This window comes from Mercurialis annua, linkage group LG1-X (genome assembly GCF_937616625.2).
Source record: "Mercurialis annua linkage group LG1-X, ddMerAnnu1.2, whole genome shotgun sequence".
In the NCBI taxonomy this organism is placed as follows: Eukaryota; Viridiplantae; Streptophyta; class Magnoliopsida; order Malpighiales; family Euphorbiaceae; genus Mercurialis; species Mercurialis annua.
In genome coordinates, this window is record NC_065570.1 from 72971855 (window position 1) to 73042135 (window position 70281).

General features: G+C 31.9%; 10 protein-coding genes across 12 annotated transcripts in view; 2 read left to right on the forward strand and 8 right to left on the reverse strand.

The window, feature by feature from the left end:
• Positions 1–1835: 1835 nt before the first annotated feature.
• On the reverse strand, positions 1836–8522 carry LOC126682213 (L-ascorbate oxidase homolog). The gene is made up of 8 exons (XM_050377814.2): positions 8182–8522; positions 7992–8101; positions 5867–6137; positions 5106–5208; positions 4472–4817; positions 2675–3040; positions 2506–2584; positions 1836–2384 (listed from the first exon to the last, which is right to left on the reverse strand). Exons 1-8 carry the CDS (start codon positions 8338–8340, stop codon positions 2172–2174), a joined length of 1647 nt encoding a protein of 548 aa, XP_050233771.1. The 5' UTR covers positions 8341–8522; the 3' UTR covers positions 1836–2171.
• Positions 8523–13407: 4885 nt separating this feature from the next.
• On the reverse strand, positions 13408–14113 carry LOC126682222 (uncharacterized). The gene has a single exon (XM_050377826.2). The coding sequence runs from the start codon at positions 14096–14098 to the stop codon at positions 13673–13675; it is 426 nt and encodes a 141-aa protein (XP_050233783.1). The 5' UTR covers positions 14099–14113; the 3' UTR covers positions 13408–13672.
• Positions 14114–16531: 2418 nt separating this feature from the next.
• Positions 16532–19351, reverse strand: LOC126666024 (cytoplasmic tRNA 2-thiolation protein 1). 2 transcript variants are annotated; one of them, XM_050358967.2, is made up of 10 exons: positions 19089–19351; positions 18887–19001; positions 18505–18647; positions 18292–18411; positions 17992–18104; positions 17811–17903; positions 17650–17690; positions 17478–17544; positions 17147–17258; positions 16532–16926 (listed from the first exon to the last, which is right to left on the reverse strand). In XM_050358967.2, the coding sequence occupies exons 1-10, from the start codon at positions 19179–19181 to the stop codon at positions 16759–16761; spliced, it is 1065 nt and encodes a 354-aa protein (XP_050214924.1). In that variant the 5' UTR covers positions 19182–19351; the 3' UTR covers positions 16532–16758. The 2 variants fall into 2 exon arrangements, with proteins under 2 accessions (XP_050214924.1, XP_050214925.1); XM_050358968.2 differs by having other exon boundaries at positions 16532–16923; positions 19089–19350.
• Positions 19352–20018: 667 nt separating this feature from the next.
• On the reverse strand, positions 20019–27823 carry LOC126654236 (ubiquitin-like domain-containing protein CIP73). 2 transcript variants are annotated; one of them, XM_050348255.2, is made up of 18 exons: positions 27593–27823; positions 26289–26440; positions 25896–26013; positions 25615–25722; positions 25387–25505; positions 25203–25286; positions 24784–24975; positions 24600–24669; positions 24366–24511; positions 23993–24157; positions 23843–23914; positions 22936–23056; positions 22554–22865; positions 22350–22471; positions 22051–22272; positions 20747–21382; positions 20419–20574; positions 20019–20290 (listed from the first exon to the last, which is right to left on the reverse strand). In XM_050348255.2, exons 2-18 carry the CDS (start codon positions 26415–26417, stop codon positions 20225–20227), a joined length of 2838 nt encoding a protein of 945 aa, XP_050204212.1. In that variant the 5' UTR covers positions 26418–26440; positions 27593–27823; the 3' UTR covers positions 20019–20224. The 2 variants fall into 2 exon arrangements, with proteins under 2 accessions (XP_050204212.1, XP_050204211.1); XM_050348254.2 differs by having other exon boundaries at positions 25387–25508.
• Positions 27824–31276: 3453 nt separating this feature from the next.
• On the forward strand, positions 31277–35595 carry LOC126666187 (alcohol dehydrogenase-like 7). The gene is made up of 10 exons (XM_050359181.2): positions 31277–31411; positions 31503–31639; positions 31739–31785; positions 32681–33006; positions 33621–33703; positions 33816–33891; positions 34083–34147; positions 34614–34709; positions 34872–35036; positions 35297–35595. The coding sequence occupies exons 1-10, from the start codon at positions 31363–31365 to the stop codon at positions 35411–35413; spliced, it is 1161 nt and encodes a 386-aa protein (XP_050215138.1). The 5' UTR covers positions 31277–31362; the 3' UTR covers positions 35414–35595.
• LOC126666185 (neutral ceramidase 2-like) lies at positions 35490–39371 on the reverse strand. Its single transcript, XM_050359179.2, has 8 exons — positions 38788–39371; positions 38343–38551; positions 37706–38267; positions 37371–37629; positions 37137–37262; positions 36983–37046; positions 36468–36637; positions 35490–36163 (listed from the first exon to the last, which is right to left on the reverse strand). The coding sequence occupies exons 1-8, from the start codon at positions 39249–39251 to the stop codon at positions 35612–35614; spliced, it is 2406 nt and encodes an 801-aa protein (XP_050215136.1). The 5' UTR covers positions 39252–39371; the 3' UTR covers positions 35490–35611.
• Positions 39372–41143: 1772 nt separating this feature from the next.
• On the reverse strand, positions 41144–42998 carry LOC126666186 (dehydrin ERD10-like). Its single transcript, XM_050359180.2, has 2 exons — positions 41844–42998; positions 41144–41748 (listed from the first exon to the last, which is right to left on the reverse strand). Exons 1-2 carry the CDS (start codon positions 42891–42893, stop codon positions 41302–41304), a joined length of 1497 nt encoding a protein of 498 aa, XP_050215137.1. The 5' UTR covers positions 42894–42998; the 3' UTR covers positions 41144–41301.
• A 20592-nt stretch (positions 42999–63590) lies between these two features.
• Positions 63591–64711, reverse strand: LOC126664527 (phosphoprotein ECPP44-like). The gene is made up of 2 exons (XM_050356952.2): positions 64342–64711; positions 63591–64244 (listed from the first exon to the last, which is right to left on the reverse strand). The coding sequence occupies exons 1-2, from the start codon at positions 64603–64605 to the stop codon at positions 63786–63788; spliced, it is 723 nt and encodes a 240-aa protein (XP_050212909.1). The 5' UTR covers positions 64606–64711; the 3' UTR covers positions 63591–63785.
• Positions 64712–66807: 2096 nt separating this feature from the next.
• LOC126664952 (uncharacterized) lies at positions 66808–69213 on the forward strand. The gene is made up of 2 exons (XM_050357587.2): positions 66808–67114; positions 68804–69213. The coding sequence occupies exons 1-2, from the start codon at positions 67002–67004 to the stop codon at positions 69009–69011; spliced, it is 321 nt and encodes a 106-aa protein (XP_050213544.1). The 5' UTR covers positions 66808–67001; the 3' UTR covers positions 69012–69213.
• Positions 69214–69379: 166 nt separating this feature from the next.
• Positions 69380–70281, reverse strand: part of LOC126664951 (lysine histidine transporter-like 8) — a 3899-nt gene continuing 2997 nt past the window's right edge. Inside the window, exon 5 of the mRNA XM_050357586.2 lies at positions 69380–70091. Coding sequence (XP_050213543.1) covers positions 69603–70091 — 489 coding nt within the window. The 3' untranslated portion in view covers positions 69380–69602. The remainder of the gene's footprint in view (positions 70092–70281) is intronic.

The following is a 70281-nucleotide window of genomic DNA, read 5'->3' on the forward strand; positions in this document are numbered from 1 at the left end:
TAGATATATTTTAAAATTTACTTAATAGATATATCGCAGATACATGAGTTATACATGATAGATGCATTTTTTAAATGTATCAGTGATACATAATAGATACATTTTTTAAAATATATTTAAATATATACATCGTTAATACATAATTTTTTTTTTGATAATTTGGGGAGGGGGAACGCTTGTGGGAGGAATCGAACCCACGACCTAGCAGTTTTACATAATTTATATATAATATATGCATATATTTTAAATATACTTAATAAATATATCTCTGATGCATGATTTATATATAATATATGCATATATTTTTAATATATTTAATAAATACATCTCCGATACATATATGATACATATTTAATACATCGCTGATACATTTTTGATTTGTCAACTTATATAGTTTTAAGGACTGCCATCGTTGGAGTATTATTTGTAGCGTGGATATATATCTGATATATTCAAATAAATCATCGTCAAATTCTATAAAAAAAAATATAAATATGATAGACACATTTTTTAAATGTATTTAATAGATACATCGCCGATACATAATTTATACACGATAGATATATTTTTAAATGTATTTAAATATATACATGATAGATACATTTTTACTAAATTTATACATTTTTACTTAATTTATACACTGTATATTTTTTTACATATATTTGTTTGATACATAATTATTTATTGTAGTTAATTAACTAGCTTTTTAATTTTTGTAAATATTATTTTGAATAATTTTTTAAAAGATAAATAAAAAACTGTCAATTTTATTTTTTTGGAGAATGTATCAATGATATTTCAGAGATGTATCGGAGATGTATCAGATGATATTACAAAACTGTGTCTATAATTTGTTGATGTTTGCGTGCTATTGGCTGACGCTCTGACGCGCTATGACGCGCGCTGACACGCAAATCACATGTGCAAGCTGTTTTTATTCTCTTTTATTAAGATAGTGTCATGTTTGCCATGTGTCACTTTTTTAATGGAATGGTGTTTGTTGTAAACTTTTGTGCTTTTGTGGTAGGAATGATAAATAATGGAGTTAGGTGACAATGTATGAAATGTTGAGCCATTTTTATGGTATTTTTGTGATATTCTCTTTTTATATTGAATAGATAATTTTAAAATATTTAATTTTTGTAATATGATTATTAAACTAATTAATTTGATAATGGTTTGAATTAAATTTTAAAAATAAACTATTTAGCCGATCCAAACCAAATTTGATGGTTTACTATCTACTATTTAGTTTGATTTAAAATTTGTCAAACTGAGTATAGTTGGTTTGGATTATAATATTAGTGTTAATTCAAACCAAATAGTTTACACTTTCAAAAGAGCTATGCAAAGATCAAACTAAACTATAGAATCAAACACTAAACCAAACTAAAATTGTAACTATTATTTAGTTATTTAATGAATACAGTTTAATTTGGTTTATTATTATATAATAATTGGATGTTCGACTTTAAGTTTGATTTTAAAATCCGAAATAACCGAAAACCAAACAAAACCAAGAAATGACTTATACTTAGTTTAGTTTTTTCGATTATTCCCGGAACCGTAAACTCAAATGTTATAAGCGCTGAACAGTAAACTGTCAAGGTCGTGGATGCTATTCCTCTCACAAGCGCTCCACCTCCTCAATTATCAAAAAAAAAAAAGATATGGGATCTCTTGAAATTCGTAATAGTCCACTCACGGTTAAAGGGGGAGGACCTCGACACGGAATTTTTTCACGAACTCAAGATTACGTGGTATTCCAATACAACTTCAAGCATGCAAGTCTTAAAATTTATACCTTTTATGGCCAAGAATATGGGAGACAATCATCAAAAGAAAAAGATAGTATTACAAGTGAGCAACTCAATTTACTGATACAAACTTTAATTACCTAAAACCAGCTTGAGAAATAGCTGGCCTTAAGACCTTATAATATACTATTTATAAATAATGTACCGATACAAAACGGAATACAATCAATAGAGAAAAAAAGAATGTGACTTCGAGCTGAAGTCAGTAATAGACCTAATCATATAATAAATACTTAAGCCTGAAGTAAAGCAGCCAACGATGCAAAACTCCACTCTTCATTCGTTCGTTCTCCGGAGCTAGACAGGCTAATTCCCCGTCTTCAATTACTATTTTCTTTATCGTGATGCTACAGTTTACAGTGGTCGTGTGCGTCGACCGGCCGCCTTTCCACAAGTAATTGCATTCTTTGGAATGGGGTATTCATCTCTAAGTGAAGTGGAGGTTGTGAAAACTCGCAAATAAAGCTGCTGCCCAAGGTATTGGCGTGCCCAGAACTCCGTTCTTATGTTCCACATTCCTACATTGTCTAGCGGCACATAAATTGCAGTCCACGACATTGGATATACCTGCAACCACCGACGATATGAAACAATTTACATTTTTGTAGATTTATGAAGTTTTCATGGATATGATATGTGGCGTAATTGAATGAAAAGAACCGATCAATATTCAAATTTGGACTCTCACCTGAGTGGTGCATCGTGCAACTGCATCACGAAGGTTGTATTGATCCTTACTGGCTGATGTCCATTGTCCTCCGTCCATACTGCAATTGAACCAAAACCGCCAAGAAATGACTCAGAAAATCTCTGAAACGAGTCTTAATTAAGAACTCAAAGTAAAGTATGGTGCTTACCCAACGACAAAGAAACTGTAACCATCAAGATGCCAGCTTTGCACAATGTTTTCATTGTTCTGAAATACAATTTCTACAAATTCTCTATAATTAACAGTCAAAACTGAAGTGTCGAGGTAAATTCCTCCCCCATACGGTCTGTCTGATATACTATTCTCTTTAAAAACTCCAGGAATCTTGAAGTAGTCTGCAAGCTTTAGTGGGGTGTCCTGTGGAACAAAGGACACACTGTTGACTGCATATCTCTGCTTGCCATTCACTTGACCAGCAGAACTAGCAAAAATGATGGTCCTGGTTGTGTTGATCATACCATAATGGTACGAGCCTTGTGGATTTGGTCTTGGTCCACTTGCAGTAAGATTTGTCCTGAAACATGAAACAATTTCTTTATGAACTCATGCATTTGCTAGAGTTAATTGATGACTTCTTTCTTTTCAAATTGCTCTGAATCTAGAATGAGCTTTACAATACGAGGTATGTATTATTAGGAATTTAGGATTGATGAGTGTGCACTCAGTTTGAATCGAACCGGACTCTACCGAATTAAGAATATTAAAAATGTCCAAACCGAATCGAACTAGTTGGTTCGGTTAATTTTTTCAGTTCAGTTTGTAGCAAAATCTAATTTTTTTTTTACTTTTAAAATCGAATCAAACAAAAAAACTAAACTTCTTTTGTATTATGAAATCGAACCAACCCGAATTTAAGGTTTGATTTGATTATTCAATTTGGTGTGATTTTATACACCGCTGGCTATCATATCCTCGTTAAGAGCATTCCCAATGAACTCTCTAAAATTGTCAAACTCTTTAAATTAAAGAGTTTGACAATAAATTAAGAGTCCAATACATTCTCTATTCTTTATATTTAGAGTAGAGAGTGAAAATGGCTCTCCACATGTAGAGAGTCATTTTCACTCTCTACTTCATTATTCAAAGAGTAAAATTTTAAATTTTAAAAAATAAGATGGTTATTTTTACTTTTAAATATTATATTTTTATTTTAAGTAAAAAAAACTGAATAAATAAATGAATAAAAAATAAAAATAAATTATTTTATTAGTATTTTTTATGAAAACAAAATAATATAAAATTTAAGAGAGTCAATTAATTTAATATTATTATTATTTAATACTTTTATTTTATTATTAATTATTAAAATGATATACAATAAAAAACTGATATTAAAGAGTCCATTGGAATAAAATTTTAAATATCACTCTTTATCTTTAAAATGCTCTTTATTTTACAAAAGATGCTCTTTATTTTAAAAAATATCACTGGGGATGCTCTAACCACTCCCTACCGCCGGCTAAGAGGATTAAATCCTAGACAAAGTGATATTTTAGGTAAGAAAAGAGCCATAGGGGGTTTGCATTCGGTTATCGAGATAAGATTTTCATTTTTTTGTCAAAACCGAATCGCAATAAATTTGTAAAGATATAAAAATTTCAAATGGAAATGAACCAAACTAGTCGGTTTTGATTTGACTTTTTGGTTCGGTTTACACCAAAATTTATTTGAATTGTTTTTACTTTCAAAAAGTAATGTTAAACCAAACTGAGTTTGTCCGTTCAGTTTGGTTTTTGCTCACCCTTGGACCCCATCTGACCAACATGAAGCATATTAATAGCATCTAACTAATAATTTTCAATAATTAATAGAGTCACAGTGCAACTGAATTCTTTACAAAATGGACCCAGATATTAAATGACTAGTATAATTTCTGTTTTGTCACCAAAAGAGCAATAGTGTAGACTGTAAAGGACATTGAAAAGTATAGGACTTAAAGACATACCTAATGGAGCGGGCCTGATTGAGAGACCAATCAATCTGAATGGTGGGTCCACCAGGGGGTGGGCCAGAGACTGGGCCAGCAGAGTTACTGTAATGAAGAACGCCAGTGGTGGTGGTCACATTGTCAGTGAACCTGGAGGAAACCACAATGTAGTAGTCCTGACCAGGCTGGTCAGCTGTAAACAGAACAGAGTAGGACTGGCCAACATGAACGTCTAGTGAGGAATATGTAGTTTGAAGAGTATGTGTTCCTTCTACTTCTACAAGCTTCATTTTATGGTTTTGAATCCGGAAATTGAGTGAATTTTGTAACCCAACATTCGATATTCTAAGTCTGTACGTTTTTCCTGCAACAATGCACTCACACTACTTAGTCAAATAACACATAATTACTATAATAAACTTTAGATGTTGCTGTTATTATAACGATTAATGCTAGGGTGGATCAAAATACCCAAAGCAAATCAAACTAATAATTTAGTTCCATTTATTTTGACAATTTTAAAAAAGAAAAATTTGGTTCAGCTCGATTGTGAAAAAATATTTTTTTATAAATTCAGTTCGATTAGTCAATTCGGTTTGATTTGATTCGATTAAATGCATATCCTGATTAAAAAAAGGATTTTAAATGCTACCTTGTTCAACAGTGAGAGCGTAACCATTGGGCCCACGACCATTGATGAGGATGCCATCAGGGAATGGCAGCTTCTTACCATTATCCAGATGAGCTTTTAGGTCCTGCAGTATGAAAAAAATGGGGTGATATTATTGGAACCTAACCAATATTAAACGAATGCTATCAACAAACATGTGAAGTGACAAGTGGAGAATGCACATGCATGACTAGTGACTACAAATGGGACCTAGTAAAGTTACACACATTCTGCAAAAAAGAATTAATATCTGGACAACTGGGATTTACATTGGAACAGACTGTAGAAACTTTGGAGTATATGGCCTAAGACAAGCCACGTTGCCAACTAGTAAAGGCAGAGGTTGCAACAATTAGTCAAAATGCTTTCCCTACCAGGTTCGCCGACACAAACGCTAACCCATCAATTTTCAATAACTACAACAAATTTCAATAGTAGTGTTTGATTTCATTAGTCACTTCTCCAACAAATGAAATTTGGCACAATTTTTTAAAAACAGTGTTGAATTAAGGTTCTGGATAAAAATATCCGCATTTTATCAATTTTGAGTTGGCTGATACTTTTGACCAGTAAAATTATTCAAATTAAGGTGTAATGTTTTTTTTGTCAGAGTGTAAGCTGATATAAGATTGACAAAATGTGAGTTCTTTTACACTACAAAACTATAAATTTGAACTCTTTTGATTTTGTATCAAGTTTAAGGGATGAAATGAACAACCTTTCACTTAAGCAGAGATAATTACCGTGTGATTAGATTTGTACCAATCTCCAATAAGAACGGTGTAATCGCCGGAAGGATCTGGGAAAGGAACAGGAATTCGCGGGCGACTGAGGATTCGGATACCTCCAAAACCACCAGCAGCTTTGTGGAATGCAAGAGAAGGGAAGTAATAGAAACTTCCAATTTGATCCTTTACTTGAAGAATGTATGTGAAGTTTCTGCCTGGAGGAATTGGGCATGTGGTCCCATAAACACCATCCTCATATGAATTTCTTCTATTTTGAATTCCATTCCTGTATTAATTCACAAACTCAATTAATAACAGCAGCATCATTGTAGTTTTACGGTAATTTTTTTGGATCTTGACTTTTGACTTGGAGGTTACAAATTAAATAAAGGGTTAAGCTGTTTGATAGTTCATAAATGGGAAATCAATCTAATTATAATCCCTTTGCTTGCCTTAATGAGGCAAGTTCTACCGCTATAGACATGTGCAAGGAGTAATGAAATTTAATGCTGCAATGTCTGAAAAAGAAGCAAATTGATCTACTTCATTAAATTCTTAACTACATATAGTTATTTGGTGTTAAAGGTCAGAGGAACAGACAATGGCTTCTAAGCAGCTTACAAATCCATGTATTAGTAGCTAATTAGTGGCTAGAGGCTGAAATCAAGATCCATACCCCACCTTATTAACATTAGGCCAGTAGGCCTCAATGTTTTAAACCAGTGTGGTCAATTGTTCATGGTTTCCTTGGCACAAAAAAAAAAAAAAAATTGTTCATGGTTCAATCAGTTCAATCAATTAAATAAAAAATAATTATATTTATTCACTATAGATATTTTCTTCTAAAAAAGTTAAATTTTAACATATATAGAAATTTTAACTATATTGAAAACTAAACAGATCACACTTCAACTAGTAAATAAATAACCAAACAAATTTTAAACTAGTACAATCATTTCTGGCATCTTCAAAAAAATTTGGTCTGAAGACGTTGAACCAAAAATATGGCTTTTTTAGGAAAGAACTGAACCGGACTGCCTCTGATTCGAGGTCAACCCGGTTGAACTAACCGATCTGATTCGGGTCTTAAAACACTGCTAAGTCTATCCTCATATTATAAGTGGAAGACAGCTATATTCAAATGGACAAGTGACTTGACTTATATAGATAGTCTAACTAACTAGTAACTAACAGCAGCAAGCCTGTCTTAATTACAGTATAATTAGTTGCTTCCGTTTAATGATATAAATGTCACATTAGCACTCTCTTTTCAAATCATTAATTGTGGCATAGCTTATGGGTAATTACTAATTAGCAAAGTGAATCTAATATGTCCAAGAATAGACAATTCGGAAAGAAGTAAGAAGCTTCTTTGGACATTGTTTGCGCAAAATGCAGCGCTGATAGCGGAAACTTAAAACATAAAAGTATTTTTTTATACGTAATCTATACACCGAGAAATTCTTAGGTAGATTCGGTCTACCACGTCATCCGTAGACCAAACCTATCACATTATGACACATCATTAAAATGATGGCAATCTTGTAATATTACTATTCAAAGGTGTAAATAAGTAAAAAACAAATTTACAAGATTGCCATCATTTTAGTGACGTGTCATAATGTGATAGGTTAGTTTACGGATGACGTGGTAGACCGAGTCTACATAAGAATTCCTCCTATACACCAGATTAAATAAATGAGAAATATGACAATATGTGTTGTTCAGTATATTTTTTTAAATAAAATATTTATACTGTATGATCTAGATCTACATTTTTTTAGTATTTTTAAATTATAACAAAAGAGAGAAAGCTATGAAATAACTTAATTACCCTGATTTGAATATTATGCTTCTACACTTTTGTTAAACCAATTTTTGAGATAAGTTTTTGTTTATGACTGAAAAACGTAGCAATCAGACATTCTCTAATTATAAAATGAAACTACGTATTTTCATGGTTAAATCAGATAATATTATTAGATTTACTTATATACCCCTACCGAGCAAATGTCATCAGCCTAGAAATAAGCAGTACGGTGCATATTCCTTCCACTTACTGACTTACAGACAGTGAAAGTTCACGGAAAAGGAAACAAAAAAAAAAGAGATTCTGAAACCGTGAAGAGAATTTCCTTACCAGGAGAGAAGAAAAGGCTCGTCTAAGCTGTTATACACATTGATGATAAGGTTATCGTTAGTAACGGAGTGAATATCCGGCCCCGGAAATTGTCCGTTGATCAAAATACCCTGTAATTCAAACAAAATCAATTACTATCTCTTAAATAAGAACAGATCAAACAATCAAGCCAATAACAAAAAATACAAACCCGTTGACGAACACCGAGCGGATAAATATCGCCGTAAGTGACATTCCAGTTGAAAAACCTGTACGGATCTTCAGCTTCAACAATGGCAAAAAGAAAAACAGTACTGATGCATAACAATAAACCGCATACAATGCCTGTTCCCGCTACATTAAGCGGCATTTTCAAGTAATGAAATCACCAATAGGATATTGCCTATTTTTTCTGGGTTTTTGGGCAGAGAGGGCAGAGTTTAAAAGGTTCTTGAAAGAAGCAAGTGAATGATGAGGGAGAGGGATGGTGTAATATTTAAGTGCGGTACAGAGTATGTGAGTGTACTACTGTATCACAATGTGTGGATTTTGTTTTTTTAAAACTGTAAAATTGGGGTTTTAAAAGAATAGAGAGGGAAAATTTACAATTTTGTTAAAAAGAAAATTGAAAATGGAGTGTCGGTGGTGGGGTCCGCATGATATATGTAAAGGTTAGCATTTTTATAGTGTGGAATTATGTATATGTAATGGGTAATTGTCTCCCACATGGTTTTGCGGTGCTGTTTTGACACGATGCTATCGCATGTGATGAGGTTTTAAGTTTAACACGCCCCTTCGTCTATTCAACTAAAATGTAGTAATTGAGGGTTTTTATATTATTGGCTAATTTCCTTAAAACCCACCAACTTTTAGCTCCAATTCAATTGCACCTTCATATTATAAAACCACCAAATATACATAAATTACGATCTTTCACTTTCAATTGCACCCTCAACCATCAAATTGATATTTTTTTCACTTGAAAATAGTTCATATAAATATTTTATATTTAACATATAGCTGCAACCACGCCACCCCGACTCTATAAGATTAATTGACGACATTCTGATATTTGAATGATTTAGTCGCCACTATCTGACCCGCTAAAGAAATTCTGATTCAATAATTTAAAAAAAAATAATTATTTTAAGGGATAATGTCATAAAAATTCACCAACTTTATATGTTTTTTCAATTTAATCACGTTTCTTAAAACTTTTCATAAACATACACCAACTTTCATTTTTTCCCAAATTCATACACGGTGCTGACGTGACACTCATTCATTGGTGCAATTTGTTGAGGTCAAAAATTAATTAGTTCTGCGATTTTTATTAGGTCAAATGTTTTAAAACTCAAATTTAATAATTAATTTGACTAATTTGAATTCGGATATAACAATATTATATAAATTTGAGTTGGAATAATTTTTAAAATTAATTCTAAATAGTTGACAAGTTTGACTCCTCTTGATTTTGCACTTTTACTTTGCGTCTTGAATAACCAAATGTTATACTTTTGTTGCTTTGTGGTTTAATTCAACTCCTCTTTACTATACCCGACAAAAGTGGTAGCATTCTTGGGTCATATGAAGGTTGATTTGGAATTACTGACCTAAGCCATAACTGGGTTCTTAAAACTGTTTCTTGTTTTAAAAGTAAATGCATTGTAAGGTAAAATGGATCTATGTACTCCCTCCGTCCATTTTTAGTTGTCGCTTTAGGTTAAATTGCTAAGATTAAGAAAGTGCTTCTTTTGTCTTAAATTATAAACATAAAGACTACTATAACCCTATTTATAAACTCCACTATTGAAAAATTTAGTTTTGAAAATAGAGTTATTAACCCACTATTGGATGATTTAGTTTTGAAAATTGAACTACTATTTAATGAAGTGATTTAATAAGAAGGTCAAATTTGGAATACTAGTGTAAAAGTCATATAGAAATCCTAAAATGACAACTATTGATGGACAAAAATATTTGCCTAAAACGACAACTAAAAATGGACAGAGGGAGTAGTTGATATTCACACAATTGTATTATGCTCCACTTAAAGAAAAGTTAAGGCATGAGGTGAATTATTTAATATGCAAGGGAAATGAGAGAAAAAAGTAGGTAAGAGGTTTAAACTTCATGGAAGAAGTTAATACAACTTAAGTGGTGAATGACAAGGGTTAACAAATGTGAGCAAACGGTTGAATTGATTAATTATTATATCTTATATACTAATTATAAATTTAGCCAAATTAATTTAACTGGAACTTGATAAATCAACTGATTGAACCGATCAAAAAATAAAAATAAATTGAAACAAAAATATATACATGTTCATCTTTACCGGTTTAACCGATCAAATGATCATAAACTAATCGACAATTGCATAATGTAAAAAAAATGCACATGAATGTTTTTGGATTTATGCATCAGAACATCTCACATTTATAGTGGTTGTACAAAAGGATTAGGGGGCATATGCATGAGAACGAATGATCTCCAATCCAAATTACAAGGACAGAGGTCCAAGACTCTTAAGGTCTTCGATTTAACTTTAATCCCACCTTGAGCAAAACTAAAAATATATGAAAGTACTGAAACAGAAGGCTATGTAATCGAAGATTGAAGACGGAATATTACGAAACTAAGAGCTACAACATTGGCTGCGATATCATTCCGTCAAAATGACAAATTGTAAAACGATACAATTATAAGAAAACATGGTAACTGTAACATGCAAATACCAATTACTGTAACTAGTACATATATATCTAATATTCTACCTCTAATAAAAAGATCTGTCTGAGAAGTTCACAGAGCTAAATCAACTTATATGGTAACCTAATGGATATTTCATATAGTTATTTGATAATTTTAACATAAACTGTTAGACTCCTAATAGAGTAAAAGTAGAAGAATCTAGTCAATCGCATACTATTGTCAATTAAAATGAGGCAGAGGTTTGAAGTTTGAATGTGCTCAATTGTCTACACAATTAAAACTAGGTTTTACCTTCACAAACAAACTTAAGTGAATTTACCGGTGTCTCTAGAACATTTTAAGTCGAGAAGAAAAAGAAAAATGAGTTTTTTATTTCAGAATTTAAACCAAATGATGAAACTAATAAGGAACTGGGATCCACATGAGAGTGCCCACAGAAGGGCCTTCATTTCGGCGTCAATGAACTGGAAGCAACCCATATAATTATGTCATTATCTTCCTTTCAGGGGAGGCCTTATCATTTAGCTTTAACCATACGCCAAACGACATACATTGCTTGGCCTTTCCTGCACTTGCTCATTCCAGATTAACATTACTAATTTGCTCTTCAATTTTTAATTACCAAATCAAGGAGTCAAAATCACCTATAAACCAACAAGACTAATAAATATTATACGTAATTATTTTCTTAACGCGTTTTCTAACTAAACTTGAGGATGCAGTTTAGAAGCCAACAGTAGGTAGGACCGTTGCCCGCAATGAGTGGGAAAATCATCCTACAGGACCTACACTCATAAAAGCAACCTTATTTGCATCCATAGACACATAATTGATTTCCTTACTTTGTCAAAAACAGATTTCAAATTAAAAAAAAAAAAACAATTATTCCACACCACAATCCCAAACACTAAAGTAAGCAAACGTTCAGTTCTAGGACAGATTTAACCAAGATCGAATAATTTTATCTCTTTAACCAATAAACGAAACTATAAATTTTAATTGAACTGACCAAGATATAACCAAATTAATCAAAATTTAAAAAAAAAATGCAAAACCAAAAAGAAATCAGTTAAACCGGTAAAAATATGAAGACTAATCCATTAAAAATATAATTATTCAATTAATCTGGTCAATCAAATTTTTAGAATTCTAATATGTGATCAAACCGAACTAACTGAGTTAATAAAAAATTTAACCAAAATAGACCAATTAATTTGATTTAACCGACCGCTTGTTCATCCCTATCATAACACCTTTATAGGCTCATAAGTTTATGATGTAATAGGACTTCAAATAAACACTGTCCAAATAAAAATTTCTAATTTTGTAATAACATTCACAGTTGTGCAAATCCCAAATGAGGATATACAAGCTTAGTGACTGGCCATCTCACAATATTTTACTTCATCAACCATTCATGTTTTACATTTCAGCAGTTGAATCTCACTAAAAGGTCTCATGGGCAGCCATACACAATTTAAACATTTGTGTTTGTGCCAGCCGCATTTACTGAAGTTAATCTTATTTGTATCCAGCCACGCCGTCACCAGTCCCATGTGCAATAAAATTGCAAGCAATGACTTGAATAGAGCATTGACTATATAATAAGGTATCAGTATGGATGATTAAGAAAACCTACAGATAGATCTCCATACTGCACAGAATTAACAAAGTCGCATGAAATCAAACAAACAAAATGACCAATTTGAAATTTTTCTGCCACAACACAATATTAACAAGGGTAAATTACTATTACCGCATGAGTTAAGTCCGAACTTGTTTCTCCCTCAATTTTCAAAACCAGTATTTCCCCTTGACTTTTATATTTCATATAACTGAAACTCCCTTATTAATGGGGGTTTTAGTTAAATAATACTAAAATGTGAGGGAATTTTTCAAGATATGTGGAAAAAACAGTAGTTCGGACCTAAATTCATGGGAGTATTGGTAAAATTAATTAACCCTAATAATTATCCTTAAACCATCCACCGATCAAGTAGAATTATCCTCCCAACCTCAATTAACTATGCAGAAACCTGCCATATTGAAGGAGGCTTTTCTTGAGAGGGACATTAGTATGTTAATTAATCTTTGATCATGACAAACAAGCGACTGACCTACCTTATAAACAAAAACACTAACCTTTTCTCAACCCATATTTTCCTCTAACACACCTAGACTGCATTCACGGTGGCCACTGTCACATGAGTGAACTTCACCATTTAAGGGTAGTAGAATTTTTCGTGAAAGGGTCCAAGAGCCTGTCTAGGCACGAAATTTCCTACCTTGACACCACATAAATCTAGCTTCTAGATGAAGAAAAGGAGAGTGGGTGGGAGTGTGGGACTTGCTAGAAGGCGCTTATGTAAATTATAGAAATCACTGCTGATCATTGTCCTGCATTTCCTACTTTCTACAACGGTGCTATCCAAGTGGAATCACCCGCAATTTTCTGTTATACTATAAAGTTCAGTACATGTACTTTAAGTCTAAAATTTTTATAACCACTAAATCCAATTTCATAGCACCAGTATCACCAATGATGTACTCCAACAACAACATATTGCATAAATGTTAATATGGATCAACTGCGCTGGCGTAAAATTAATCTGATAAGCAAATCATCAAACCTTAAATCAAGCAGCAAAATAACAAACAAAATGCAAATAGGCCAAACTCAATCCACAAGTAACAGGAGAATTATGTACAATTTGGAGTATAATTACGACAAAACTAGAGTATTCTTAACTTCCACTAGGTAATTGGAAAATCCTCGAGTAATATAACACTAGCATAATGGATTAGTTTGACAAATTTAGCTAAATTGAAGCCTTTCAACTGTCACAGTAAGGTGTTCATAAATCACAATGTTAAAATTAGAAGTAATGCGGATTTCCGAACAGCGAAAACAAAGTGTCAAACTTTTGATTATTGATATCATAAACTACAACAAAAAGACGAACATAAACAACTCACATAGGAACAGTTTAATTTTCGTCGCCGAAGAGAAGGCGAAGGCGAGAAGCAAAACGGCCAGTAGAATCAAGAGAGGCTTCGTTGAGCAAACCCTGCCTGATGTTATTCAATCGAGTCGTTAGGGTTTTCTGCTCTTCTTTAAGAGCTGACGTGTCCTCTTCAAGGTCGTGGAGCCGGTATTTTTGACCCAACGATCTCACACTCAAAAGCAAAATTCCGGTCATTGCAAAGAACTGAATAAAACTATGTTTATGCTTTATTGCGTTTGCTATAAACCCCACCGTCTTTTTAGGGTTTTGAGAGGCCGTCGGCGCTGACGACGCCATCCGAGCACCAACTCCGATTTCTTCCCAGGAATGAGAGACTCCGTTTTGAGTTGCGTTGTAGCTTGAGGGAAGTCTAAATCCTGTGAGGTAGTGGTTTACCGTCCCCAACATAAGTAGGCTGTCATTTTACGCCACGTCCAATAACAAGGCTATAGTTTCGTGCCACGTCAAATAGTAAAGGGTTGCAGCTATAATTGACTATACTTTAAAATTTGAGAAAAATTAATAAGTACCCTACATGGCTATAATTAATTAGATTTTTACTGTTGACCAAAAAAAAGTTGATGACATACTTTTTAAGTTTTCAAATTGCACAAATAACTTTATAATATTTGAGAATTACTGTCAACTATAAAAAAGGAAAGAAGTGGTTACAAGAATCAAAATCTCCTACAAAATCTCAAAGCATAAATATAGAGCAATTAATATTCAAGAATATTTAATAATCCTTAATTATAGTAATTAATAATTTGAATTATATGCCATAAACGGCTAAAGGGAAACCAAAAAAATAAAATGATTAAAAAAATGAAAACAACAAGTATTTGCGAAACAAAAAAAAATCCAGCAAAACAAGAAATTTATCAACTCATCATAAACAATCAACAAATATGAATAAACAATATAAATTCATTTATTTGTAAAAAAAACTGATATATTGTCAGTTACATGTAGTTAACCATTAATAAATTAAATTTAATAAAAAACTATTAACATCATAAAATTATTTTTAGATAAATCTAGCAAATATATCATAAAATTAACAGTACACCAAATTAGTTAGCTGTCAATTAACCAGTAGTCAATTATTAGTTAATTTTTAACTAATAAAAAAAAGATAATTAACATTATGTATTCATGTTTTAAATAACCAACACAAGTATAGTTAACTAATAGTTAACCGTTATGAAACATATAATTACTCCCCTAATTATTTTTAAAATTATTCAAATATAACAAAAAAACAACTGAACATCAAATTTTAATTATTTTAAAATAATCATACGTATAAAAATAATTGTTAGTTAACTATTAGTCACATGTTAATTAACTGTAATTAAAAAAAAGTAATTATCAATATATATTCATGTTTTATATAAAAATCATATAAAACTAGTTAACTATTAATTAACAATTAGAAAACATATAGTTAACCTTAATTATTTTTACATCATTGCTAATATCCCAATTACAATAAAAAAGACAACAGCTGCCAGCCACCTCGCCTTCATTCATCGTTCGCTTTCGTTCATCGTTCGCCTATCTTTGTCCCACTGCAACGACTACTTTCTTTGTTCAACTCAAACCACCTTCGTTCATCGTTTTTTTCATCAGTTTGACAGAAAAAAAAACTGCAATATAAAAATTAACAAAGACGATTCAAAATTTTTAGAAATGCTTGCAGAATTAAAATTTACCAAAGTTAACTATTACTATATTAAAAAATAAGATTATTAATATATCATTAGTACACCATTGGTTAACCAACAAAAAAATCAAGTCATAAAATTACAAATCAAAAATTGTTGTTGCGTCGCGGATCTGATCCTCAATTCCGATTTTTTAATCATGGCGACAAGAGGTCCTTCATTTTTTTGTAAAATAAAAACACTGTTTAACTGACAGTTTACACATAGTTAACCATTGGTTAACTACATCTAATAAAAAATGATATTAACGTCATAAATTCTTGAATTCGAGATCATTTGTCAAAAACCAACAAACAATTTAAAAATATCCTTAAAAATATATTATAAACAACATAGTAATTAACAACAGTCTGCAATGATGCATATAAATTCATTCACAACAAAAAGCAATAACTACCAAACAAGACAACAAATAACATTGCATATATACATAGAAATAGATCAAAAAACAATAGTAAATAAGATAAAATATATTAAAAAAAATACCTTGACAGCAATAACCATATCAACAACAGCCATATCCTTTCGATTATCAATGATATTCAAATCTTCGAAACCGCTATCATCATCTTCTTCCCGATTAAGAACTTTATGGTTCTTTTGCCGTCAATTCTTTTTATATAGAAATTGAAAGTTTTTTAGTAGACAAATATTTTGCCAAAACCTAATTTTGAACATTATGAAATTAATTTTCTTCCAAATTCAAATTGAATGAGAAGTTTCAGTGAATGGGATAATGGAGAGAATAAGTGGAGAGGATGAATCGGAGAAGGTTTGTCAAAAGGATTTTGTTTATTGGGAAAGATTTGGTAAATGAGAAGATTGAGTTAATTTCGGAGAGAATTTAGGAAAGATCAATCACAAATGGTAACATGCAAGGAAATCTTGGTTGACACGGAATAATGACTTTGTATTTTGACAATTAAATATTTGTATTTGTGCAAAGGAATAATTGTAAATTCAAATTCAATTTTTTGAAACCGTAAAATGTTAAATGGGTTTTTGTCAAAGTAATATTGAGATTAATTAGGTCCAATACAGTATCTAGGCTAATTTATTCTTAAAATTTCTATTTTGGGCCGGCTCAATCTTTTGGTAACACACTGAACCCAACTTAAAACGTAAAGAATTTTTATTTTTGCTCTTGGTAACTACAAATTTAAATTCACCTAAAATTTTTCTAACAGTTTGAGAAAAATATGAACAGAGTTTACTAATACAAGTAATTCACAGTAAACAAAAATGCTACAGTGACTTGATTTGGCCAGTGTCTAGCTTTAGGTTGCATCTTGGAAGAACCAGAAGATATTTCTCGATATGAAATAATAGTGCACTCCAAAATCAGAAATCCAAAGTTCCGCACTGTTTGCTTTCGATGTTTTTTGCACCCTGACCATGATGAATCTCTTTCTTGCCATCTGAATCAAGGGCTCGGCTACGCCCTATGCCCAGCTTAGGCAAACCCCGGTTCAATCCCTCGAGCAGAACACAAGCTTTACACCATTTCTGCTGACGCATTAAGCAATGTGAAAAGGATTAAGATATAATCGTGCAGAATTCTAGGTCACAACAAAGGCATCAAATTGATCAATGATGAAATGCATCATTGAAATATTATCGGATGAACATTACCAGAAAAACTACTTAACAGATGTGTTTTTCATCAAACTTCGCTGTAGTTTAATGTAACGGATGTTGCATTAGCCACAAAATGTAAAACCATACTCACTTGGCTGGAAATGTAACCACAACGTTCGCAAGTCCCCTGCTCTGGCATTTTTGTACATGTGGATATTCTAAAGCTCTCCCCTGACTTGATGATGTCCAGTATGGCCCTAGGTCTGCATTAGTAAGCCATGGCTGTTACATTACTATATTATGAGGTACACTAGGAAAATCTTCACCAAACGTTTAGAATTTTTTTTTAATCTTCTATCAGTATTCAGAACTCTTATAATTAAGAGACAGCAGAAACTTTTGCACCCAGAAAGGAGAGCAGGGGAATTGTTGAAGATTTTAGGAAAGTTGGTAGAAAACCATAACATCAATAGAGTAACAACCTCATTCGCTCCAAATCTTTGATGAACTCGCGTGCAAAACCGCGATATGCATTTGGCGAATATATACCTACAACAAAGCAAGTTATAAATAAAAAGGCGGCAAAATGCAGGATACACGACAACATGACACAATATTACACAGTACATAGTGAACGTGGATTAGAACAATTACATTCAGTGGAGAAGTAGTCTAGCCTCTTGAAATAAGCATACGTGCAAATCTGGTCAAGAAATTGCAACTATTCTCATCCAATAATGAATAATAAATAAACAATTAGCAAGAAACAATTAGCAAGAAACAATTTTCAAGAAATTTGGCTGTAGTAAGGATATATAACAATCTCCTTCTCATAGGTATACTTGAAAGGCTTGCATCTTGGAATAGGTCCATCTTCACCAGTTGTTATTGAAGTGCATCTACTCAACCTACAAATTAAATGGCTTCCATATAATTTACACAAACCACGCAGTAATTAAAAAGCTGAACAAGAGTGCCTAGTGAGCAATACATTACCTAGCAATGTCACCTCGCAATATATTCAATAAAATTGTTTCAGCAATATCATCTGCATTATGTCCAGTAGCAACCTTATCCACTTTCAACAATGCAGCACCTCGATCAAGGGCCTTACAAGATGAAAGACACTATGAATTTCACCAAAAATATTTTCTTGTTTCTACATATTAAATTAACTTGTTATTGCTCATGAATGTAGGTCGCATTTCTGTTTCAGAAATGATGAAAATGGGAGAATTAATAAAACAAAAGCGATGCTCACTGTTTATGATATAATGGCGAAAACATATTCTATACCTGACGACGAAAGACACCACAAAATGTGCAATTATTCTTTAATCCAATCATCTTCACAATCTCATCCATGGTCCATCCATACAAATCCTTGTAAGAAACAATCTTCAACGGCAGTCCATACTGAAAATGACGAGATAAATACATGAGCCCCTAAGTAAAATTCTCGAATTGATTGCTCACAAAAGTTATTAAATACTAAAACAATAACTCAACCTGAATTTCATTTCTTTTGACAGTTTCAAGGGAATCATCTCTGTAGCCAGTAATGCCTTCATCAACTGACAATAAGAACAGATCCAGGCCATAATTATGCCGTCGATTTAATTCTGATAATACATAAGCAAGAACTGTGGAATCTGCAAGAAAAAGATAATAATAAGAACGAATTTGTCTGGAAACATCAATTTAAAAGCCATGTGAAATTTGGCATAAATTCATTTGTTTCAAATTACTTGGTTAATTTTAAGTTAAAAGGAATTAACTCTAGCAACTAAAAAATGAGTTCAATATGAAAATTGATTACATAAAAATTAAATTCTTTCATTTTTAGGCAATTTAAACAACTGAGATGAAATTAATACAATAAGATAATAACCTTTTCCACCAGAAGCACCAATAGCAACGCGGTCACCGGGTTTAAAGAGCTGATTATCCACAATCACTGTGTGTATCTCTTCTTCAAAAACCTCATAAAAGCATTCTTTGCATATCTTTATCAAACACAGCAAATATAAATTCGTTTTCAAGTGTAATTATGAATGTTAAAGTTGAAAATTCAAATTGAAACAAATAGTTACCTGCTCTAAGGTTTTAGGTCTTTTAAGAGCGGCTCTTCTTTGATTACAGAGGCAGCAAAAGGCCTTCTTGGATTTTGAGTCGGTTTGCTCCATCGGAAGGAAGGATTAAACTGAATTATTGAACATTTAAGGAACCGAAGTGTTTGATAAATGTAAAATTCTAACTTTCAAGAGCAACACTCGAGTTCTTTAGGGTTTTAATTAAAAGAAGAAAGATGATCTTGTTCAGAGTATGAAAGAGTTCTTCACCTCAATTTTAATTTATTTTTCAATTTCAATTTCTGTCATAGTCATTTGTTCAAATTAAAAAAAAATTCAAACATACTTTTTATATTATTTCATATTTCTTAATTTATATTTTTATATAGAAAAATTGCAAGCGTAAAATAATACTAAGAATATATTTAATTTCTTTTGAATCTGAAAAATAAAAAATAAATTAAAATTAAAAAATTTAACAAGTAAGAATATAAACACAAAAAATTAAAAAGTTAAAATACTTTTTTTTTTCAATAAATTAAAATACTTTTAAATAATTAAACTTTTTATTTAATATACAGACAAAATAAAAACTTATCCTTACAGTCAAATGTTTTTATAGGAAGATTGTTGCACTTTATGTTCTAAAATTTAACAAACTTATTGATTTAACAGCATTGACTATATCATTATTTTAACGTCAATAATATATTTAAATTAGTTAAAGCTTCGACAAATTCAGTGATATAATGAAATATTACCGACTTCATCAGGATGGACAGAATACATATATGAATTTCATATCGATTTATTTTTTCAAAATTGAAAATCATCAGCTTGTTATCCAAGTGTGGAGACTTTTTAATTTAAAAACAAAAAACATGACAGCAGCTTTGTTGTTCAAGGCTGCCAAATTCGTCAGTAAAAAACAATAGCATAACAAATGGTACATTTAAAAAGAAAATCTTAGATAAAACATGTATTGACAATTTAAAACATTAAACAATATTGGCGAATCAACTATATCATGGATTTGTACAAGGATTATACAAGTTTAAAAGTGATCCCAACTAAGGTAATATTTTCTGGCAAAGCATTCTGCCAATATCACAAAATGATTAAATTAAAACCCATCCTCTCCCTGCAAAATGCAGATGCTAATCCTGCCCCGGGTCTTTCTCCAGCCGCTGACGTATATCATGCTGTAGCATCTCCACATAGTCCTGATAATAAGATGTCGTGTTGAGTCTTGCACAGCACAAATGAGAAAATATGCAGTATGGGACTAAAAGATATTCCCGTGCATCAACAATGGTCAACAGAAATAAAAGTTTTGATAAGTATAACTTACGGAAACTAAATCTTCATTGTTGCTCAACTCATGAACACAGTCTTGGGCTCTGCTATCATCGCCGCTCAACCTAGCTGCATTCTCTGCTATAGAACGAAAAATATCTCCAGGTGCATTGAACTGTCCAATTCTCTGAGCCACTTCCTGGAGATCAATCTACACACAAGATAATCAGTGATGACTAAAACGGAAATAAATGAAAATTCAAGCTAACAAAACTTTAGACCCTCAAATTAAATCACTTTTGGAATACAAATCAAAGATAAGCTCTAATTATAATTTTTATTAATATATCATATTATCATATTCTAAGTATACGAGAGCAAACCTGAACATTTTGATTTTGACCATCAGGATTTTCATTTCCAACAGATCTACTCTCATTGTATGGTATCTGGGATTCAGGTTCTACACGAGAAGAAGGTTGAGAAGCTGGCCCACCACCAAGAACCTGGGAAACTACTGGCATCATCTGCTGCATTATTCTTGAAAGATCAATGCCACCGCTCTGACCACTTCCTAAACCCGAGAACATGTTCCCAAGGTCTTGGCTTTCAACTTGCTGAGCAATTTGGCTGACGGTGCTCATAATTTGTGGGTTCATGGTAAGCTGTTGCAACATATTCCGCAAAACATTCGGAGAACCAACCCCAGTTTGCTCTGATACACCAGCCAATAAACCATTCATTTCCGGGCTATGTATAACATTAGACATAACATTAGCTGCATCAAACTGAGCACCAGAACTTTGCTGTCCCAGAGGTCTGCTCTCGGGATTGCTACCTCCAGATTGGGGGAGTTGACCTGCTCCAGTGTCATCTGCACTCACCCTAGAGCTACGAGATGCAACAGATTGCAAGACCTGATGACCACTCATCCCGGAATCCAGATTTTGGCTGACAGGAGCATTGCTCGTTGCATCATCCCTGCTCTTGACCAATGATTTTGGCAGCCTGGTTCGCCTCTAGACACAGCAAATAATAATATGAAAGAAAAACAATAGTGAGTTTAGATCATTTTTCCCCAAGACCATCAGGAGCAATGAAATTTTTCATATTGAAACCAGTGTCCAAGTAGCAGTAGAAGGAATCAAAAGTACCAAGGATAATGAATTATGCAATATAGGGATAATCGAGGATATTTTAATGAATCAGGTATTAATTCAGAAAAACAGGTCTGATGAAAAAATACCAGGCACTAATTGAACAGTCAAGTCAGGACAAGCAAAACCACATCTCATTACATCTCAAACCTGCAGATCTAGCCATATTAGCTATTTCATTGACAGGTGAAGAAATTCATTTGATAACCATGCACAGTCTGAATCTGAACGCTCTTCCTCTCCCATCAATATGCTATACCAACTATGACGTAACATAGAAAATAAACCAAGAAACGAATTCTGTTAAGAAAACAGATACAACTGCTAAACAACAAATCGCCTGTTCACATTGCTTCCGAAACTCATAGATGTGAAACTTAATGGGTTTTAATCAAAATAGACCAGTAACGAATTCATGTTCCAGAACACTGTCAAGGCTAAGCAACATTGACCCAGCAAAACTCAGCTAGACATTTAGTAAAATTTACTGAAATAACAAAATAATTAATTAAATCAAGAATGCAAAACACCTTTCGGTCCAAACTCCCCATCGCCAATCCAAGAGGAACACCTTGGGAACCTTCTGGAGGGCCAGGCTTTGCACTGGAACTTGGCACATTTTCTGATGTCTCTTCTAATATTAAAGAGGTTTCTCCGCTTGTACATTCCACAGAGCTAGACCGAACATCTTTTGGGCTCAAAAGACTTTCCTTATCCTCACTGTTGCTTCCTTGGGTATGTTCATCTTGTTCCTGGCCATTCTTACTGATTAGCGTTCACTAGGGACTATCATAAACAATATAGAAGATTCAACAGTGTACAAACATACCTTTTTATCATCTTCAGAAATTAACCCAGGTAAGGCGACAGTAGAATGTCCTGACCCATTGACCGGCAGGCCACTGGGCTGTTCAGTGGATGTATCATTACCTGCACTAGAGCTAACAGTGCCTGCACGCAGAGATATTTTGTGAGCCTTATCATGTAGTAGATAGTCAACTCCATATAATCATTATACCAAATGGCCAGCTACCTGATAAAGGCTGGTTTTCTCCCCGCATGCTATCAACCATATTTCTTATCCGTGAATTGACTTCTGATACTAAGGAAGATAAAGACGTAGAATCGGATGAAGGCTGCGAATTAGACACACTTTGACCGGGTTGTGCAGCAGTTGGGACTGCGATACCAGTAGAACGGGAGGGCACAGTTGCAGCAATGATATTTCTCACTGGTAGCATCCGCACTTGCCCCGAACCAATAGTATTGCCTCGTTCTCCCTGCATTGCTTCCCCATTGCCAGTACGGGTACCTATGGCTGATACAACTGGTGACAATGAGGTACCTGATGATAAAGAGTGTCACATAAACTTAGCAGGTAATAAATAAAACGAAAATAATTTGTTGGAGCTTACCAGCACTTATATGAATATTTATATTCCTAGGGACGGCACCAAAACCAACAGGATTGAAAGCCATATGATTTGATTGTGCAGCAGGACCACTAAAGAGGGAATTAGCTTGAAGTGGAAAAGGCTGTAAGAAATTGAGATCTAGTTCAGCACATGAAAATAACACAAGAAAATTTTCTGAACAGGAAACATTTAAATTTAAAATCTATCAATTAGTTCCAGACTGGACTACTATTGTTGCCAGCATAAGGCATAAGCATTTCTTAGCATTCTTAACTGAGTAACAACCAGTGCCTATCATGCAAATACACATTCTTTCTTACGAAATCCAGTCTCTGACTTTAGGTTTCATTTGCCCAATTTCTCCTATTCGCATACACTTATTAAATATATTTTAAATTCTCCTATATCCTTAACACTGCAAGCTAGTAATTGCAGAAAACTTGACACCTAATAAATCTGATTTCCATCTAACACCAAAAACTTTTGGTAATATAGTTTAACTACCTGATATGCAAAAATTAAAGTTTATCTAAATTTTCTGAATCTTTTAACAATTAAAAAATCCTACTCCGTCGAACAACGTCATCTACTTTGTACATGCTTTCGCATATCTAATAATTGTTACTGAGATATATTTTAACTCAGTTACACCACACACTTTAGACAGTATCTACCAAAATCAGCACTTGAATATAGCATTATGTCAATTATTTCTAATAATTCTATAAGGTTATGACACTTACAAGTTACATCGCTAAGCTATGTTAGTCCATGAATTGTTTATATTTTGAAAATACCACCCAATCGCACAATGGTCCACAATAAAGATTAGGTTTTCAACTACTAGCAAGAGAAGTGGGAGTCTGGAATTAATCAAACTACTAATATTACACAGTTCCTCACAAACCTGAACCATTATAGGATTAGGTCCTGAAGGAGATATATAAACTGCAGGTCCAGGATTCACAGAAGCTTCTGCCTGTAAATTAGAACAAACAAATTATAACTGACATTTTATCCAACAGAATGAATGAACTGAGAATGTACTAGGCCATACGGAAGATTGTCCCATTCGCAATGTCAAAATTGTCCGACCAAGCTCCAAAAGAAGAGCTCCTAGATGCTGCATTGCAAGGCCAACTTGCACTGATTCTGTCTGAAGTTGCCTCCTTACAGACTGATCACTAGAAGCCCCATCTTGTTCCAAGCGTCCTGCAATACGCTACAGAGTTGCAGCAAATTACAAGTACAAAATCAGATTATAAGGTTTTCAAATTTTGATTGCTTCATTTAGAAAATTTCATAACAATGCAATTTACAAGAAAAACCTTTGATGTAACTAATCATATATAAAGTCCCAAGCATACAGTGGTCAATCTATGGAAATGCATGCATTAAGAAAAGAAATCATAGGAGAGACTAGAGTTTACAGATAATGCAGTGACCGTATGTCCACTGAGAAGCCGTTCTGCATGTTGCAGGACAGCAATTAATGATTGCAAACCCTGTGAATGAGAAGTTAAGTCATGCCTTGGCGTGTCTCCCACACTAATTGAAGATGCATTCGGCTGATACCCTATATGAAACAAAACGAGTTAATTCCAGAAGGAAAAATAATTCGTTGAAATAGAAAGGTAGTGCTATTTCAATAGTTTTATCATCACCATTTTGTGCAAGTGCCTGCTCCATACGTGACATGAACTCGGAAAGTGTGCTCAAAGAATCAGGAATTGGCTGAAATGAAAGGAAGGAAGAAGTTAAACAAAATACAAAAAAGAAAGCTAAATAGATATACAGTGCGAGAAGCAATACAGAAATCCAAGTAAAGCACAAGTGAAAATTTATTACCAAATGAAGCGTGGGAAGAGGTATTGCTGCAGTCGGAGGAATTTGCATGACTTGAGGTGGTTGTTGGAATGATTGGCCAGAAAATGCCTGCCCAGACTCCGCTTGATTTCCGGCTTGACCCTGACCATCAGAACTGTTTCGTGGTGCACCTGCATTTTCATTTCCTTGGGCAGTCTGACTGCTAACATTTGGCTGCAAAAATTATGAAACTTCTTAAATGTCCGTGCTTGAAGTAATATTTAACTTTTTTTTTCAACATGCAAAGGTTCTAACCCACTTATTATCCTTTAATGCATGGACTTGGTAATTTACAGAATATCACAACAATTTCGATTAGAAAAATTTAAAATGGTACAAACTAAGCTGATACATTTGTAGGTATGTAAAAGATGGGCTCTCTTCAAGTAATTGGAACTTACCATGGTAGAGAACTGCATGCCACCAGCGCCGTTAGTTCCAGTCTGGCCACCCATGCCAAAAGAGTTCAGCACTGCACCAATGACCTAAAAATCAGACAACAAAAGATTAAGAGATATTCATTAAAATAAAAGTGTCACTTCCGGGGCCTAATTAAAGACCTCGAATAAAAAATGAAACACCCACCCGAGAGAGGTCTGGAACAGTGCCTTCACCTGGATCCCCAACATTAAAGGTCCCAAGAACTACACTGTGCGAAATTTGCCCAATCCGATTTTGAGGGATGCCTGAACTAGCATCATTTCCTGCTAACGTGAAGAACACCACACATCCATAAATTGTCAATAAACAGGAAAGGGTAGCAGAGGAACACATAAAACCAGATAACCGAAGAATCAAACAATCAATTAGTACCTTGGCTGCCATTATTTGCATTTACATCAGCAGAGCTCGTATTAGCAGAAGATTGTGGTACAGTTGGCTGCCTTGCAACCAAGTGCAAGGTGTGCCCATTCTCCACTTCTAAAGATAGTCAGGGAAGCTTAATGAAAAATGGCAATATATAACTATGTTTTAGTGCCTCAGATGAACAATGTTTTAGTAAAAGCAGGACCGATGCTGAAACTAGCAAAAAAAATTGCAATCTAGATAACCGTACAGGTCTAATGTTTACAATATACTAAATGATTGGATACGATATTCAGAAAGAAGATGTTCATCTTTCAAGACCTTGCCACGGAAAATTAGTCTCTGCTGCCCCACAGGAACACCAATTTCACCAGCTATTTTCTCCTTGAAAGCTGAAACAAGCATCTGAAATATATATAATGAACCCATTAGGTAATTATTTGGACTCATAAAAAATAATATTCTGCAAGTCTTAACAGCTTCCATTTCTTTCTTGCTCCGATATGCATAAAACATGCTGGGTTTCTTAATTTCAAAGCCTCACCTATTTTATAATCCACATACTTCTTTTTGAAAAGTAGCATTTAGTACGACTAAAAACTATGGTCAGGACTCTAGAGCTATCTGGAAAACACAGTTTCAATTGCAATAACAGCAGATAGACAGAACTTGATGCTTACATTTTTATCGACCCGAAAGCTATACATCTGTGAGTCTAGGGTCTTGATATTGAGCTGTACAGTTGAATCTGAGCCTTCTCCAGATCCATTGCTTGTACTGGAACCTTCATTGGAGAATTGTTCAGCCATGATACCTCAGCAGCAAAGAAAGTCTAAAACCACAACCAACCATTACAATCAGCACCTCGAATCCAATCCACTAAACTATTAAAATCCGGAAGAAAAGGTATATAGTATAATAGTAGGCAGAGCAGAAGAACCTATTGCATTACCACAAGGATTTACACGAGCAAGGACACATTTGAACGGTCATTAATTGATCGATGAACAAATCAATGTAAGAACATACTCATCGAATAACATCTAAAAATTCAATTTACAAGTAGCAAAAAAAGTGCACGCCCGAGTTAATCTAGGCACTTATACGTAATAAAGTTAAAATACCTATAGATATATAAAAGCTTGCTCGGATGACCTTGATTCTTATTTTGATGTGATAAAAACAAGAGCATCGATCAAAACAGAGGAGTCTTGAGCATTATAGTTTTTAAGTGTAATATTTTAATATTTGTAGGGTTTCAGTTTTAACTAGCAGTTTTATTTACATTTTAATTTTTAAGAGCTCAAAGTCCAAAGCCCAAAACTTTAACAAATAAAACAAACTAGGGTTTCCAACAGCTCCTCTCGTCTGGAAAAAGCGGGCTTCACACCTTAAGCGCTCCCGGAGCGCTTTCAGGCGCATAACCCTTGTCTAGCACTTTTCGTGCGCCTAGGGCGCGCTTTTGATAACTATGTGATTAATGAATTAACTTCTTAAGTTTCGAAGATGGCATTTAACAGCCCTTTTTGTTCTTATCGAGCTGGAGCAACCTGTTCTTCCTGAACATCTCGATTTAGCGCCCAGCTAATTTTTGTTCATGCATTCTAAGATAGCATATAACAGCCTATTTCTGTTCAGAATAATGTTGAACACCATTCTGAACTTCCTAACCAAGCCTCTTTTATTTATAACTGACATGACTATAAGAAAAAATCTATAATAGCTCACAAAACGAACAAAATGCCGCCTGTCCGTGGCAAAATGATAAACAAACATGTAAGACTAAAAACTTCACATGAATTTCAAAACAACAGAAATGCAAGAGAGATCTTTGTTCTATCTTTGTTTCAGATTTATAATAATCAGGTTGACAATTAAAATCGAACATAAACAAAACAATCACATTCTAGTCCTAGGGTTTAGAAATACCAAACCATTAAAAAAAACTAAAATATCAGATATATGTGAGAATATGAAACTCTACCGATGTATTTGGCGTATGAAGAAGCTGAAATCGGATAAACTGAGCGATTGCGTCGCGTTTCCAATTTGTACGGCGAAAAAATGATTGACTGTGAAATTGATGACTTTGGGCGGAAGCTAGGAACTTCTTCCCGGGTTCACCGATGGGTTCTAGAATTCTAGTTGCAGCCTTCAGGCACGCTTAGTCCGGTTGAGGTTTGGTTAACATTTAGACCAAGAAACGGTGTGTTGACGGGTTAGTCATAAGGAAACGACGTCGGTAGGTTATTCGACGTAAATAACTTGAGTAATTATTTTAATTTTAACCCTCAGATTTTATATATTATAAATAATTAGTCCCTGCTGTTTTAAAAATATGCTAAAGTATCCTTTGATGTTTTCAGTAAAAATCTCTTATGTTAGTTTTTAATTATTTTATGATCGAAGTTTATTATAGAAAAGTTGAAATATGAAATTTTAGATTAATTAAATTTGAAAAGATATACTAAAATACTTTTTTATTCTAAAGTAAATTTATTTATTATATATCTATTTGGTTTAAATTTTTTATATCATCCATATCTTTTATTTTAATTTTCTTTATTTTAATATAACGTAATTATTTTCATCTATTTAAATAACTCGATTATATCTTTGTCCATTTATTAAAAAAAATTATAAAAATGTAAATAACTCGATTATATCTTTCACGCAAACTCTAAAATAAATTTTAAAGGGAATATTCCTCTATGAAAATTATATATTAAATTCTAAATTTTAATTTAATTTTGACATAAAAAATAATAGAAAATTTTCCTTAGTATGTTTTTTAAAAAAATCAACCCATGATTATTTTAACATTTTATCAAAAAATTTAAAAAATAAAAAATTGACTCTATTTTATGGTGATGCCCTTAAGAAAACATCAGTATAAAATCCACTACGCATAATTATTGTATGCATATTGAATTCAAGTATTGATAATTATACAGCATCGGTTGCACCTCTAAAACTTCAATTTTCAGCTCATTTCGCCATATATATATTTGAATTGATATGATCAAAACCTGAGGTCTTTAAGGACTTGAATTTGAGTTCGCTAAATAATTTGAGGATCTAAGCAAACAAATTTTAAATCTAATAAAAACGCTCAAAAAACACATAGAACTCCATGATCATATTAGTTTTATTCTAAAAAAAACAAATATAGAAACATAATTATATATAAACACAACAGTGAAAAACTTTGCCGCTGCCGCTCGTCACCTCCCCCATGTTGTCGTCGCCGCCGCCAACTGCTCCTCCACGGCGCCGCCTGCTCCTCCTCCTCACAGCCGTCGCGCCTGCTGCTCCTCCACGTCGTTACTTTTCATTTATTCACTTCTCAACTGCTAGTTTGCCTCCACATCGTCGCGGCTTATCAAATCTGATATCAGATCTTTTAAAAAAAAATGTATATAATTCTTATTATATACGGATTATATACAATAAAAATGTGTATATATATATAATCTAATTTATATACGAAATTTGTACTGAATACATATAAACTTTTATATTTATATACAAAATCGAACTTTTATATATAAAGAGATAGTATTTTTATAAATATTTTTAAAATGATAATATTGTTTGTAAAATGAACTTTCAAGTAGTAATTTTATAAATATTTTTTATTTTTCCGGTATTTGTATAAAATCCCCAAAAATAATTAAAGTAAAAAAAGCCCACAACCAATTATAACACTATGAGCCCGATAAAAGTATTTAGGACCATATACATGCACTTTTAATACTATACTAAAAAGGAAAATACACAAATCACTTATTTCTCTAAAATTTCATTAAATGTTAGTTATAATTTTAAAATATTATATTTATCATTTGTCAAAATCCAAAAACATATATACCTCACATATTTTATATAATTTTTTTAAAATTTTATTAAAAAGTTAAAGCACCGGTTGAACCTTGAACCGGTAGTCACACCGGTTCTTTTTCCGGTCCGGGTTTTAAAACATTGTATATAACAATAGAATGAGCCAATTTGATTTGATTTTGATTAAAGTATTATGTGCCTTATCATGTGCTTTGGTTATGATATGAGTGTTGTCATGTTAACTATTTTCCGAGTTAACAGTGACGTGGCCGACATGTTGGAAGAAAATTGAATTAGTTAAAAATGGCTAAAAGACACGATATCCCAGACCGTCTAGTCATGCTGATTTATAAAGGATTAATTATAATTAATTTAACTTGAAAAAAATTAATATTTTTTTGCCGAATAAACCTTTAATAGATACTGATACAATTTATAAATAAATTTAGAAATATGGTAGGAAAAGTACATATTATTGTATTTTTTTAAGCTTAATTATTTCAAATATTTCATTTTTTTGATTTTTTTTGTTTACCCAAACTTTTAAAACTGTTAATTCTAGCCTATTTCTCAATTCTAGTTTCAAATTAAAAAAATTAAAAGCTGGACTATTTTTTAAATCCAAACCATTATATTTTTATCAATTACGACCAAACATTTTAATATTTACAATCATTTTAAATTTGAAAACTTTTTTTTTGTTTGCAATTCTGATTAAAAATTTAAATTTAATTTTTTAAATCCAACTTTTATGTTTTTTTTATCATGCGAACTTATAAGCTAGCCCTTTTTTTTGTAATTTGGCGAGAATTGATAAAGGATGCAAAAGCTTGTATTTAAAAAGTTTTGATCACAATTGCAATTTTTTAAATTTTTTTATAATTATAAACAATAAAAAATTTAGTCGTAGTTAATAAAAACTGCAAAAATATAATTTTAAAATATAACTTGGGCTAATTTAAATATGTCATTCATATTGCTTTATATTGCTCTATTTTTCTTGTTTAACGTCGATAATTTCAGACATGAAGCAAAATGCATGATACATTTGAACTTTTTTCATATCAATTTTGTAGAAATGACTATAATTAAAATTGAAAAGAAAAAAATAAATTAAAATTGATGATTTTAAAATTATGTATTTTGAACAATAAAAGTAAAAAATGTAGAGTATAATTTAATGACTTAACATATTGTTTAATTCATTGTTCAAATTAAAAAAAATTAATTTTGTTATATTCATAAAATACATCTTTAAAATAAAATACTAGTTAGACTCTATTGTATAAGTTTAACTTTTTATTTTAAGATGTTTTATTTTTAAAGTTATATTTTTATTTTTAAAGTGATTTTACATTATTTTTTATTTGTTCTCTAATCATGCTGAATTTGTTTTAACAAGAATAAAACATAAAATAATAATGCTTATCCCCTTAAAATTCCCCCACCTTTTACCCCAAGCACCCTCACGTTGTAAAACCATCAATTGCACCCTCAAAAATTAAATTGACCTCTTTTCACTTGAAAAATGCTCAAATCAATACTTTAAATTTTAGCATATATTTTAAAATAGGATTTAATATTTTATTTAAAACAAAAATAAACCTATTTTTTCAAGTGAAAAGTGATCAATTTAATGCTCGAGGGTGCAATTGAAAGTGAAAGGTCGTAATTTGGGTATATTTGGTGGTTTTGCAATATGAGGGTGCAAACGAATTGGGGGTAAAAGGTGAGGGATTTTTAAAGGGATAAGCCAAATAATAATAACAACAAATAGTATTTTTTTTAATATTGATGTAGAAGGAGATTAAACACGACAAAAAAAACGTTACACATCTACCAACCACTCCAAGCCAAATTGTCAAAACTCAAAAATGAGAGAGCAACACAGTATCTCTTCCAATTCCAACAACAATGGCCGGCGAGAAATCCTCCAGCTCTGGAAATCCAATTCAATGCAAAGGTAAGCCATTGTCTTAAAGAAACTGATTTTTTTTTCTTCCAACATTTCTATTAAACTGCACACTGATTGTGTGCTGTATCTACACGTACAGCTGCGGTCTGTCGTAAACCAGGAGAACCGCTTGTTATAGAGGAGATTGTGGTGGCGCCGCCTAATCGTCATGAAGCTAGGATTCAGATCATTTGCACTTCTCTCTGTCAAAGTGATATCACTTTCTGGAAACTTAAGGTTTTATTTTTACCATCTCATTATTTTTTTCTTCTGTTTTCATATATAGAAATGATTTTTGCGTCACTAATTTGTTTGCTTATGTGTTCTTTTTTGAAGGATTTTCCTGGCATTGTTCCAAGAATTCTCGGCCATGAAGCTATAGGGTAAGCTATAATGAAAAAATAACAAAACAATGAGTGGCTTATTTTTATTGGTATTCGGGATAAGAATTTTCCTAAAAAATATTTTTATAATTAGTTAGATAATTTGATAGTTTTTTTCTGAAAGTTCTTCTTTGAATAAACTACTTTTTATCTGTTTTTTCATCAATTAATCTGATGAAGAAAACTTTCTCCGATATACTTTAGTTTGGATCTGAAAAATCTTAAAATAGAAAATTGTGAATCAAGTCACATGACAATTCACACAGTAGGAAAAAAAATCGGATCCAATCATATGTCTGTTTGATACTGAGTACTGACCTGACATCACATGGTGGGCGTAGTTTTATTGGAAAATGCACACATGAAAAAAGGCCAAAACCCGTGAAACAGCGTCGTATTTGTCTTTTGTTTATCTTTAATTCTTTATCGTATTTCATTGGCGGATGATTGCTGGCCCTGCATATGTACTTCTCCAATATTCAATGATATTTTTCATGTTCTACTGTGAAATTACTTGGGAAAAATTATCCAATTGCACCATGTCATTTGTGTAAGGAACCAATAGTGCATCAGCCATGTGGAAAATCGAATGATAAAAAAAAAGTTAAAAGATTTCCTATCGTAAATGCTCATTGGCTTGTTGTAAAAATATTGTGGCGAAGCAAAATTATATGTATGGTACAATAATCTCTGCTAATCAAGTGATGATAACTGAAATGTATTTATAGGCTTATACTAATCACCAAATGAACCCAATGAATACAAAAGAAAGTTGGTCAACTCCACTAACTTTGATTAAATTTGCTCATACTGTCCAACGCAGCTGAAATTTTGAGTTATTAAATTACTTGCTTGGATAGGATTATGACTTTGTCCATTTTGTTATGTTGTATAGGGTGGTGGAGAGTGTAGGTGAGGACGTTGATGAACTTAAGGAAGGTGATGTAGTCATTCCAACTTTCTTGGCAGATTGTGGAGATTGCACAGATTGCAAATCAAAGAAGAGCAACCTTTGTACCAAACTTCCCTTCAAGGTCTCTCCTGGGATGCCAAGAGATGAGACTACTAGATTCAGAGACTTAAATGGAGAAGTTATTTATCATTTTCTCTCTGTGTCCAGTTTCAGTCAGTATACTGTCGTAGACGTAGCCCATCTCACTAAAATTGACCCTTCAATCCCTCCAAACAGAGCATGCCTCCTTAGTTGTGGAGTATCAACTGGTAATTAATTTCCCTTGATTTCTCTAGAGGTATAACATACTACATTGACTATTTGCAGGCATGTTTTAGTCTATTATTTACTTCCCGTTTGCTGGATTTCTATGGTAACTTCTTATGTCAGCTATGATGTTAAAATTCTGAAACTTCTTTTGCCCTAAAGCTTACACATTTCAATTAAGGATTGAGGTCCAGGATCATTTAAGTTGCAGTCGGTAACCTCTCCACTGATCTTGAAATTTCTAGCAATTGGTATCTTGACTTCTACTTTTGAAGTACATATTTTTGTTGGTATAGTTGAAACTCATCTGAGCCATGTACTTGACTGGCAACTATGTGCATCTCATGGATATTTATGACTTGAATATGGATCGATCTATGCTGACATATCAGTGGAAGTAGTTATCTAACCTGAACATTTCAAATCACAGTGACAGTTCAAAATTCCTTTTTTATCTTATCAGAAAATGCTTTAGAACTTTATTTTAAAAATTTAAATCAAGGTTGCAGACAACATTACTGCTCGTCATGCGGATTCTTTGCATATGAAAGTTAGCTTGTAATAGTGTGTGTCTTGGCTGAGAAGTATAACACACTGCATTGATTTGATACTTTAGGTGTTGGTGCTGCGTGGAGGTCTGCCAAGGTGGAGGCGGGATCGACTGTTGTCATATTTGGGCTGGGGTCAATAGGCTTAGCTGTATGATCTTCAAAAAACCTTCTTATTTAGTTCCTCTTACATGCATTTGTCTTCCCTTTGATAAATTTCACAAGTAGCAGATAGAGGCTCATGGCTGCTGGTTGCTCTATAGGTTGCAGAGGGTGCAAGGCTATGCCGTGCTACTAGAATTATAGGTGTTGATGTGAATCTGGACAAGTTCGAAATTGGTGAGTGCTTACAGGAATATTTGAATAAATTTGATTTCACTATGATTTGTGCATGCCATCAAGTATATTTATGTTCTAATGAACATACGAGTGAAGAGATGCTTGACTAATATGAAGTTCCATGAATTCTATGTCTTGGATAAGAGTCGCATGGTTGATGCTATTTCTCTGCCTTTGAATCTTTTCCACAGGTAAAAAATTTGGTGTCACAGAGTTTGTCAATTCTAGAGACTTGGGAAACAAACCTGTGAGCCAGGTCTCCTTTCTATCTTAGCACTAGCACTTACATTTATCAGTTTAAGGCTTTCTTTACACCAGAATAGTAACAAATGATAATTTGAGCTTATTGTTAAAAGAAAAACTAAGAGAAATATGTTTCAGGTGGGTAGTTTTTTTGTATGTTTCATGAGCCACACTTAATCAAGATGTATAAAAAGAATAGTTGAACTTGATTTACAATCGCAGGGTCATGTCTTTTGAAAAAAAATAACTAAATATGTTTTCAAGGTGTGAGATGGGGTAGTTCTAAAGCATGGAACTATATATTGTCATGTCAATTCATTAGATGAGGTAGCCAATCCAGTACTTGTGATGAACAAACAGATTCCTCATCTCATACCACCCTTTTCCCTTTATATTGAGCTGGTTTGGTTCTTGTATGGAAAACAACTTCAAAAAGCAATTTCATGCTTTTCATTCCTTCTCACCCCTCTCGTGAGCAGGTGATAAATGAGATAACTGGTGGAGGAGCAGACTACTGCTTCGAATGTGTTGGCTCGTCATCCTTAGTTCAAGAAGCATATTCATGCTGTCGAAAGGTCAGCTTCTTGCAAAACCTCTTTTTATTTCAACTTTCTGGTGATGTAGTTTATTGCTTTGTCTTTGGTAACATTTGAGTTGAATGCTCACCCTTGGCAAAATGGGATATAAAAGGTGGATGATTCTTATTCGATGCCAAATTTATTCTTTGCGAAATTCAGGGTTGGGGAAAGACAATTGTCCTGGGAGTGGATAAACCAGGCGCACAACTGAGCCTTAGCTCCTTTGAAGTACTTCACAGTGGGAAAATTCTCACGGGATCCTTGTTTGGAGGACTCAAAGCTAAATCTGATATTCCTATTCTCCTGAAGCGTTATATGGACAGGGTAAGTGTAGCAAGTGCTACCATTTTTTCTCTGATTTGTTTTATTTTCCTGCCAAGCATAGTTCAATAACTTATGTTCTTTCCAGTAACTGTAACTTATCAAGTTATACATAACGGAATATACATCTGCCTTATCAATGATTAGACTTATAGGTTCTAAAACAGCATCTGAAGTGGCTATGATGACCCTATTGTTTTATATTATTACTTGTTGAATCTGACCAGCTTAATGTTCTTGTACCTAAATGTATCTTTCTTCAGGAACTGCAATTGGATGATTTTGTGACGCATGAGATAAGTTTCAACGACATTAACAGAGCTTTTGATTTGCTAATTGAAGGAAAGAGTCTCCGATGTGTGATTTGGATGAGCAAGTGAGCAAGTCATATTGTATGTTCACTGAAAACTCTCATTTGGGCATATGCCCTTATTTGTCATATGTATGCTAGGCTCGTTGTTAAACTATAATAACTTAATAAGGCAGTTTTTTCTCACTTGTACAAGACATATATGTTTGATACCTAGAAGTTTCATATTATTTCAGCTCAGATTACAAGTAATGTGTACCAATTGCCTCTAATACACTGTGAATGCACTAGATGCTCCAGTAAAATATTCAACAGGAGAGTAATCTGTTTTCTCGGATGACCCAAAGTGTCTTAACCGGTATATTCCATGGTTAGCTTCCTTTGGCACCTCCCATTCAACTGTTGCTAAGCTAGAGAGGGTACTATTATCCAATTTCCACTTGAAAAACAAGCTAAAATCATCATCATCATAAACTGGAACCCAGCGCTCCCCCTGAAGCATCTCTACTACTGCAAATGTGCCCTCTGTTAACAAGTCAAACCTTGGATTACCGCTCCAAAATGTGGCACTTGGTTTATCTCCCTTCTTAAAGCCATCTTTAGGATGAGTGACATCTTCTTTTATATCACCAAACTTTATGCCTTTTGGGGGTGAGTCTATCCAAGGGTCAAGTAAGAGTCTGAGTTGTTTAGATGAAAGATCTGGAGGTAACAAGTCTGTTTTAGGAAGCTGTTCTCCCCTAGCCATTGCTTTAGCTAGTCTGGTGAATTCCTGTATATATGCTGATAAAGTATGGGGTCCATAGAGGGTTGAAGCTGCCTGCAGAGTTTACTGAGTAATTAAATTAGCACACTAAACCCTAAGTCATAATCTTTATGGAGAGGGAATTTTTGGATTAAATAGTGTTTGTTAATGATTTTTGAACCAGAATTAAGGTTAGTATTTGCAATTTCTGGAGTTTAATGTTTAGCCATAAAATTAATCTGACAAAACAAAATTATGTTATATATATATATACACACATATTTATAGCAATTGTTTTCTGATATAACTTCTTTTCTCCATTTTTGATAATTCTTTATATCGAACTGGAAGCTTGATAATATGTTGCCTTAGTGCATACCTCATATCTTTGTTGGCTGTATTCTTCAATAGTTGCAACGTATTGCGAGTATGTGTTTGTGAGACCTGCTATGACAATGTGAATCTCATTATTGAACTCTCCTCCCCCGTTACTGATTAATGTCTCCTTAACTGCTTCCCTTAGTCGTCGGCCAGCCATAGTTGTCAACTCTGCGAATGTCATAAAAGCTTTCAGTACCTTCTATAAATCACAAATAAGGAATCCATAAACTGTGATGCTTAAGGTCAGGGCTTCGCTGTCAGAATTTGTGTTTGCTTAAATTAAGTGAATCATGAAACAGTATTATATATCTATGTCTTCATATGTTAGCTTTCTCAATTTTCTTGTCACTTGAGCTTAATTCTACCGATTAGTCGATTACATAGTCTACAAATAATACCAGGCTTTTAACTTAAGCAGAGGTCACCCTGCTTAGTTTGTCAGCTGGATTCACCCGATAGCTTAAATTGGCATTTTATGCATAAAATGCAGAAGACAAGCGAAAGAAAACAAACCTGCTGGTACTGAAAGTATGATTAGTTTTCCCACTCTTAGTATTTGGATTGGTAAAATTGCGGGCTGCATTAATTCAGAGAACAAATGGAAAATTTAATATCTCACACTGTCAACCTATTATTTAGTTTGATTTAGAAGAAACTACTTGGTTACCGCCCACGCATAAGGTTCAAACATTTCCCCTGTAGAGAGCAATACACTTTTGGGTTTCTGGCAGTTTTCCTGATATTTACTTGGCTTTTTCAGCAAGTCTCTCACTTTTTTCCAGAGCTCGTTGATCTGCGAGCATGCTAGTTTCCAGTATTCAGTTAAACAAAAAGTACAGCAAGAATTTACAGATTGGTCAGAATCAGACATGAATTCTGATTAGAGTAAGAAGATGCTGACCTCTGCATCACCTTGTTCAAACCCAAACACGCCTGGTCCATCTGTGGTTCCAGCGGCAAACCCAGGGCCGAGGGCAGCAGGACATGTTTTAGCTTTGCCTTGATCACCTAGATCAACCTCGAGATCTGTAAAGTTGAGGTACGAATGACGATAATCAATTTTTCCACTCAGTTCCTCTCTGGCAGACATGAACAGATCAACAGCCTTGCTGAATTGCCTCTCTCCTATGATTTTTGTGCTCAGTATTTCATCAGGGTATCTGTTAAATAAAACCATAATCCATTTAGTTGTAGACAAACCCTATTTATCGACTAACTTAATGACAGATATAGTACCCAGGGCCACGGCCTAGGCAGAGGCGATCATCGCCATTGCATGAAGAGTGGTTGAAATCGCAGGGTCTTCCCGTATCACTGCAAAACGCTCCTAGCACGTTTGGTGTTACGTCTCCCACATTTGATTGACAGAATGCTCCTACAAATTGCGTCCCATCGTTCTTCCTCACCTTGAAGGCTCGGCTCGTTGTTTTACCGCAAGGTTGTCCGCCTGTAGCCTTGATTTTTCGTGCTTTCTCTATCGACTTATCAAGATCTACTTCATTAGAGAATCTAGTGAACCTTGTTGAGTTGGGTTTAGTTGCGGAAGTGAACCAGTCCTCGAAGAACCGAGCAGCAGCTCCTTTGTTGTCGCCACTAATAATTTTATTGTCTCTGCTCATAGAAGTTCCGTGAGTGGCATACCAACTGAATGCTCCGATACTTTTTTGATTTCCATTATCAACGAACTTCAAAAGGGTCATTTCTTTATCGACATTAGCAGGATATTTTGCTCTTTCCTCTGCTGGGTTCATTAGGTACGCACTTGGACTCCTATTTACTCCTGCATTCTCTACATCCCCTGCAGAAATGAAGCAAAAGATGTAGTATCAGTGGTCACACGTTCTCTTATTATCGGAAAATATTATATGCTAACCGGTGTTGATGAAAATTGATCCGGGCTTAAGGTTCTGGTGAGCTTGAACTATGCTTTGAACAATTCCGTTGACAATGGCATCAAATGATTGCTGAACAAAGCCTAGAGATGTAACATGGTATATTAGATACTGCAGGTAGCCTCCAGGGCCTGCATGAGTATGAATGCCACTAATTGCCAGGTTTTCTTCAGTATACAAGTTTCCAAACCTTCAAATTACCCAAATACAGAACTATGTCATAATTTTAATTAGGAAACATTATTATCACTTTAAGGTCTTGTCAAAATTACAATTTTTAAAATTTTAAAATGAACTTTTTTTTTGACATTTTAGTTCGATTTTGCTTTTTATTTTTATCAGGAATCTTATCTAATACCCGCGTTTTTAAATATAATAATATTTCTTCAGAAGCATCTGTAGCTAGTTGTAGTTTTCGTATTCTACCTTGATTTGAGTTTTTGAAGCACCCTGATGGTAACAAGCTGAGAAGCCATACCTGCATCAAGATTGACAAAAACAAACCGTGCACCTTGTTCACTTTCCGCGATGATAAAAGTCCTCGCCCTTAGCCGGAAATGTATCCCAGCAGCATTCTGATCCAGGTTACCGTAGCCCATCATGTTAACCTGAGCAGCCGGACCCGTCGTGTCATAGCTTCCCACACCAATCAAATACTCACCATTTGCAGCTCCAATGATAGCTATAGAAACTAACAGTAATACAAAGTATGAGCATTGGCGCTCCTTATTACTCATCATCATAATTTTGATACTATTTTCTTCAGCTAAGTACATTTCCTTATATTTATGTACAAATATAGCTATCTTCCTTAGTATAAACCAAAAATTATGATGATGAGTTTGTATTTTGTCCAGCGGCCGAAAGGGAATCGAGTTGGTACTAAGCATCTATTTTTGGTTTACTCCGTATAAGGAGATGGCCTAGGCTTGGTTTTTGTCTATTATCATGTGCATTATCTTGCTTTATTATGTGCTTGGGCAGCAGAACATGTCTAGAAATTAAATAATTCCTTCTTTATTTTGAGTATTGGTCATTGTGATTCGTTTCATGAATCAATGAATTAATTTGAAATGTGAAGTTTGAGTCATTTCAGCCACTTCTATAGATAGAATTTGATGCTTATTACTTGCCTCGGCAGCTATCAACTTGAACATCAATTATTCCTCGAGAGAAATCATTTGAACAGTTCTTAGACTAATTTCTTTGGTGTCGAGTTGCGCTATCCACAAATTGATCGAAAATCGACTCAGAAAAATTTGAGATCGATTCAAAAAATATAAATCAAACTCGACCTGTTCGACATTAATCTCTAGTTGAGTTGGGATTTCATATAAAAAAACTCGTGACGCTCATTAGCGTTAATAAATTTAAACACGCCTCTACACACATAAAATAACATCTTATTTTTTTACTATTAACATATATATTTAATTGCGTTTAGGTAGAATTTCATATTTTATAGTCATTTTTTTAAGACATGATAATCTTTTCAATGATTATTTTTGTTATTTATTAACATCCTGCTTACTCGAACTCGAGTTAGAGTAGCTTGAATGTAATTTTAAGTTAAAATATACATTTCATTATTTAAATCAATGTGAATTTGAGTTCTAACTGGAGAGTGACATAACTGGGATTCGGCTCCGAGCTCAGCTGTTAGTGTGAGTCAAAAGCTGCAAATTTACTTATCAGCCTCTGGTGACAAAATTATCATTTGTCATGAAAGAAACCGAAAGAAAGAAAAAAAGTAAAGTGACATAGCATCATAGTTTTATAGAAGAATTCAAATCCTTTTGATTTAGCTTTGAGCTAAAGAAGTTATAATACAAGTTCCCATTAATCCTAACATTTACAAAACTAATGTCGCAAATAAAGTAACACTATCTTTTTACTATACATCAACATGAAACATAATACTAAACCCTTAAAAATATCATAGAGAATTGAAACGTCAGTGTTTGTCCAAATGGCCTTTCCAGCAAAGAAACTGCTGACTCTATTTGTAGCAAATGTTCTTTAAAGTCAAACATAATACTAAACCCTTTATGTCAAATCTCAATAAATCGCTCATTTCTATTACATTAATTTAACTTTTATCTACCAATAAGCTATAATTTAAATAGTATAAACGTTAGACATTATTCTGTTAAAATTGTGAGTTCTATTCATTCCATAATTCCATCAAAGAAATTGCCGACTGATCTATTAATTTCTTCTTTGTTTAGTTTTGGACCGAAGCGAATAGCTTAATTTACTTTAAAGTTTAAGTTACAACTTTCAAATTTGTTATATCAAATCTCAATAAATCATTCATGTCTATTGTATTAATTTAATTTTATCTAACACTGAATTATAACTCAAATGATAAATGATATAGATAATGGACATCATTTTGTGAAGATTGTGAGTTCTATTGCTCTCATAATTCCAGCAAAGAAATCGTGGACTCTATTTATAGCAAATGTTCTTCTAAATTGCTATTATTGTAGCTCAAATGTAATAATCAGATTGTCACTATTTTTATTCTTGTTTATTTTTGGACAGAAGCGAATAATTTAATTTACTCTAAAGTCCAAGCCGCTCGTCTTCAAATTCCTGATCGTTCATTATATATCTCATATACCAAAATTAAATATCTTCATGGGCCCCTAGGCTAGATATTTTTTCACAGTGCACAAGTGACACCAAAACCAAATTAAACATGAAACATGCATAATCTGAACGATTCCGATAATCATAAGATTCATAACTTAAGAAAAAAGTTGATTAAAAATTTAGAAACAAAGAAATAAAATTATTTTATTTTGAAATATAGACTAAACAAACTTAATATATTAAACAAGCAGAATATGAGCAAAAAAAAACAAAAAAAAATACGAAGCCCACACATATTTTATGATCACCATCAAAACACAATATTAATGCATGCTTTCTTGTTTAATGATTCTCCTTTTCTTTCTCCTTCTCTTCCTCTGTTTTTGGATGGTACCCAGGGAGCTTCCCTTTGATCTTCTCGATAATTCCCTTCTTCTCCTTAACCTCTCCGTCGTGTACTTCTTCTTTAGAAGTGACCTCCGCCGTAGGTGGCGGTGATAGTGGTGCAGAAACAACATGATCTTCAGCTTTTTTGCTATGTCCAGGGAGTTTGTCCTTTATTTTCCCAAGAAAACTTCTCTTTTCCTCTGGCTGCGGTGTTGTTGCCTCTGCGCCGTGAACTGCTTCTTCAGGTTTGTACTGATGATCGTCGGAGATATGGACTACCGGAACTGTAGTTTCATCGTGCTTCTTCTCTTCTCCTCCTGATATCTTATCCGTGATCTTTTCTTTCAGTCCCTTCTTTTTCTTTTCCTTCTCCTCTTCCTCTACTTCGTCCTCGTCACTGGACTGCAGATTTTAACCATATCCAAATACGTACTAAAATCAGTTCAAAGTTCGAAAATTTAAAAAAAGATTAAACAGTTGAAAATTGAGAAACTTACAGAACTGGAGCTGCTCTTAAAACGGTGGTCGTGAATCTGCTCCAAGAGAGTTGGTTTCTTCTCCTCCTCTTCTTTAGGAGGTTCAGAAACCTGAACTTTCTGTTCAAATTCAGTGGCGATCATCTCCTCTTCAGACTTCGTTTCCTTTTTCTTCCCCATGAAATCGAGCAGCCCACGATCCTTGCTCTCGACTGCTGCACTACTCTCATGAGCGGGAATCATCTCCTCTTCCTCTTTCTTCCCCATGAGATCGATAAGCCTATGATCCTTAGTCTGATCAACTGCTGCACTACTCTCATGAGCGGCGATCATCTCCTCTTGAGGCTCCTCTTCCTCTTTCTTCCCCACGAGATCGAACACCCCACGGTCCTTGGTCTCAACTGCTGCACTACTCTCATGAGCGGCGATCATCTCCTCTTGAGGCTCCGCTTCCTCTTTCTTCCCCACGAGATCGAACAGCCCACGGTCCTTGGTCTCAAATGCTGCACTACTCTCATGAGCGGCGGTCACCTCCTCTTGAGGTTTCGTTTCCTCTTTCTTCCCCACGAGATCGAACAGCCCACGATCCTTGGTCTGATCAACTGCTGCACTACTCTCAGGAGCGGCGATCATCTCCTCTTGAGGCTTCACTTCGTCTTTCTTCCCCATGAGATCGAACACCCCACGATCTTTGGTCTGATCAACTGGTGCACTACTCTCATGAGCGGCGATCACCTCCTTTTGAGGCTCCGCTTCCTCTTTCTTCCCCATGAGATCGAACTGCTCACGATCCTTGGTCTGATCAACTGGTGCAGTACTCTCAGGAACGGCGATATTCACCTCCTCTTCAGGCTTCGCCTCCTCTTTCTTCCTCATGAAATCGAACAGCCCACGACTCTTGGTCTCAACTGGTGCACTATTCTCGGCGGTGATCACCTCCTCTTTAGGCTTCTCTTCCTCTTTCTTCCTCATGAAATCGAACAGCCCATAACCCTTGGTCTCAACTGCTGCACTACTCTCATCGACGGCAGGAGTCTCTTGCTCATGGCTCTTGTGCTCAATGTCAGCCATACTGATCAAAATCAAAGTATAAAATTTATCTTGACAAACTAACAATGATGAACTGGAAACCCTAATATTTGATGCGTTATGCAAATGATGGGTTTTAGCTGAGTGAGAGTAGTGGATTTTATAGCTATAACACAACGCGGATCCTACGCGATTAAGTAAATAAAATTTGTAAAAAAAGATTAATTAAATTGGCCAATCAAAGCTTTTGCTGTAGCTTCTGTAACCGACATGGGCGTTAAAAATATCTAAACACTGTTAAACTACATGGCTACTCGCTGTCTCCACTTTACACCTTTCAAAAATCAACGGTGGCAATTACATAGAGCGCGTGTGGGCTTATCTACTAGGTGAGTGTGTATGGAATTCAAACGAACCAAATAGGAAAAATTAGAGAAAATGAACAAGTGTACAGATGACGGTACATATGACCAACAAATTATTGACACGTGTAAGAAGAACGTGAATGGTTGTCCTGTAATGGACCTGATATGTCGGTTTTGTGATGATTAATGTACAAGTTGGCGGTGGTGGGGCCTGCGTTGAGCGTATCAGGTGGTTCCACGTGGCAATTACGTCGGTAGAAATAAGCAAGAAGGAGAAGGTGGTCATCTTGAGATTTGAGAATGGTAGGCCTCTCGTACTTCTTTTCTTTTACAGTTTTTTGTAATTTTATATAATCTACTATAACAAGCAGGATGTTTTTTCCTATGCTTTGATAAATTGACACTTGGCAAATTTTCAATCGTTCCAAAAAATACTTAGTCAATTCTTTTGATATTTTTAATATTTCCTCCGTTCCAACAGAGTTGTCCACTTAGAAAAAAAATTTGTCCTACAACTCTTGTCCACTTTTAAAAAGTAACTAATTTTTACACTCAATTTTCTTTTATTGTTCCTATTTAAAATTCATTAATGAGTAAATTAAAAATAAATTGTAAGTGGATCCTATATTAAATAGGAGTATGACAAGAAAAATAAGTAAAATTTTATAAAACCAATAAACAATAATTGTTTTTTTTAAACTGTGTGATAAAGGCAAAGTGGACAACTCTATTAAAACGGAGGGAGTAGATAATATGTAATTAACTCTCACACTTTCTACCATCTAATGATTTAATAATATTAATTCTCGTTAATCTATAATTATGATAATAATTAAAAATTGAATATTTTTTAAAAAAAACTTTTTAATCTTTGCATTTTCATCCTATTCCTTTTTGGTTTTGAATATTATTACATTAATTGATTTGTTTACCTTGTTTGTAAATTACTAGCCTAATATGAAAACAAGAATAATTGTTTATATTAATTTTGTTTAAATTAATAATAATATTATTATTTATTTGGTAACTTTTATTTGGATTTATGACTCAATAATTAATCCTTCTTAAAAAAAATTAAACTACTATCATAAAAAGTTTATTTTAATAATATTATATTAATTGATTTTGTTAATCTTATTTGTGAATAATTGAACTAATTAATATGAAAAAATAATAGTTGTTAACATTTCATAGGTATATATAATACAGATCTTACAATAATTTTTTTTTTTACCTAAATGTAAACATTCAAATCTTTCTATTTTTATCTCCTAATATATATTTTTATATTCCATTTTAAAAATCAACCACCCATCAAAATTTTATGGAACCATCCATTTATAAATGTTTGCAATTTAATAAGAAAGTAATCACCCATTTTTTTAATCTATAGTTTTAAACCATAACCAAATTCACACCTTAAAAAACTATCAAATTAATCTAAAGTAAATAAAGATAATAATAAGAATCATTGGTCAATTACTATTTATTTTTGTTAACATAAACGTTACAAGACTACAAGCAAACAATTTATGGCAAGCTTAATGATTTTCTTAAATAATTCATAATGTTACAAAATTATTAACGTATTAACAACTCATAAGTTTCTCTTAAATTATATTTTAATCAGATATTTGAACCAAAATTATTATTATATTAATGACGGTGTCTCTAAAATTATGTATAAATAGATTTTGTTTCTAAAACATTGTCAACCATCATTTTTTTATCAGTATTAAACTTTCATGTCGTCTTTTCAATTGAATAGAATTACATTATATGTTTAGAAGTTTATTGAAGATAAAAAACCAAAATATTTGATTATTTTATAAGATCTTCATCTTTTATATGAATGACAATTTTTTTATAAGAGCAAGTGTCGATCATTCTTTCTGACCAAAAGACTAGTAAGATAAATTGTTTGGTCAATTAGTTTTGATATTTTAATATTCGTATTTTTATTAGAGAACACGAGATGACTTATTAGATGTGAGAATCTGGAGATTATAAAAATGCTCAACTCTTTTTCTAGATACTTTTCGTTTGAATATTTCTGATGTTATAGATTATTCATGGGAAAACAAGTCAAAATGCAAATGAATCAATTAAGAAGGGGTTAACGCGCTCCATGAACTTGTGACGCGGGGTCATTTAATTCAGTTTGCACTTTTTTTTAACAACTAATCTCAAAACTCATTTTTGGATAAAATTATTCCATAATTGTATTGTTAAAACGTGTAAAATGCAAATTGGAGATGAGAGATGCAAATAATAAATTACAATTTTTTTCTAATTTGTTGTGATAAAATTATCGTAAATCCTTTTTTTTAAATAAAAATATAAATTATGGGATTATTTTAAAATAAAAAATTTTAGGTCAATTGCTCAAAAAAGTACAAACTTAATTAAATCACTCTGTGTTATAGTTTTTGGAGGCGTCGACCCTTGATGCATGAATCAATTGTAAATAATGTGAAAACCCTTTCATAACATAAAATAGGCTAGAGATTATTAGTGGAGCATTATTCTTCTCACTATATTGAAAGAATCATATTTATTTAATTTGTTAAGATTTTTTTCATAGTTTTATTTTCTTGGGATTTTTTCATAGTTATATAATGAAAACATTATAAATTTACATTAATCTTTAATCACATGTAATATTGATTGTTATTATTACTATATAAAGATGAAATTTTTTATATGCAGTAAAAATAAACTAGAAATTAAGAAAATAGTATATACAAGATATAATTATTTACAATATATAAATAGATTAGATTTTGTAAATATATAGCATTCATTTAGGAGTTACATTGAATCAATTGTAAATAATGTGAAAACCCTTTCATAACATAAAATAGGCTAGAGATTATTAGTGGAGCATTATTCTTCTCACTATATTGAAAGAATCATATTTATTTAATTTGTTAAGATTTTTTTCATAGTTTTATTTTCTTGGGATTTTTTCATAGTTATATAATGAAAACATTATAAATTTACATTAATCTTTAATCACATGTAATATTGATTGTTATTATTACTATATAAAGATGAAATTTTTTATATGCAGTAAAAATAAACTAGAAATTAAGAAAATAGTATATACAAGATATAATTATTTACAATATATAAATAGATTAGATTTTGTAAATATATAGCATTCATTTAGGAGTTACATATAAATTATTTAATTTAATATAGAGTATGAACGAATGAATATTTTTATTGGCTTAAAATACTAAACAAAGAGCTTATGATTTCCTTTATTTGCACATTTTAATCCCACGACCATTCTCATAATATTGTCCTTTTTAATTTTTATTATATTGTATTAATTATTTTGATAACCTCATTTGTAAATTTTAAGCAATAAGAAGGTTTTATAACCTTTTTTTTTGCTCTGGCTATATTTCATTTAAAGAGTTGATAACAATTTAAAGTTTAAAGATTTGGGAATAATAAGTTATGTATTACGTATTCTATCAGCATTTCATTGAATTTTAATTTCTAATTTAATAACCAATAAAAGAAATTTTGGTAGTAATTTGAGAATTTAAAGTTGTAATTGATAATTGCTTTTTAGTTTATTATGAAACTAATTCAGCATGGTAGATGTAAATAATGGATCAACTTGTGTAAACAAAAAAAAGGGTTAACATAAAAGATAGATTGTATAAATTTGAGATAAGTTTTTTTAAAAAAAAATATTTGACAAAAGTTGATAAACTATAAAAATTTGAGAAATTATTATAAACATTATTAAAATACGTTAATTAATCAACAGTATACAATAAAATTTGCTATCAATATAAAGACTTTTCATTATTTTATTCTAAGCTGGTAATTATTTGGTACTACCATTTTATTGTCATTTTGATGATGATTGTCTATAGAAATATAATCTTAATTGATGAAAAATGAAGGTTGTAGTGCTAATCAAAATTATAACGCCTAAACCTACTAAATGCAGACATTCATTATACATGCCCACACTCATAAATTGTAACGCTGCATATTTCTTCTTTCACATTTTTATTTTGTGGAAAAATGAATTTAAAATAGTTGATTGCTAAATTAACTATTGACAGCAGCCGTTTGTAAGATCTCCCACTTCTCATTTTCTTACTTCATTCGTCCCTCTATCAACTTATTGCCTTTTTTTCCAATATGCTGCCGAGCGGTTTTCTGATGATGAATATTTATGCAATTTTGAAAATTGTAAGGTTTTTCCTTCTTATTTCAATTCAACTTTTCAATGGTTGAGCTACATGCTGGACCAGTGACGAAGCCAACCCTAAAATTGAGACAGGACACAAATTTAATTTAAAAAAATAAAATAAAATATCAATATCATGTAAAATATAATCAAAATGTATAATTATTAAAAATTTAATATAAAATAAAATAAAAAGTAATAGAACACATTACGAAATCAAAGCATCGTAGCTTTTTAATTAGAAAAAATTGTATCTATGAGTCTATATCTTCTGAAAATTGGTGTAAGATGTTTTAATCGCTAATACTTTTAATTTTTTTTTCTATAAATTATGCACAATTGGTGATATCAATATCAGCCGAAAAAGTAGATAGATCAAAGGAAATATTCGGTCTTTTCCTATTTTAACCATCATTTTAGCAAGACTATTAATACCACAAAAGTGACAAAAATCGCTTGTATTTCTTACATAAAAATATAAGTTTCAATTTGAATTTGATCTCTAAAATTAATTAAATTGTTGAGTTGTTAATGCACACTATGTGTATTTTTAAAAATTAAATTTACCCTATTTAAATAATTAGGAAATTAAAAGTACATTTTTAAATAGGAAAATGTTAAAAAATTTAGAATTAGAATTTAAGTTGGATATAAACTATACAACTTGAGAAAAAATTTAAATTGATTTACATAATGATTAATTAAGCTTTGCTATTCACTCCCTATCTTTAATAGTATGTCAGACTAATTCAAATTGCATATTAAACATTACTATATAGCAATATTTTACAAAGTTGGATGAATATTCTTATCAGATAAATCCAAGCCATGTGTTAAATTTCATATTGCTTATTAATTCTACTGTGCAAAATTAATTAGGACAGTATAATTAACCTAAAGGCAGAGGATTATCTTTTCTCCTAGACCCTACCTTGCATCCGTCTCTGTGCTGGACTATATATTCTTTTTATAATGGACGTGAATTGAGCTAATATTTTCTTACATTCTCGTGATGTAATTCTTGAGTACAAGTTTGGCTTTTACAATTCTCTTTATGCTTTTTATCTGGGTTCAGCCTGATTTTTATATATAACTTAAATTAAGTCTCATTTGATTATAGAGAGCGACTAGAAAATAGATTATTCACCTATCATGGTGTTAAAATCGAGAATTTATTTAAGAATCGAATAGAAAATATGTTTCTGGTTTTTTTAATGATTGGATATGATGTTGATCGCTCGACATTAATATATTTATCAAATAATTTATAAAAGAAGAGTAAAACAAATTATCAAAATTTTGTTTTATAAACTACGAAACTTATAACAATTATTATATTTTTATTGAAAAATTAAATGAAAATTAAACAAATACGGCGCAACGCGCGGGCCTAACTCTATAAAGCAGGACATTTTCTCCCTTTAGTTGACATTTGGCACTTGTATATTCATTTCATAACCTATTTTAGAAACAATCAATTTCTAACATTTAATGTTAATAGGTCAATTATTGATTTGGTAATATTTACTTGTATTTGTTTCATTATAATTTATCTTTCTTTAAGAATTTTAAATTGAATTTGACAATTATTAAATTACAATCTACTAAAAACATTTTATTTGGATTCAACCTTTTATATGCTATAATGGCTAATTAAATATTTTATATGAGCAATTAGCTATAATTTCTATTGAAAACTTAAATATAAATCAAATAAAATTAAAGAAATATATATTACTCATTTAAAAATGACTAAAGTCATCATACAATCTTAATAATTCACGCAATTTTAAAACTTTGCCTACTAAAATCCCACGAGCAAACATTTTAGACTTTACTTATGAAGAAATGCTAATATTGCCTTTTATCTTTTTATTCATTGACTTGATTTTAAAATTTAACACCAACTAAAAGGAAACAAAAAAATTAACAACAAATATTGAATAAGGTAAAAACAATGAAATATGCTATTACTAATAAAAAAGGTTAGCTAATTAAAAAAGATCTAAAAAATTTCCTGAATAAAGTTTTACCATTATGATTAAATTACAATTTAATATTATTACCATAATAATGTTCTTAATTTGATGTTAAAATAATTTAAAAATACTAAAATAACAAAAAACAAAATATAATTTTTTTGATTTCAGTCAATTACAATTTATTTATTCTTACTTTATCTACGAATTTAATGTTAAAATAATTAAATAAGATATGTAAAAATAGAATATTATAATATATATATATATATATATATATATATATATATATATATATATATATAGATATTCTATTTTTGAGAATAAAGAGAGCATCGTGGAATCCCACATTGCTTAGGAGAGCTCATTTAATTGAGCTTATAAGAGTGTTCTCATACACTTGGGTTTGGGCTCCATTGGGTACCCAATTTTGTGGAGGCTAGGAGTTAAATCCTACCCAATTTACTGCACGCGCCGTTCGGTCGGCCGGCTGGTCTGGTCAGGTCTGGTTCTGTTTTAGCACTTATTAAATTTTTTATTTCTGAAATCTTTTTGCAACGTTTTATTTTTAAATAAAACACAATCCCTTGATTTTCTCAAAACGGTCTTGACACTGATTTAATTTTGGAAAACGTTTGATTTATTTCCTTTACTTTTTTTATTACCGTTTTGTTTTCCAAATCAGATATATAGACTATGTCTTCCTCACTGAATATAATACTTTCATAAACAGCAAAATAAAAACGATTCGTGAGCAATAATCAAAGAGAGTTTAATTGACCGCTGAATACAGTGCAGTATTCATCAGAGTTTGGCTGTTTTATCCTGGGGACGACGTGGTACGTACGACTTCTTGCACCATCAGAGGCAGAGCCGCGAAACGTCTTAAAAAGAGCGACCTAATCCGCGACCCAGCCAGAAACTGTATTTGGTAATTTCGTTCCATTTCATAAACTGTTCCAACAATATATATATACTCCCTCCGTCCCAAATTGATATGCACTATTTTGATTTTCTTTGTCCCAAATTATGGGCGGTAATTTATTGCTTTAATGTTTAAATGGCATATATATCTTCATTAATTAGAATATATTACATTAAAAAAAGAGAAAAACCCACTAAAAAATAAAGTTAACACTGCATTAAATAAGGGCGAGTGTGATATGTTTTTATAAAATTACTCATTTTGTATAAATTTATTAAATTTCTTAATATTTGTGTTTGTCCTAAACTGCCTATCAATTTGGGACGGATGAAGTGGTTATATAGTTATATACCTTCAAATATTTTTTAATAAATTTGTCACTAAGATACTTGAAATTACAGTTATTAATTGCCTAATAAAACACAATAAATATGTAGATGATATATTTGTGAAAGTGCTAATTTTGAATAATTGGCTCTTTAATTATCTAATATTTATTACTCCAAAGGTGGACATTCCTTCCTGAGAAATTCTATTCAACACGAAATAGCAATACACGAAATACACTAATCTTTTACAAGTGGTGACATTCAATGCTAAGTGGTTAATGCTTATGTGTGAAATTTGATCTCTGTTCAATTAAAAACTAACTCTTCATTTTTTTTCCTTTTCTTTTACAACTCATTATTTATTTTTTCTTTATTTATTCTATGTTTATTACACTTTTACTGAAATTAATGTCATTTTAATTTCATAAACTTTAATTAAAAAAATCTATTTTAACTAATTTTAAAATAAATAACTTACAAAATTTAATAATTAGATGACGATAATATTTTCTTAACAAAAATTCAACATTTTAAATAATAATTCTTATAAACAAAGAATTAAATTGTATGGTAAATATAACGTATTTTGCATTCCTTTACCGATTAGCAAAAGTATGAGTAATTATACCTCAAAAATACAATAACTAAATATCCACTAAGAACTTAAAAAATATTCCGTCTTTGCTCATTTTTATTTAATACGTTCTCTACTTTTGATTTTTTTATGGAGAATTTAGTCCATGTTTTCAAAAAAGTAAGTAGCTTATCGACTAAATATTCATTTGGTCTATCTTTGACATTATTTCTTTAAAGTCATCCATAAATTTTTTTAAATTTTCATTAGTATTTTTTTAATCCTTGATTTTGTTATTTCAAACCATTCTATTTGAACATATCTTATATTTCACTTAGTCATTGAATTATTGAATTTTTTTAAATTATTTATTTTAAAATTGGTTAAAATAGATGTTTTTTAATTCAAGTTCAAGAAATTAAAATGAGTAGTTTCAGTAAAAACATAAAACAAAGAATAAACAAAGAAAAATAATATAAAGAGTTATTATATAAATAATAAAAGGATAAAAAATAAAGAGTTTGCATTTTAATTGGACACATCACCAAATTTTATACACAAGCCTATATAAGAGAACTTTAACCATTTAGCATTGATTACCACCATTATTTAAAGGATTAGTGTATTTCGTGTATTGCTATTTCGTGTTGAATAGCATTTCTCTTCCTTCTATATGAATGATAATTAATTCTGACAGTTAAAAAAATGATGTTAAAACGAAAATCTATACTATATCTATACTATATATAAAAGCACGGATGGGGGGACAAGCAAATTTACTGAATAATCCTTTTCAGTTTACTACTAAATAAAGGTTTTATAGTCATTAACTAATTAGTTATATAATTAATCACTATTGTAATTAAAGTCCTAATTAAAATAGATAGCTAAATTATCTTTAATTTAGTTTTTAATATGTAAAAAATAACTAAATTGTCTCCAAATTAGTAGGAATACCTATCTTTTAGTTTGATTGAACTACAAAATTAAAATATTATATTTGGTCAATATAACATTATTTAAATTTCTATTTTATTTTTTTTAAAGATATTATTATTAAAATTAAGTTAATTATTTAATTATGGTTATTATAAAACCAAAAGAAGAATACATTCAGTATGAAAAAAAACTAATAACCGAATATATTATATTTATTTTTACAATTTTTTTAACTAATTTAATATTAATTATAAATAAAAAAATGATATAATTATAATAATTTTACTAATATGTTCATTGACGAGTTACGTTACGAGCCACGTGCGTAGCACGTAATGCGAAACTAGTATAAATAAAAGTACGGATGGGAGACGGACAAATTTACTGAATAATCTTTTTCAGTTTACTATTAAATAAAGGTTTTATAGTCATTAACTAATTAGTTATTTAATTAATCACTATTATAATTAAAGTGCTAATTAGAATAGGTAGCTAGATTATCTCCAATTTAGTTTATAGTATGTAAAAACTAACTAAATTATCTCCAAATTAGTAGGAATACCTATCTTTTAGTTTTATTGAACTACAAAATTAAAATACTGTATTTGGTTCATATATTATTATTTAAATTTCAATCTTATTATTTTTAAAGATATTATTACTAAAATTAAATTAATTATTTAATTATGGTTATTATAAAACCAAAAAAAGAATAAATTCAGTATAGAAAAAATTTAATAATCGAATTTATTATATTTATTTGGCTTATCCTCTTATAATCCCCCCACCTTTTACCCCCAATTCGTTTACACCCTCACGTTGTAAAACCACCAAATATACTCAAATTACGACCTTTCACTTTCAATTGCACCCTCAAACATTAAATTAACCTCTTTTCACTTGAAAAATGTTCGAATCAATACTTTAAATTTTAGCATATATTTTAAAATAGGACTTAATATTTTATTTAAAATAAAAATAAACCTATTTTTTCAAGTGAAAAGAGATCAATTTAATGTTTGAGGGTGCAATTGAATGTGAAAGGTCGTAATTTGGGTATATTTAGTGGTTTTACAATGTGAGGGTGCAAACGAATTGGGGGTAAAAGGTGAGGGATTTTTAAAGGGATAAGCCTATTTATTTTTACAAAAAACTCTTAATTAATTTAATATTAATTATAAATAAAAATTGATATAATTATAATAAATTTATTAATATGTATATTGATAAATTACGTTACGAGCCACGTGCATAGCACGTAATACGAAACTAGTAAAATAAAAAAAGGACAGCAATTAATACAAATAAATGGGACCTTAAAAATTAACCTTTCATTTTCTTTCGGAATACAATATTCACAACATGATAAATGGTAATAAATTAACATAAATAATCTTAATGTATAAATACCCACATTACAAGCCTCATATAGTATTTCTTTGCAGCTTTACATATCTTGCCATATAGTAATTTTTTTGTTTAAAATTTTCTTTCTAAAGTTACAATAACAAGGTACTATTTTATTTTTATTATTTTATTTATATTCTTTATTAATTATTATATTATATTTTATTTTGTTAATCATGTCATCTCTAAAGAGAATGGTGCATATGATTTAATTGAGAATTAAATTTGAATAATTCATCATTTACAATCTTTTTTCTTCAATTTTATTTGTAGTGCGCAAAAGATGTGGATAACTATTTAGAGATTTTATTGAGGTTGGTTGATATATCAATGGTAAAATTGTTCATTTCGGATTTTTATATTATACACTTATGACATTTGTTTTTTTTTTTTTTTTTGAATATTATCAATTTTACATAAATTGTAGTGAAAGATGAAAAAATGTGAAAAAAAATGATAGCAAGATTAAAGAAGCAAATCGTTAATAATAGTAAAAAAAATTAATATTTTTTATTGTTTGCTAAAGCTTTTTTAGCTCTCTTTTCTAATCATTTTGCTAAACAAAGTTCATAGTAAATCTGATTAATTGCCAATATTTCATTGGTTGGTTGGATATTTAATTGATTTTATAAATATATGAGCATAACTACAATTACAATTAGAAACTATATTACTTGATTGCTTTTTCTAACCGTATCTTTTAACTTAAGCTACGGAAACAAGACATTAAGATTTTTTTTGTGATTTTCATATATATTAAATCGAAAGTTTTGATAACAATTCATAATTGATTTGATAACCTTGATCAACCCCATTCTTTTACAGTTTTCTTACTAATCATATTTTGTGTTTGGTTGTAGCGAAAACAAATAAAATAGTAAGTTTATAGAAGTTTAATTCATTATTAATGTATATTATTGTTTTGATTTGATGATAATGTAAAAAGTCAAGTGAAATTTATGTTGTGAGAATAAAAAATGAAAATTTTTGCAATGAAAAAACTTATAAAACATGCATTGAAAAGTTTATTAAAACTAATAAATATATTTTGTTTTGGTGATAATTGAGAATTTAAATAATAACTTAAAAATAAATATAATTGTTCAATTGATCTTAATGTTTAAAAGGTTATTGTTTTCATAGCACTCATTTCATTTTGATTATATATAGTACGAAGTTTTCCATATGTTTGGCACTACCCGTTCATATAATTATTTTCTTTTTTTCATTTTAATGATATTAATTAATTTGTGAATCTTATTTGTAACTTGCTAAATTAATAATGAAACAATAATATGGAAATGGATTAATTATATATTTACTAACCTTGGTTTGTATTTATATCATAACAATTAATATTTCTTTATATTTTTAAATTAGTCTCATAATTTTTTTCTTTTCATTTTGATAATATTATATCAATTGATTTTGTTAAGTTTATTGGTAAACTGTTAAACTAATATGATTAAGATTAATTGCTAATATCTCATATACATTTTTTTTTGAAATCATCTCACATACATTTATAATATAAATTTTTGGGAATTCTAATTTTACGGTTTTTTTACAACCAAGGCATTCAAGCCGTTTTATTTTGTATCTCCTATTTTATTCTACATTTCATTTTAGAAAATCAACCCATTAACTTTCTATGAACCCGTCCATTTATAAATGTTGACAAGTTTATAGTAATAAAATTAGAATTAATTTTTTATATAATAAATAATACTTAGCTAATGGGAGGATATACCGAATTTAGATTTTCTCTTTTTGTTAAATTTATGCAAATATCTTTTAAGTTTTTTCTCTCTTAAAGTTATATATAGAAAAAATTATTTTAATTCTAATTTTAAATTAATAAAAATGAAAAAAAAAAGACGCATCTAAATAATAATTACATTTGTGATGCTATTACATGAGTTGTTTATTCACATTTGATCAATTTGCATTCTTTCGGAAAGTTAATTTGTAGGCAATAGAATTTGAATAGCAACAGTTACAAACATAAAATTTTACAATTAGTGATTATATTTTTAACATTTCTTTTATGAGAAAATTCAATTAACTATAACTACACTTAAAAACCAATGTAGTTATATATTTAAGGGTAAAAAGTGTTGAATATGGTAGTCTCAGATGTTATTTATGAATGGAGTATTACAAGTATTTATAGTTACATAATATCATTGTAAGTATCTACACAATCTGAATTTGAATTTCATAAATAACAACCTATATCCTTATCATCCTCCCGCAAGTTGAGCATGGGGAGACACAATGTTCAACTTGAATTTTAGAGCCAAAAAACGTGTGGTTGAGAGCGGCTTTGTCAAGACATCTGCTATCTGTTCATTAGACCGAATGTATTTGACTTGGAGAGCTTTTGAAGAGACCCGTTCACGAACATAATGAAAATCGATCTCGAGATGCTTAGACCGTGAATGAAAGATAGGAGTGGTGGTGAGGTAAGTTGCGCTGAGATTATCACACCACAAAGTTGGACAACTTGTCATTGGTAAAGAAAGTTCCCGGAGTAATGATTGAACCCATTGAATCTCAGATACTGTAGTGGAGATTGCTCTATACTCAGCTTCTGTAGATGATTTCGCAACCATTCGCTGTTTGCGGGATCCCCAAGTAATTAAGTTACTTCCATAGTATATGCAAAACCCAGTAGTAGATTTTCTATCATCAATAGAGCTGGCCCAATCACTATCGCAATAAGCGGAAAGGGTGGAATTGCTGGCCTTGCGAATGAATAATCCATGATCAATAGTTTGTTGCAAATAACGTAAAATACGTTTGACCGCACTCCAATGATCCTCTGATGGTTTGTGCATAAATTGAGCAACCTTGTTGACTGAAAAGGAGATATCAGGACGTGTCAACGACAAGTATTGCAGGCTGCCGACAACACTTCGGTAAAGAACATCATCCCGAAATAACGTGCCACCAATTGAAGTAAGCTGAAGTTTAGGGTTTGCCGGTGTTGAGATACCCTTAGCAGACTCCATTTTTGCTCGAAGAAGAAGATCTTTGATGTACTTCTGCTGTGTGAGATGAAGACCAGTAGTAGTCCATCGTGCTTCAACACCAAGAAAATAGCTGAGGTCACCTAAATCCTTGATTGCAAAATTAGTTCCAAGAGACTTGATAATGAACTGTATTTTTTCAGAATTGTTTCCAGTAATTATAATGTCATCGACATAAATGAGGCAATAAAGTTGAATACCAGATGCTGAATAATAATACAGCGAACAATCCGTTTGAGAAGCACGAAATCCCAATGAAAGAAGAGCCGAAGACAATTTCTTGTACCATTGCCGTGGTGCCTGTTTTAGGCCGTATAATGATTTGCGGAGTTTGCAAACATAATTGGGAACTCTCTTGTCAATAAATCCTTGTGGTTGAGACATATAAACCTCTTCTTCAAGATTGCCATGAAGAAAGGCATTGGAGACATCAAGTTGTTTAATAGACCACTGATTAGTAACAGCCATAGAAAGTAATAATCGAATTGTTGCTGGTCTAATAACAGGACTGTATGTATCATGAAAATCTACTCCAGGTCTTTGGTGATAACCTTTGACAACTAAACGAGCTTTATAGCGAGCAATGGTACCGTCTGGATTCCTTTTGATTCGAAATACCCATTTGTTTCCAATAACATTATGTGAAGAAGAGGGAGGTACGAGATCCCAAGTATTATTATTCTTCAAAGCTGTAATTTCTTCATTCATAGCTTGACACCAAGTTTTTGATTTCACAGCAATTGAATAAGAACTGGGTTCATTTTCATTTGTAATGGAAGCAGAGAAAGTTTTCGGTTTAAGATGGCCTGTCTTTGATCTTGTGTTGTATTGGTGAGAGGTGGGGATAGTATTGGATGATGTGGCAGATTTGTTATTAAAATTTGTGAGGTCAACAGAAAGTGGAACGGTTTGTTTGGCACTTGAATCACGTGAGGGAATTGGTTGATCAGGAGAGACAATAGGAGTTGGCACGGATTGGTGTGAAGATTGGCATGAGATAGAATTTGAATGTATTTGTTGGTTAGGCAAATCAGGATTGATGAGAGGATTTGATTTTGATAAAGGTGAGATTTGGTGGGTTGACGTGTTGGTTTCAATTTGTGGAGATAAAAATGGAGTTGTTGAGTCAAAGATTTGGTTTCTTAAATTTTGTGAATTTGAAAATTGAAGGCTTGTTGTTGGCGTAACAGAAGGAACAAAAATGGTTGTGGAATCTGCTTGAATCTTGGACTTGGAGTACACATCATCTCTTTTAAATGGAAATTCCTGCTCAGAAAATATGACATGTCGAGATATTAGTATTTTGTGAGTAGATAAATTAAGACAAAAATAACCCTTATGAAGCTTGCTATAACCAAGAAATACGCAGGAAGTAGAACGAGCAGAAAATTTATTGGAAGCATACGGACGAAGCCAAGGATAGCATAAACAACCAAAAACACGTAAATCACTATAACGAGGAGAAGTGTTAAATAGAACTTGATACGACGAAGAATTACTTAGAACAGGAGTAGGCAATCGATTGATGACATAAACAGCCGTGTCGAAGGCAAAAGTCCAATATTGCATAGGAACATTTGAATGATGCATTAATGACAAACCAGTTTCAACTATATGTCGATGTTTTCGTTCCGCAAGACCATTTTGTTCGGGTGTTTTAGGACATGCACTACTTTGCGTAATTCCATTTTCAGCAAGATATTTAGCTAGAGCAACAAATTCTCCTCCTAAATCAGCATGAAAAACTTTAATAGAACGACTGAAGAATTTTTCAACAATATGACGAAACTTGATGAAAGTATTGAAAACATCTGATTTATTTTTCAAGAAATAGATCCAACAGTATTTACTAAAATGATCATGAAATAAAACATAATAACGAAAACCATTAACAGACTCAATAGGAGAAGGACCCCAAACATCAGAACTAATAACATCTAAAGGTCCATGACAACGAAAACTAGAAACTGGAAAAGGCAACTTGTGACTTTTGCTAACACAACAAGCATTACACAAAGTTGATAATTTATTATGGACTGGAATATTTGAAGCTGCCAACACAGATTGCACAGTGCGTGGAGAAGCATGAGCGAGTCGATTGTGCCATGTACTAAACGAACACAGAAAAACTTTCTTGGAATTGTGAACTGGTGAGAAGGATAGCGAGTATAATCCTTGATTACTCGGGCCTGAAAGTAAAACCTTCTTCGTGCGGATATCCTTTATCTCAAAATGAAAAGGAAAAAATTCAATGGAAACTTGGTTAGATTTTGTAAAAGAAGCAACTGATAATAAATTAGCACAAGCATTAGGAACATGAAGAATATCAGATAGAGAAAATAAAGAATTACGAGAATGAAATTTAGAAGACCCAATATGAGAAATAGGAAGGATTTTACCATCACCAATTTTGATTCCATCAGGGCCAGTATATTCATCTGCAACAGTTATATTTTTGAGATCTGAAGTGAGATGATGTGTAGCTCCGGTGTCCATTATCCAAGCTTGGTTATTTGGAGAAGAAGAAGTGGCAAGGTTTGAGCTTGGAGAAGGTTGTAACGGTCTGTTGTCTCTGCGAATTTTTGGAGAAGAGCATGTGTTTGCATAGTGGCCATTCCCATTACAATTAAAACAAGTGACAGAGAGAGGATTAAATGAATTGTTGGGCTCATAGTGAGATTGACCCATTTGAGACTGCCAATTGTAGGTGTTCTGTTGCCTATTTCCTCTCCCACGTGAAGGAGAAGAATATCCCCTTCCACGTGAATTACGTGCTCTGCCTCTACCATGAGAAGGTGAATAATTTCGGCTGTTGTTATTACCAGCGGATGAATAAAAGGCTGTAGAAATATTAGGAGTTTCTTTCTCAGAAGCAAGACTTGCCTCTTCACTGAGCAATAAACCATAGAGATCGTCAAATCCAACAAAATCAAGGCGATTTTCAAGAGAACGAACAAAAGGACGATATGAAGAATCAAGTCCATTAGTAATAACCTGCACAAGATCATCCTCCATTACAGGATTACCAAGAGCCAACAATTGATCAAACATAGATTTTGCTCTCTGACTGTAAACAACAATAGATTCATTAGGAATCTTTTGAAGACGATAAAAATTAGATTTAATAGTTCGGATTTGAGCCTTTGAACCCGAAGAGTAAGCTGTTGCAAGCTTTGTCCAAGCATCTCTAGCTTTGGTGACATTAACAATCTGTTGAAGAAAACTTTCAGATATGGAACTGATTATCCATGTGAGAACAAGTTGATCTTGTTTGTACCATATATGGTAGGCAGGATTAGGTTGATTTTCTGCATTTGTCAATGGTGGAGGATCACAGCTACCATCCACATGACCGGCTAAATCGTAAGATCGAAGTAGTGGCATAATCTGAGCTTGCCATAATAAATAATTGGATGTGTTCAGTTTAATAGGTAACTGAGCAGTAAGGTTGGCATTTGGAAAATTTCCAAAATGAGAAGATGAGGGAACAATCTCATGTTGGTTTGACATATTGCCGTGCAAAGAAAAAAAAAGACAGGACAGCTATTTGATGGCTGCTGGATATTTCTTGTTTGATATAAATACAAACAACTAATAGAAGAAGATTTTAAAACCCATTAGGGCTCTGATACCATGTTGAATATGGTAGTCTCAGATGTTATTTATGAATGGAGTATTACAAGTATTTATAGTTACATAATATCATTGTAAGTATCTACACAATCTGAATTTGAATTTCATAAATAACAACCTATATCCTTATCAAAAAGTTCCTCTTTTATTATTTATGTTCTTGATAGAACAAGGAATCAATTGATTTTTTCTCTTTAGTTTTCCTTTATTGTTCAACTCTTCCACTTTTTACTGCTACCGAGTTGGCATATTTGGTGATTGAACTCCTTTGATTCATCAAATTTTTTGTTTAAATATTGTTTCTTGCATTATTAATAGATATTCATTCTCTTTTTTCTATTTAAAGAAATATTTGTTAATGTAATGTAAAAATTATTTGTGCTCGATAGAAGGTTTCCAAGAACAACCCCATTCAAAAAAATTGATTTTAGCTTAAAATTATTCCTATTAAATTATAGGTTGAAGTGATTGCTTTTATGCCAACTTTTTAAATTTATACTTGAATATCACATTAATTTAGTGAATACCAACTAATTGAATACTCGGCCCATATTTTATATTATTACACTCTTGAATCTTCTTTTCATATATTTTGTACACTACAATGTCTCTTGAATGTCCTCTAAAGTTTCGAAAAATGAAGCTTAATACTCAATAAAATTGTATATAAATTGTTTCTTTGAAATTTTGGAGACTTTCTTATTAGAGATGTGTTTTTGATGTTTTATTTCAGTGATTAATTTTTACATTTATATGTAAATCCATGTCTCAAAGGACATAAAATATGCTGATAAACAGCCAATCATGCAAATAGATATTTACCTTGTTATATTTTAAGAGTTTTTAGTTTATTAATTGATTTAATTTTATCTGTTTGTAGATTAGATCTCAAGGTTAATTTATAAAATTTTCACTTGTGATTATCTAGAGCTCATTGTTTGTCACTATAGCTAAATAGGGATAATGACAATTGAAAACTGCTTTATTCATTTTGTATATATCGGAACTTCATATTGAAAAAAGATGATAAATTTAGTATATAATGAAATTTTTTGAAAAATAAAGATAAATAGTAAAAATTAATAAAAATATAGTATTACAATGTATTATTGTGATATGAAAAATATTAATAATATAGTATAATTAAAAATAAACTAACAAACTGAATAAAATCATAAACATAAATATTGTTATTTATAAAATATTAATACATCAATTTTGATATTAACATTCTTATGTGGCATACACACATTAGATTATTTTTCATTAACATAAAATTCTAAAAAAATCAATAATAAATTAAATCTAATAATAATGAAAATTTAAATAAAAACCGTGCAACGCGCGAGCATAAAGCTAGTTAGACTATATTTTAAGATAAATTACACATCTAAAACTATTAAAAATTATTCCTTAAAATGGCTATCTAACTTAAAAGTCCAATAAAACGCTTATAATGTTTGAATATTTAATAGAAAAATATATTAAAATACCGTTTGGATTGAATTTTTTTAAAATTCATGGATTTCGTTTAAATTCATAGAATATAAAATGCATGAATTTTAAAAAATCACCTTTTGAATTATAAATATATCTAAGAATTTATAACGGTTATTTTTTAAAAATAATATAACTTTCTCACCTCTTAGATGACAAATTCAATGAGAAACTTCAGAGGATAATAGATTTTATAAATTCATAGATTCTTATGATGTTTATCTTACCTAACAATAAATTTTGGCGAGATCGACGAGTTGTACAAAATTTATAAATTTTAACCCTTTTAAATTTCTCAATTTGCTTAATTAATAATGGAATTTAATATCGCAAATAGTCATTGATTTATTATTATAAATATGACATAGCACATTTGTTACGTTACAACTTGCGTATAATGTTTAATCAGAATTTGAAATCACATAGCCGCTTGGCTTAATCTGGTGAGGTTATTGCACTTTTTTAGCTTAAGGAGATTTAAATATTTAAATTATGAAAGTGATTAATCAAATGGAGATTAAACAACTTGGAGATGATAACAGTTTACTTAGACCTCATTTGGTTTGTAAATGTATACTCTCCGGAAAGTATACTTCCCGAGAAGTTAATTGTTGAGAAAGTTAGTAGAAAGGAAATTGATAATTGTTTTACTTGGTTTACTTACTAACTTCCCGGAAAATTGTATTAATTTTAATTAATTAAACTTTAAAGACGATATTATTCTTAATAACTAATTAAACTAATTAAATGTAGGAAAATAGTTGTATTTTCTATTAACTTAACTAGGGAAGTTCTACTTACTTAGCTTTGGTTAGGGAAGTTACCTCCCTAATTAAAGAGAAGACAAATTGTTAACTTTTCGAAAAGTAATACTTATAAAATAAATCAAATAAGAACATTTTATTATTTCTCGAAAAGTTAAACTTCCCTTACTCACTTACCATGCGATATCTTAAGATACGTTACTTGAATGTGCGTTTGTGGACAGTTGGCCGGTTTAGTGCCATCTAAAATCCTTTTCCCGACGATAATATTCAAATTTCATTATAAACAACTTCGGTGGCCTATTTTGCTTGGGCACTTGTGCACGTGTGTTTCCACACTCACCATTTTCAATTTGTCTATTCTTGCTGCATGACATCGTCAACAAAGACACTAAGTAAATTTTGTTTATTAAAATCTGGTTTTCGTGCAACTAATTTCGAATGTCATCACTTATCGGATAGAGTAAGATTGCATTACTATATATTAGTTACTCCCACCGTTTTTATTTAGTTGTACGTTTACTTATCACTCTCGTATGATGATATTATCCTTTGTCACGAAGAACCGAAAGAAAGAAGAAAGTAAAATAAAGTGACATACCATCATATTTTTATAGAAGAATTCAAATCCTTTATTTAAAAGAAGTTATACAAGTTCCCATTCCTAAGATAAACAAAACTAATGTCGCAAATAAAGTAACGTTATCTTTTTAGCATACATGAACATGAAATATAACACTAAGATGGCCTTTCCAGCAAAGAAATTGTCGACTCTCTATTCGTAGCAAATGTTCTTTTAACTCAAATGTCGTAATCTGTACACCAATTCTATACTTATTTATTTTTGGACCAAAGCAAATAGTTTAATTTCATATCCATACCACGCGTCTTAAAATTCTTTATGTCAAATCTCAATACATTAGATTAATTTAACTTTATCCCATAACAAACATTAAATATCTTCATGGGCCCCTTAGGCTTAGCTATATCATCATAATGCACAAGTGTATTCAATACACCAAATCAATTCCAATGATCAAAACTCAGAAAAAGGTTCCAAACAAATTAAATAGAAATGAAAAACAAATGAAATAAAATTATATTTTCTGGAAATATAGACTCTAAACAAACTTAATTATTAAACAAGCAGAATATGATCAAAATGAACAAACAAAAACCAAAGAAAAATGATGATCATAATGAAATTAGGAAGCCCACACATAGTTTTTTATGATCACCATCAAACACAAATATCACTGCATGCTTTTTGTTTAATGACTCTCCTTTTCTTTCTCCTTCTCTTCCTCTGTTTTTGGATGGTACCCAGGAAGCTTCTCTTTGATCTTCTCCAAAATTCCCTTCTTCTCCTTAGCCTCTCCGTCGTGTACTTCTTCTGTAGAAGTGGCCTCCACCGTAGGTGGCGGTGGTGGTGGTGCCGCAACAACATGATCTTCAGTTTTTTTGTTATGTCCAGGGAGCTTGTCCTTTATTTTCTCAAGAAAACCTTTCTTTTCCTCAGGCTGCGGTGTTGTTGCCTCTGCGCCGTGGACTGCTGCTTCAGGTGTGTGCTGATCATCGGAGACATGGACTACCGGTACTACTGTAGTCTCATCGTGCTTCTTCTCTTCTCCTCCTGATAACTTCTCCGTGATCTTCTCTTTCAATCCCTTCTTCTCCTTCTTTTTCTTTTTCTTCTCCTCTCCCTCTACTTCCTCCTCCTCGTCGCTGGACTGCAGATTTTAATAACATCCGAACACATACTAAAATCAGTTCAAAATTCGGAAATGGAAACAAAAAGATTAAACAGTTGAAAAATGAACAACTTACAGAACTACTGGAGCTGCTCTTGGAACGGTGGTGATGAATCTGCTCCAAGAGAGTAGGTTTCTTCTCCTCCTCCTCTTCTTTAGGAGGTTCAGAAACCTGAACTTTCTGTTCAAATTCAGCGGCGATCACCTCCTCTTGAGGCTTCGCTTCCTCTTTCTTCCCCATGAAATCGAACAACCCACGATCCGTACTCTCAACTGCTGCACTGCTCTCAACAACGGCTGGAGTCTCATGCTCATGGCTCTTGTGCTCAATGTCAGCCATACTGATCAAACTCGAACTCAAAGTATAAATTTATCTCAACAAATTAACACTGATGAACTGAAAAACCCTAATATTTTGTAGATTTGATGCGTTATGCAAATGATGGGTTTTAGTTGAGTGAGAGGAGTGGCTTTTATAGCTATTACACAACGCGGATCCTACGCGATTAAGAAATTAAAAATTTCTGAAAAATGATTAATTAAATTGGCCAATCAAAGCTTTTGCTTTAGCTTCTGTAACCGACGTGAGCGTTAAAAATATAAGCTACTCGCTTTCTCCACTTTACACCTTTCAAAAATCAACGGTGGCAATCACATAGAGCGCGTGCATGCTTATCTACTTGACGAGCGTGTATGGAATTAATTAGCTAAAAGAGGAAAAGAATAGAGAAAATGAAATAGTGTACAAATGATAGTGCATGAGACCAATTGGTAGATGACATGTGTAAGAAGAACGTGAAGGGTTGTCCTGGAATGGACCTGATATGTCGGTTTTGTGATGATTTATGTAGAAGGGTCGGTGGTGGGTCACACACTAAGCGTATCAGGTGGATCCACGTGGCAATTAATCGGTAGGAAGAAGAAGAAGAAGAAGGTGACCATCTTGAGATTTGCGAATGGTGCACTTCTTTAGTTGTCTAGTTTAAGAAGATTTTAATTTTAAAAATATGAAAGTGATTAAAGAAAGGAGATTAAACAACAAGGAGATGATGACAGATTACTTAAGATACATTACTTGAATGGGCATTTGTGGACTGTTGGTCGGTTTAGTGCCATCGAAAATCCTTTTCCCAAAGATAATATTTAAATTTCATTACAAAACCACTTCGGTGGCCTGTTTTGCTTGGGCACTTGTGCACGTGTGTTTGCAAACTCACCGTTTTCAATTTGTCTATGACATAGTGAACAAAGACACTTGTGATTTCTTTTCCTTTGTTTATTAATTTGGTTTTGGTGAAACTAATTTGAATGTTATCGGATAGATTAAGATTTGCATTGCTAGTTATGCTATGGCCAATTAGTATATTTTCTTGAGATTCAATAAAACTTTATTTCAGTGAATCAGAAGCAATTACAGTCGTAAATAATTCGAGAATGATCCGAAAACTACTCTTGAACACTTGAAATGAACCTGATATTTTTCTTAATAAATTTGATTTAACTAAAGAAAACAAGTTACAGATTTGTTTAGTAGTAGAGGAATCTCTCTTTCTAGATTAGGAATTCGAACCCTAAAGCGAAGTGATATAAATCTGCTTTTACAATAGAATTTTTTTTTCATCTTTTGTTGTATAATTCAGCCTACACCTTTAATAAAAAATAATAAAAACAAAATTAAATTTTAAATCTTCACAAAAATGATAATAAATTTAAACAGCTTTCAATAATTACTTATTTTTTTTATTCATTCATTATCACCACAAATTTAATAAAAGTGAATTACAAATTATATCACAAATTTTAACGTGTTTTGCAATTACAACGTAACTTTTTAAATATGATAATGTCGGATACCAACTTTTGATATTTGATAAATCAAAACAATGTTTGCTTCCGATGACACTAAGCTAGAAGTCAGAGATGCTATGTATATTGCCATTCATCGAAATAATGAGCCACCATTGATATCGACCCATCTGAGATCGCCAAATGTTCTAAAACTACGTCGTTTTATATTAAACTCCCTAAGAAACCAAACCACGTCGCTTTACTCTTCATCTTCCCCATATTAAAAAAATGATTTTTTCTCATAATATAGTTTAAGCTCAAATTTTTTATGATTATTAAATAATTAAGTTATTTTCACTTTGTATCTTTTTCGTTTTACCTATAAAAGTTTTTTTTTAAAGCATGTCTCTATATATTTTGACCGGTTTTAGGTTATTTTACAATGTTTTCTGTTTTCTTTAACAATAAAAAACATGAAACTGAATTTTTCAGTAAAATTAAAGTGAAACTAATGGATCGTACAGCAAGAATCGTTTGCAATTATGGGCTCAGAACCTTTACTGTAAGAAAGGCTTGGATATTTCAAATAGACCAATCCATGAAATAAAGGCCCAATGGCCATAGAAAACGACCCATCGATTTATCAGCAAATTTGTTAGTTTTCCGGTCTTGAAGCCCAAAACATTATTACTTCCGTCAAACCCGCCGGCGTAATTTAAAAAATCTCTTTATTTTTTTTAATTGATTCAGAAAATAAAAGGAATAAGAATAACGGAAGAAAAGAAAGAAAGAAAGCAATACGGAAAAAATGAAATGAAATTGAATTAGTATTGAGAAAAACGCAGCTTGGAGTTAATCGAATCAATCAAAATCGAATCTGCAATTGTTAATGCGCCGCTGAGGAGCAGCTACCTGTGACGGTGACGGTGACGGTGAGAGGCGGAGGAGATGATAACACGATCGAATCTGGCAGAGCAATTGAGAGAATATCAGATTCGATCGAAGCATGATTGGGCCTCTGTTTCCTTCTTCTCTTCCACTTCTAATTTAACGTCTTCTAGGTATTTCATTCTTTAAATTCTTTAAATTTTGTTTGTTTTCATTTCAATGTTAATTGTGTTTCTTTATGATTTTTTTTTTCGGTTTTTGTTTTGTTTATATGATTTAGATAGCTTCATGTTCGAATTATAGAATTATAGTTTGAATAATTTTTTGTTGGGAAATTTTAATTTTGACCTTTTTCGATTCCTTTTTAAGAACTGTCGGAATGTTTAGGTTGGTCGGTCCAATCATATCAGCTTTTGGTCTGTGTGTTTTTAATTTCATAAAGAAAAATTTAATAATTTCCCTTTTAGTCTGAGATTTTCAATAATTCAAGACAAATTTGAATGCTTTTATTACATATGTTGCCAATATAGATTTGCTTGTCGTAATATGTCAATATTATTACCTGGTGTCGCTTATTGGCTATGCCTATGAGTATGAATATTTGAACTGCAAAAACTTTGACATTTCATTAAGAAATGAGAAATAGGATGTTAATTATATGCATTTTCTTTCGTCTGTCTGTCGTTCGTTTGTTATTTTCAGTTTTATCTTGCTGATATTATCATGTGTTCTTCAATATAAGTGCGAGTATCAATGGCTACTAGTTATACATTTCTTTGCATTTTGTGCTCGTTTTATTGAAGCTCTGATCATAAGCTGAACGATTACATATTTGGACGTTTGACACCATATGAAAATTGATTTACCAATTTGGTTTTCAATATAGTTTAGGATTTCATTGATTCTGGCATTCCATATTGCTTATGACTTTTATGTTCTTTTAAGGGTTTGCATCAATGGATGATCCTTACTGTTCTAAGCTCAATTTTTTCAACAATCATTTAGTAGTGATATATTTACCTTTTTATCTGAGATTTACATATTTAATGCAAGGTGCCTTCAAATCTCAACTTGTGAATTTCATTAGCAGCTATCAGTCAGTAATGTGCACAAGAACAGGAAAGATTTAAATATAAATGCGCTATCTACCATATGTGAAAGATTAATGCATGGATGTGAATCAAAAGGAAAGAATGTGAAAGGAAATATGATTCTTGCCATAAGAGATGTTTCAATTAGCATCAAACCAGTTTCACATATTAGTATGGAAAATTGACAACTGTTTCCTGGACCTGTAATTTAGTGCAGAATTGGTGAATGTTATGTTTTGGTTAGATGTGGTCCTTAATCTCGGTTTATTCCTAAGCTATAGTCAAACTGAGCTATATAGCCAATTAGACTTAGTTCAAGTGACAAGTTTAAAAGAAAAGTGCATTTTTGGTGAACTATACACATTAAATTTCATAAAAAGGAGAACCTGGTCGATTGATGCTAAATGAATCCAAATTACTTCAACAAAGTTTGATTCTTTGGGGTCTGTGATATTTAACTGTACAGGTTGGGATACTTTGTGATAATCGTGGGACATGAACATTTTTATAATCATCTTTTTATTGACATGAATCATGTTCATGAATTAGTGAGAAACTAAATATATTTAATGATACATGAAATTTGTTATAATTTTCTTGAATTTGATTAGGTGAATAGTTCTTATCATATTGGTGATCTCAAGAAATTTCTGCTAGACAAGATATGTTATATTATATCTCATTGTACAGTTATTATATATGAATCATTCTCCTCTTACGTTATCACATCTATTTCAATTGATGATCCTTTTTGTCCCTTTATGCTTGCAGGGTGGATGTGGTGGTATTTGTAATATGGGAACTCATTATTCTGGCGTTCCTGGTGTTTTCAGCCGTTTCATTATATTTTAGGCATATACGACTAGCTTTTGTCTTAGTATGCATCACAATGCTTTTGCTTTTATGCATGAAAATCACTAAGCAAGTGAGATTGGCTAGGAAAAAGAAACGAAGAATGCTTCTTCCCTTATCTATGTGAAAGTACGCAAGTAATAAAAGTCGTGTAGATTGTGAGAGTTTTGGGAGTTGCACAGAGGCATTTTTTACTGTAAAATGTAATCACGCTTAAGATGAAGTTGATCAAGAAATGTACTTATTTGTGGTGATCTTTCGTGACAATTGCTGATTGAAGTGTAGGGATCTAAATTTTCAAAAGCAAAATTTCAAATCTTTTCTGTCAACGAGTAACCTACATTTCGCTAGGGTTTCAGTGGATGCAGGTGCTAAAGATATAGTGTTTAATCTATGGCTACACGCCTCTTGGCTTCAACGAACCATGTCTAGAATGATGAGTTTTATTTTTATTTTCCGATGAGTTAGTATGTAAAGTAAAGAGAAAAAGAGAAGTTGGTAATTGTAATATTTTATATGCTTTAGTGTTATGTTTCTACAGCTAGGTAACAGTTATTTAAAATACATCACTTGGTACTAATCCGCCCCGCCATCATGTATTTGCTAGTATAGCCTATAGGGCCTATAGGGAAGAATGAATCAGCTGTTTGATAATTTAAATCAAAATTAGAGATCTTCGTCGAGGCTTCAGTAGTATTCCGATTGTATCAGCTGCTTCTTAGTGAGGCTTGAAGAAGTTAGTTTCGATCCCCACAGTGATATAACTCCATATTGCTGCAGTAATTACTAGTATGCTAAGTACGATACCCAGAACTCCAAGTGAGCAATTCAAGCACCAGGTTGCACCATATTTCTTGGGTTTCTTCATAATTATCCACATGAAACATGGATATGCTAAGGTGACTGGCAGTGCAACTCCTCCTATTAATCCTGCCAAGCTTGGCAAGAACGGAAATGCCACCGATATAAAAAATGCCAAACATCCGAAGAAGACCCGAATTCCTGAACGAACACTCCTCGGGCATGGTTTATTCATTTTGCTCGTATATCTAAGCTCGAAATTGTCAAATACCGGCATCGCGTATATCTGAAACGAGCTTAGGCAGCTGATAACAACAATTATGCTTATTAATCCTAGTAGAGCTTTTGATGTATCATCTCCATGGTATTTGTACAAAGCGTTTAGCATCCCTCCATTTCCTGCTGTCTGCCATTAATTAAAACACAATCTTATGAACAGAACAAAGGCATATATGGGGGTTTTATTAGGGACGTGCATTCGGTTCAAACTAAAATTTTATTTCATTTAAAAATTAAACTGAATTAAAATTTCAAGGAATAAAAGTTTTTTAACCGGACTAGTTGGTTCAGTTTCTATATAGGCCGATTATTTCAGG

Coding starts and splice junctions, on each gene's coding strand:
- LOC126682213 (XM_050377814.2), bottom strand. CDS start 8,340: ATGCCGCTTAATGTAGCGGGAACAGGCATTGTATGCGGTTTATTGTTA. Junction 6,138..7,991: donor GAGCCTTTTCTTCTCTCCTG/GTAAGGAAATTC, acceptor GAATTAATACAG/GAATGGAATTCAAAATAGAA. Junction 2,385..2,505: donor TTGCACGATGCACCACTCAG/GTGAGAGTCCAA, acceptor CGGTGGTTGCAG/GTATATCCAATGTCGTGGAC.
- LOC126682222 (XM_050377826.2), bottom strand. CDS start 14,098: ATGTTGGGGACGGTAAACCACTACCTCACAGGATTTAGACTTCCCTCA.
- LOC126666024 (XM_050358967.2), bottom strand. CDS start 19,181: ATGGAGCAAACCGACTCAAAATCCAAGAAGGCCTTTTGCTGCCTCTGT. Junction 18,412..18,504: donor TCAAAAGAAATGAAATTCAG/GTTGAGTTATTG, acceptor CGTCATTTTCAG/TATGGACTGCCGTTGAAGAT. Junction 17,691..17,810: donor TATGAGAAGGAGATTGTTAT/ATATCCTTACTA, acceptor CCAGATTTGCAC/GTATGCTTATTTCAAGAGGC.
- LOC126654236 (XM_050348254.2), bottom strand. CDS start 26,417: ATGGCTGAACAATTCTCCAATGAAGGTTCCAGTACAAGCAATGGATCT. Junction 24,976..25,202: donor GCATGCAGTTCTCTACCATG/GTAAGTTCCAAT, acceptor TAATTTTTGCAG/CCAAATGTTAGCAGTCAGAC. Junction 22,866..22,935: donor AAATATTCATATAAGTGCTG/GTAAGCTCCAAC, acceptor CTTTATCATCAG/GTACCTCATTGTCACCAGTT.
- LOC126666187 (XM_050359181.2), top strand. CDS start 31,363: ATGGCCGGCGAGAAATCCTCCAGCTCTGGAAATCCAATTCAATGCAAA. Junction 31,412..31,502: donor AAATCCAATTCAATGCAAAG/GTAAGCCATTGT, acceptor CTACACGTACAG/CTGCGGTCTGTCGTAAACCA. Junction 35,037..35,296: donor TGAAGCGTTATATGGACAGG/GTAAGTGTAGCA, acceptor ATCTTTCTTCAG/GAACTGCAATTGGATGATTT.
- LOC126666185 (XM_050359179.2), bottom strand. CDS start 39,251: ATGCTTAGTACCAACTCGATTCCCTTTCGGCCGCTGGACAAAATACAA. Junction 37,630..37,705: donor TGCCTAGGCCGTGGCCCTGG/GTACTATATCTG, acceptor TTTATTTAACAG/ATACCCTGATGAAATACTGA. Junction 37,263..37,370: donor TTGAACAAGGTGATGCAGAG/GTCAGCATCTTC, acceptor GCATGCTCGCAG/ATCAACGAGCTCTGGAAAAA.
- LOC126666186 (XM_050359180.2), bottom strand. CDS start 42,893: ATGGCTGACATTGAGCACAAGAGCCATGAGCAAGAGACTCCTGCCGTC. Junction 41,749..41,843: donor TTAAGAGCAGCTCCAGTTCT/GTAAGTTTCTCA, acceptor TAAAATCTGCAG/TCCAGTGACGAGGACGAAGT.
- LOC126664527 (XM_050356952.2), bottom strand. CDS start 64,605: ATGGCTGACATTGAGCACAAGAGCCATGAGCATGAGACTCCAGCCGTT. Junction 64,245..64,341: donor AGAGCAGCTCCAGTAGTTCT/GTAAGTTGTTCA, acceptor TAAAATCTGCAG/TCCAGCGACGAGGAGGAGGA.
- LOC126664952 (XM_050357587.2), top strand. CDS start 67,002: ATGATAACACGATCGAATCTGGCAGAGCAATTGAGAGAATATCAGATT. Junction 67,115..68,803: donor TCTAATTTAACGTCTTCTAG/GTATTTCATTCT, acceptor TTATGCTTGCAG/GGTGGATGTGGTGGTATTTG.